Source organism: Hibiscus syriacus, unplaced genomic scaffold (genome assembly GCF_006381635.1).
Source record: "Hibiscus syriacus cultivar Baekdansim isolate YM2019G1 unplaced genomic scaffold, ASM638163v2 tig00005377_pilon, whole genome shotgun sequence".
In the NCBI taxonomy this organism is placed as follows: Eukaryota; Viridiplantae; Streptophyta; class Magnoliopsida; order Malvales; family Malvaceae; genus Hibiscus; species Hibiscus syriacus.
In genome coordinates, this window is record NW_024062054.1 from 2,601,158 (window position 1) to 2,673,246 (window position 72,089).

General features: G+C 33.1%; 1 protein-coding gene and 1 pseudogene across 1 annotated transcript; one reads left to right on the plus strand and one right to left on the minus strand.

Moving 5' to 3' along the window:
* Window positions 1-7,829: 7,829 nt before the first annotated feature.
* On the plus strand, window positions 7,830-8,374 carry LOC120199147 (annotated as a pseudogene).
* Window positions 8,375-34,353: 25,979 nt separating this feature from the next.
* LOC120199148 (autophagy-related protein 3-like) lies at window positions 34,354-36,108 on the minus strand. Its single transcript, XM_039200335.1, has 7 exons — window positions 35,946-36,108; window positions 35,476-35,561; window positions 35,325-35,376; window positions 35,152-35,217; window positions 34,876-35,003; window positions 34,496-34,598; window positions 34,354-34,367 (listed from the first exon to the last, which is right to left on the minus strand). Exons 1-6 carry the CDS (start codon window positions 36,099-36,101, stop codon window positions 34,502-34,504), a joined length of 585 nt encoding a protein of 194 aa, XP_039056266.1. The 5' UTR covers window positions 36,102-36,108; the 3' UTR covers window positions 34,354-34,367; window positions 34,496-34,501.
* Window positions 36,109-72,089: the final 35,981 nt, after the last annotated feature.

Sequence of the window (72,089 nt, forward strand, 5' to 3'; positions counted from 1 at the left end):
TTTTCTCGAGCCAAGATCCGTACTGGTTCTTCTTCGTAAGTCAAATCTGGTAGGATATTTATTTCCTTTGGTGTGATAATATATGATGTTTTTTATTGGTACTTCCTGAGCATTAAAATATGAAAAACATTATGGATTTTGTCCATATCGGGAGGCAAAGCTAACTGATAAGCTACTGTCCAACCCTTTTTAAAATCTCATAAGGTCCAATAAATATCAGACTCTGCTTCCTTTTGTACCCAAAGCGCAATACTTTCTTCCAAGGTGATACTTTCAAAAATACCTTATCTTTCACTTGATATTCAATCTCTTTTCTCTTCAGATCAACATAAGACTTTTGTCGATCAGAAGTTATCTTATGATTATCTTGGATAACTTTTACTTTATCTTCCAGTTCTTTAATTAAATAAGGGTCAACTAGATCTTGACCTTTTAGCTCAAACCAATTTAATGGTGTTGGGCACTTCCACCCACAAAGGCTTCATAGGGAGCCATCTTAATACTCGATTGGTAACTGTTATTATAGGCAAATTTTGCTAAAGGCAAATATATTGCCCATGATCCTTTGAATTCAATCACGCAAGCTCTTAGTATGTTCTCCAATATATGAATAATTCGCTCTAACTGACCATCTATCTGTAGATAAAAATTCATACTAAAATTTAATCGAATACCCAATGCCTCATTCAAAGAATTCTAGAATATAGAAGTAAACCTTATGTCTAGATCGGATACTATCGATACAGGTACTCCATGCGACCAAATTATATATTTTATATACAGCTCTACATATTTATCCATCGAGTAATCTACTCGAATTGGAATAAAGTGAGCTGTCTTGGTCAATCTGTCCATAATTACCCATATTAAGTCCTTTTTACTAGATGTCAAAGGTAGCCCTGAAACAAAATCCATAGTTACTTGTTCCCACTTCTACTCAGGAATGGATATCGGTTGTAGCAATCCAGAAGGCACTTGATGTTCAGCTTTCACTTGCTGGCATGTCAGGTATTTTACAACAAACTCTGATATAGCTCTTTTCATGCCAGACCACCAATAACGACTCTTTATATCCTAATAAATCTTATTTCCATCTAGAAGCATTGAAAGGACTATTATGTACCTCGGAGAGAATATCTTTTCTCACTTCTTCATTATTTGGAATGCCAAGTCTTACACGATAATATAAACATCCATCAGTCCTGATTTCGAAGTCTTTGCTCTTATCTTTTTCTATTTGTGCAATTCTTTCCAAACATTTTCCATCGTTTCCTTGCAATTCTTTTATCCAATCCAACAACATCGGCTTTAACTTAAGCTTAACAATCAAGGTGTCCTCTTCCTTGAATGATATACATGTATCCAAAGCTCGTAAGGCTACAAAAGTCTTTCGGCTAAGTGCATCAGCTACCACATTAGCTTTTCCTAGATGATAATCGATGATCATATCATAATCTTTTAAAAACTCGATCCATCTTCTATGTCTCAAGTTCAGTTCTTTTTGAGTTAACAAGTACTTTAAACTTTTGTGATCTGTATAAATATGGCATTGCACACCATACAGATAATGACGCCAAATCTTCAAAGAAAACACGACCGCTGCCAATTCTAAATCATGCGTCTGGTAATTTCACTTGTGAGTCTTTAGTTGTCTCGAGGCTTAAGCCACAACTTTCCCTTCTTGCATAAGCACACATCCTAATCCATTATGAGATGCATTACTAAAAAACTACATAGTCTTACCCGACTCAGGTTGTACAAGCATTGGTGCCTCTGTTACAATCCTCTTTAGCATTTCAAAACTTTCATGACATTTCTTCGTCCAAATAAAAGGCACATCTTTCCTTAACAATTTAGTTAGCGGTGAAGCTAACATCAAAAAGTTCTTCAAGAACTTTCGATAATAACTAGTAAGCCGCAAGAAACTCAAAACTTCATAAATATTCTTTGGGGGTTTCCAATCCAATATAGCTTGAATGTTTTTTGAGATATACTCTTATGCCTTCTGCGAAGACTATATGGCCAAGGAAAGCAACGTCTGCTAACCAGAATTCACATTTGGATAGTTTGGCATACAAATTCTTCTCTCAAAGAGTCTGAAGAACAACACGAAGATGAGCATCATGCTCATTTCTTGACTTTGAATACACCAAAATATCATCGATAAATACCACCACAAATTGATCCATATAAGGTTGGAGTACTCGGTTCATTAAATTTATAAATATTGCATGAGCATTTGTCAAACTGAATGGCATCACGACAAATTCATAATGTCCATACCGAGTCTGAAAACCCGTCTTTGAAATATCCTCCTCTTTAATCTTTAATTGGTGGTATCCTTACTGAAGGTCTCTCTTAGAGAACACTATTGCTCCTTTCAGTTGATCAAACAGGTCATCAATCCTCGAAAGAGGATACTTATTATTTATTGTTACCTTATTTAACTGTCGATAATCTATGCATAATCGCATAGATCCATCCTTTTTTTCACAAAAAGCACAAGTGCCCCAAGGAGAAACATTGGGTCTGATAAATCCCTTATCAAGCAGCTCCTGCAATTGGGCCTTAAATTCTCTGAACTCAGTTGGAGCCATTCGATACAGAGCCATAGAAATAGGTTCAGTACCCGAGTAAACTTTAATCTTGAATTCCACTTCACGGTATGGAGGTAATCCCAATAATTCTTTTGGAAAAACATCTGAAAACTCTTTAACTTTTGGAATATCATCTAATCTCACATTCGAAATTCTAGTGTCTATCACGTTAGCCAGAAAAGTTATACACTCTTTTGACATCATTTTCCTTGAAGTCATTGTTGATATCACATTGAATGGCACTGATTACTATGATTTCCAAGCCTTCTACATCCTTCAAAAATAATCGTTTCTTGCGACAATCAGCCCATCCATCATGTGCAGACATACAATCCATGCCCAAAATAATTTCAAAATCGTCGAAAAACAATTCCATCAAGTTTGCCAGGAACACAACCCTTTGAATCTTTATCAGGCATTTTCTTCATACTCGTGTTACCTTTGCAGTATGACCCATGTGGTTTACCGCTATCATCTCACTAAAGATTGGTTATAAAGGAATTCCTCTAGCTCTAATCAACTTTGTACTAATATAAGAGTGTGTAGAACCAGGGTCAACAAAAATAAATACAGGTTCATCAAAAAGATGGATTGTACATGTTAAAATCTTGGGTCATCTCGATCCTCATTAGTTTTAATATTATAAATTCGGACTACTTCCCTCGTATCTTATCGCTGACTTGACTCAGATTGTCTGCCATATCTACCTCTTCCTCTACCTCTGTTAGATGCTGCTACTGATCTCTCAGTTTGCACTTATTTATCTTCAAATCTCTTAGGACAATTTCGATCATAGTGACCAGTTTCACCACAATGGAAACAAGAGCCATTGAGCAATCTACATACTCCACGGTGAAATTTGCCACACGTCTGACATGGAGTAGTTCTTTCTCCATATGCTCTACCCGAGTTAGAAGAAAAAGATTGTGATTGCTTATTCTTCGACGAAGCTGGAGCAAAACCATCTCTTTTATTGTATTAATAACTCATACCCTTACCTCTCTTAGCATGATAGGAAGTTAAAGACGTTCCAACTTTTTTTTCCATCTGCTTGCTTTGCTCCGCTGCTAGAGTCTCCTTTTGAGCTATTTCAATGACCTTAGCTCGGTTTATGACTTCTTGCAGGCTAGGTAAGTTTAAAGCCAACATCATCTCTTTCAACTTATGCCTCAAACCCTCGATGAACCAATCACATCGAACATTATCATTGGTAACTACCTCATAAGTAAAATGACTCAGCTTGTTATACTCAGCCTCGAACTCATATATTGCTCGATCACCTTGTTTCAGGTTAAGAAACTTTAGTAGCATTGCCCAGATAAACTGCTCACCGATGTACTTGTCCTTAAATTTATCTTGAAAGAATTTCCAGGTCACTTGCTCAGGTAGTGCATACATCGTAGTATTTGTCCATCATACTCGAGCTGATCTTCGAAGTAAAGATACAGCTCTGCCCAACTTTTCAGATTCTGAGCATTGAAGACTTTCAAGCATCACCTTAACATCGTTTAACCATAAATCAACATCCATAGGACCTTCATCCTCTTCTCCTCGGAACTCAGGAGCTCCCAAACTTTTTAGCTCTTTTGGGATTAACATCTGTGGTGGAGGAGTAGGGGAGGATGAGGAGGTTGAAATCGAGTCAAGATTGTATATAGAACCTACATAAATGCTCCAAACTCTAGCACAGACCCTGATATACTGGTGCACTAGCATTTTCAGACGGAATTGATACTCACTATTAGCTTTATTGCTCTCGCTACTCGACCCTTCTCTAACTTCTCCGCAAATTCGTAGATTCTGACATCTAATAGGACATACATAATAATAACAACTCAAGTTAGTAAGGAGTGACATCAATCATATTCTAATAACACCATATCAATAACCTTGACATCTTAGTGGCATGTAAACCCTTTTTAAAGTAAAATACACCCAGTTTCAACTGATAATCGGCTAAACCTATAGTTCTGATACCAATAAATGTAACACCCATTTCCCGTATGCATTTTCGTACACAATTCACAGATGTCACGTGACTTTTAAAATATTTCCGCTTTTGAAAACCAGTAATTTTTTTTGTTTTTATATATAAAACATTTTAATGTAATAATAAAATGTTCATTAACTTATAATATGTAAAATAGTCTTAAAATTCTAACATATTAAATATTATATTTATCATAAGTCAAATACTTTCCAAAGCATTTATCATCAGTCCATTACATGTCATCTAATCATATCAAAAGTAGACATAGTTGTCATACAATTACTGATGAGGTAACTTTTGATTGACGATGTTAGCTGCACTTCTTACTCCGTTCGTACTAATACCTACACGTGAAACCAACACACGCTAAGTATTCACTTAGTGATGCATAACAATAATGAGGTGAAATCAAAACATAAGTATATCATAAAATTATCAACATACGAATTAAATTGTATAAATCATAATAATACATAAAGTTGACTTGGTAGACCAAGTTTCTATCACATAACATGAGAAACAATATAGAGTATGTCCAACATACTTTTCAATCAATATTTTTCTAAATAATTCTTTTATTTGCCCAATGTATGTTAATTGAGAATGCATGGTACATGAATTATATCTAAGTGTCGATATGGAAAGTCACAAACTCATTATGAATTCCATAGGTTGCACACATAGTGTTGATACGGTAATTCACAAACTCATTATGAATTTGTTGGTTGCACACATAGTGTCGATATGATAATTCAAAAACTTATTATGAATTATGTGGGTTACACACATAGTGTCGATACGGTAATTCACAAACACATTATGAATTCCGTGGGTTGCACACATATTGCTGATGGTAATTCACAAACTTATTATGAATTTCGTGGGTTGCACACCTAGTGCCGATAGTACACATAGTACTAATAAAAATGCAATATATGCATTGAAGAAAATGCACCCATGACTCTCAATGTACATACAATAGGCTTTTAAGATCAAATTTTTATATTAAACATCTATTCTAAAACATTGATAGTTGTTAAACAATATAAAAGTTCATCCATCTTTTTAGAGCAGGTCATACTCTAATATTTTTCATAAAATCATTTTCATAAACTTTATGAAAATATGTCAAAATATGATAAAACATGCTTTTATAAAAACATTCGAGGTTGACTCATCCGAAGTCATCCTCATAATATATAAGTACATAATAAATGCACTCACCTGGTTTGCCTCGCTATTATACCCTATTGTAGTCCAACTATTCTACGGCTTATCTTTGGCTTTCTGTTTGCTTGACTCATGAGTTTGATTACGATCTACACAAGCATACATAATCACACATATGATACAAATGTTAGTATACTTTCTAACATTTATCCAAAGTAATAATACTCAAAAGTACTATTATTTTCGAATTCTAATAAAATTCATCCTAACTTAACATTTCAGACTAAATAGTATTGGTACTAATCCTAGTATCAATACTTATCTTCTATGGTATCGATACCCACTTCGGTATCGATATCATTCTAGCATTTTGAAATTTCATTTTTGATTACGATATCGATACCTTCTTCTTGGTATCGATATCTACTCCTAATATCGATACTTCTTTAAATCGGTATCGATATTGTTCATCTGAATCCTCTTATTTAACCTTATAGTATCAGTATTATTCTTCCAGTACAAATACCCTTACCCAATGTTTACCTCTTTTACTTCAAATTTTACAAAAATTTCACCTAAATCCCTTACTCTTATCTCCAATAATACCATTAAACTCATTATCACTTATCTAAACTAACTTACATTCATAAATCTCCTTATAACATCCAAAATCTCTAAAGAACATTCAGAACTACGAATCACACCAAAATTTCAAACATGTTATTAAACACTTCTAAGGCTCCAAATCTCTTGTTTACTTCTTTGACAAGTCAAATATGCCTTTAAACTCCAATAACTGACGATATTTCATCAAATCACTTAAAAACTCATTTTATTAAATCACTAATCTATTAGTTTTAATCATCCTTGAACTTTCGTTAAGCCTCTATATCACTTAAGGCTTCAAAACCAACTTGAAGAAATCTTACCTTTGTTATGGAGGGCACGGGGACGAGAAGGAGAAGAAGAAAAAGAGAACCAAGTTTTCAGCTTATCCTAATTCCCCTTTTAAACCCTTAATAAATATCCCAAATAAAATGAATATTAAATTCATTTTCTTCTTAAAAAACATAATGCCCCTCCATTCTTCCATTCTTACTAATAAGTCTTAAACACAATTTCCAAAATAAATCCATGTACTTTTCAATTTATTCAAATTAACCACAAAATTTTAAATCCTTTCTCTATAGTCATTGACCTGATGTTTGGGGTATTACACTTTCAGTATCGATTCTGTTCATCCGATACAACCCCTTTCACTTATTTCACTTCAAATTTGACCCAAAATTCACCGAAATCTCATATTTCTAGCTCCATTCATGCCCTTAAACTCAATAACACATATCACAACCAACTTATATCAATTAAATTCTCTATAATATCCAAAATTTTCACTAGAACACTTAAAACTAAAAATCACACTCATTCTTCAAACATGTTTTCAAGCATTTATAATACTTCAAATTCCTTATTCAAACCTTTTACAAGTCAAATATACCTTTAAAATCCAAATACTAATAAAATTTCATCAATTCCCTTAAAACCCCATTTTACCATATCACCATTAACTCATCAATCACATAGCTTCTAATCATCTTTAAGCTTTCTCAAGCTTCTATACCACCCAAAGGCTCAAAACCAAATAAAAAAATGCAAGAAACAACCAACTTCAAAATTTACTCACCTTGGAAATGGGGTTCACGGTGGAAGAGAAGAAGAGAAGATGAAGAAAATCTTTAGACTTTTCTTTTCCTTTTTCCTCTATTTCCCCACATGTTATATTAACATTAAAATGAATTTTAAATTCATTTCATGCCAAAAAACCTCGTTGCCCTTTCATCCTTCAATCTTTAATAATATGACCTAAACAAAATTTTCCAAATCAATCCTTGAACATCTCAATTTATCAAAATCAAACCACTAAATTTTAAATTCTTACACTTTAGTCACTAACCCAATCTTTGAGATATTGTAGGAAGCCTCTCTAAGGGAAAAAAGAAATGAAAGGAAACCATATTAGTAACTCCTATAACCCATGAGAAGAAGTAAATCTCCATTATTTTCTCGCATGAGTATAAGAAGAAGCAATGCTCATCAATCATGGCCAAGCAGGCCGAGAAGGCTTTCTGAAGCAAACGGAAGTGTTTTTAAGATCGAAAAAATCTACGAAAGAGAAGAGAACCATTATTGGAAGACCATTGATTTGGGCTTCAAGACTCCCCGTGAAGTTGTTGAAGAAACCTACATCAACAAGAAATGCCCATTCACTAGCAATGTTTCCATCCATGGTCATATCTTAGTCGATACTTTCCATAGTGCCAAGATGGTACAAACTGTCATCGTTCGACGGAATTACCTTCATTTTATCAAGAAATACCAAAGGTATGAGAAGAGACATTCAAACATACTAGCACATATTTCCCCATGCTTTTGTGTAATGGAAGGGGACCACATCACTATCGAACAATGCATGTCATTGTCAAAGACTGTGAGGCTTAATGTTCTGAAAGTGAATCTTGTTGGATCTTCTGGTGGAGGAAAGAAAGCTTTCACTGGAATGTAAGGTGTAAGTGTTTTATGTGGTAGTCTCAAGTTGCAAGAACACATGGAGAAGACATTAAAAAATCCCAATCTTAACCTTCGATTGTTAGGTGTTTTAGTTTCAGTCAAAGGTAACGACTGGTCAAATATGCTAAGTCAATTGATTTAATGTGTCACATCATCGTTCTATTACTGTAGTAACTGATGTTAACGAGTAGCCGATTTTTTATAATTTGGTCACGGATTTTAAAAAAACATGGTTTTTAAAACCTTCGGTCGTTATCTCCCGTTAAACCATTAACAAAATTTTGAGTTGGAATACAAAAATAAAAGTTTTTCCATACTTCTTCTAAGATGGTAATTATGGTAGTTCTTCTTCTTTTTCTACATAAAGATAGTAGCAGCAAACGTGATTTTAAGCGTAGAAGTAATTTCTTCCATCATTGATTCTCTATGTATGAATTTTAATTTGATATTGTTTTTCTTCTACTTCAAATTACGTGCGTGGTCATGATAAATGTACCCAACCGATCACGGTAATAATCACAACAATGAGCTTTTTCCCTTAGTTGTAATTACCAGTATTTTCGGTTCCGGCTATGAAAAAGAAAGTACCCAACCGATCAAACGTAAAGATCAAATTTCCTTCCGTTAAGGACCGAATCAGGTTCTTGGTGTTGTAGGAGAAGTAATCTTCTTTTGTTACCAACAACACTGAGTTGATTCTTTCTAGTACTTAAAGACTACAACAAAAATAACAAGACAACCCAAAAAAGATGGCATGAAATCATCAATTCTAAGCAAATTCATAGGGAAAGTGAGAGATAAAAGGATATATGTCTACACTGAGTGTCATTGACTTGAAAACTCATCATCTTGTAACAATAATTGTAATTGTAATTCTCAGAATGGCTCATCTGTACCACCAACGTAGAACTTAACTCTAAGTTGAAGTGAGAAAACACAATATCATCCCAACCAAAAGATACCTTTTGAACTTCATGCCTATTGCAAGAAAAAAAAAACACCTTATGCTAGAGAGAATAAAATCTCTCATTTTCAAATCAATCTAATTACTTTCTATATTTTTTTCACAAATGCATTTCATACGAGAAATCATATAAACTTTTATTAAATAATAATAATAATAAATATTATAATTAATATATTTTCAGAAAATAAAGAAAATTAATTCCAACAATAGCTAACCTAAATATTTTTTAAAAAAATAAATATTTCTTTCTTAGCATAGTGGTTAGTCGTTACACTCTTCTCCTGAAGGTCTCAGGTTCGATCATCTTTAAAGTAATGTATTGTATTAATTTATCAAAAGAATAACATATGGAACCAACAACTAATTTGTTTAGTGGGATCCCTTACTCAAATTGGGTTAAGAGGATCGTCATCACTTATATAGTACTCGACCCAAATTAGTCGATTAATAAATCAAATATTGGTGGTTATACAAAAAAATAAATATGTGTAGACATCACATCATCTATAGTTAACAAATAACTAACTAATTATAATGATTCCAATGCAAGTTCCTAAATAAGGTTGATACGACTAAAAATGTAATACATACTTTTATTGATTTCATAATGAATTTTTTAATTAATCAATTAATTATGTAGTTATGATAAAATATTTGTCACTAATAAGAATAATATTAGTGTCTACATTTTTGTCATTGTTATTAATTTTTATGTATAAAAAACGTAGTCACAAAAAACATAAATAATTGTTACAAAATTTATTAAAGTCTTCACTAATACAATAGTGACGGAATTATTAGTGACGGCAAGTGACAAATTAAAAATTTTATTATAATGATATTATGTGACTAAATTTGGTACTTTAGTGACATTCTTAGTGTCACTAAAAATTAAAATTATTATAATACAGCTTTGATATCTTCAGTTAGCATCAGGACATTCATTTATTGTCGGCGTAAAGCGGCCTTGCAATAAACGGAACCCCGTTAACGACAGTTGCAAGCGTCGAATTTCATCCGCAGTGGGTCAAAAAACCACTGGTGGAGTCATGGCTCAGCACTTGAGCCTGGGGTGCCCATGATGGCACCACCAAACCACGACCGTTGATCCTCTTGACACTTTAATGATCATTTAATGACGAATATAATCCTTTAAAAAATGCAATGATCATTTAAGAATTTTACCCTATTTTATATTAATAGTTAGTGGCAGAACTAAGGGAGTTAAAAAATACCCGAACTGATTGACCCGGCCCATCGACCCGAACCTAAAAAAGAGGTAATTTTCTAAAAAAAATTACATGACCCGTTATTTTTCCCAGGTAGTTGGGTTTGGTCTAGGCTGAAATTGTTTTATAACGGGATACTCGACTCTACCCGACCCGGTATATATATATTATTTTAGGTTCCTTAATATTTTTATCTTAAATGAAATTTAAATCCATAAATTTTCCCTTAGATTTGGATTATGTACTTTTAAGTTTTAAATTTTACAAAAAAATTATTACTTTGTTAATATGAGATTAGAAAGAAATCACGATTGATATTAAAAAGTTTAATTTTTCTTTTAGAAATATATATATTCAAATATTTATTCTTAAAACTAACTTCAAATCACTAATTGTTGTATATGGATTGTGTGTAGTGAACTTTTAAATTTTTATGCATTTTCTATATGGTTTTTTTAAAATAAACTAGGAAATAAAAATAAAAAAGATGAATCAGTTACCCTAACCCAAAAATGCGGGTACCGAGATTTTACGGGTATCCGAACTTAACGGGTCGGGTCACGGATCGAAAAATATACTATCCGAAGAACTTGGTATCCGGTACTTCTGGTACCCGATTTTGAGCACCCCTAGCAGAGCATAAGCACGGCTAGTGGATGCCATAGCCCCCTAAAATTTAAAAAATATATATAACTTATAGATTTTCAACAAGTTTAATTTGGTCCCTCAAAATTTTTTAAAATTCAGATTAAACTTTAAAAAAAATTAATGTTCTTAATTAAATACCCTCCCATAGTTTTAAAAAAAATTATTAAGCCTCTCAAAATTTAAATTTTTGTAGTTAGATCCTAATATTTTTGGGAAAATATAAAGTAAACCCATTAAATTTTTTGAAAATTTTAATTTAAACTTTCAACTATTTTAAAGTTATAAGTTGACCCCCAAATAATATCACCAAGTTCTGCCACTATTACTAGTACATATCGATACATATCATTAGTGGTGAATATAGGTATATGGCATCCACTATATACTTATATTTTGCAACTATGGATACATAAAAAAAAACTTCATTTTAGTTGCTGTTATATATATATATATGCATTGTAATGCTGAACTTGTTTTATGTGTATATGATAAAAGCATATGGCGGAAACTAACATAATGATTGGTTTTCTTATGAAAAGTGATTAAATGTATATCATAATCACTCATTTTCTAGGGAAAATTGCGCTTTTGTTATGTATACTCATTGGCGGGTAATTGTTATAATGTTTACTCATTTTCTCAAAAATATACGAATAGCACACCATATATTTGAACATTTAGAGTAAAATCCTTACTATACGAGAAGAAACAACATTTTTTAACATTTTCGTGCCATACATATGCTCGGTATGTTGTTTTCCATGTTCAATAAGCTGGTATTAGCGATTGAGTTTAATATGAAGGATAGCATTTGGTGATTTACAAACTAGTTTTTTCTGACTTTGTTTTAGGTATCTGTAGACACCCATTTTCGTCCAGGTTTTTTTATATATATAATAATATAGTATAGTTTTTGAAAATATTTTCGAAAAACGTATAACATATAGTTTTAAGAAACCATTTTTTGAAAACATATATAATATATAGTTTTGAAAACATTCTTGAAAATATATATAATATATAGTTTTTAAAAACATTTTTGAAAATATATATAATATATAGTTTTGAAAACATTTTTGAAAATATATATAATATATAGTTTTTTAAAACCTTTTAGAAAATATATATTGTATATAATATATAGTTTTTGAAAACCTTTTTGAAAATACATATTATATAGTTTTGGAAACAATTTTTGAAAATATATATTATATAGTTTGAAAATAAATTTGAAAATATATATATAGTTTTGAAAAAAAAATATTTGAAAACATTTTGAAAATATATATAATATATAATTTAGAAAACATTTTCAAATATATATATATATATATATAATATGATTATGACAACATTTTTTAAAAAATATATGTAATTTTCATTTACATTTTATTTATTTATTTATTTATTTTTATTTATTCTTTTTTTTTCTTTTTTAGGGTCCAAACTGTCCAATGAAGCCCGTTTGGTGGAAAATGGGCCTGAACCAGCCCAGCAGATTAGCGTTTCTCGAACCCAAGCATTAACGTCGTATAGTGGTCAAACCCCGAAGGGTCACAAATGGCCTAAATCACGTCGGTCGAGATTCTCGTAATTTAATTAATTTATTTATTTCTTACCTTTTTATCTATTACCTTTTTATCTAACATGGTTTTTTGACCTTCTTAAGGCCACACCTTTAAAACTATCTAAGGTAAGTAATTGTGATCGTATTTTTACCTTTAATTTTAAATTACAATTTTCTTAATTTAAGACAACCGGTAAATTACGTAGTACGGAAAGGGCGGTTCAAGGGTGCTAATCCTTCCTTGACCGTAATCGACTCCCGAATCCGACATATCTTTGGTAACGCAGATCAGGTAAGATATAAGGTATCCGATTAACCTATTTATTTTTTAAATAAATAATCGGTGGTGACTCCAATCACATTTTTCAAGTCGAGCCCAATTCCGGGGCCCAACCGAAAGCGGTTACGACAGCTTGGCGACTCCGCTGGGAACTAGGTAAGCGAGTCAGGCTAAGGTACTTTCCAGTTGTCTTTTTAACGAAAAGGGTAAGTTTAAATTTTAAGGTAATATTTCGATCCTTATTGCTTACTTTTGATTATATTTTTCGAGTAAATAGTTGTACTAATCGTTTTCTCATGATTTCAGCTTTCCAAACATTTTCATCTAAGGCTCTAAACCCGAGCTCCGAACCCGTTTTAAGTGGGGGTGAAAGCGACGCCTTCGTGTGAATTTATTCACCGTATGGGCCTAGCAAGTAACCTTCGGGATTCATATACCTTATGCCTTCGTGTGAATTTATTCTCCGTATGGGCATAAGGGAATGTTTCCTCTCGAGTTAACTTAGTCCACACAGCCTGTGATGGGTTTAGGACTAAGGGTTGGCAAGCCAAGGGGGCACCAGCAAGGAGAACTCGGGTACCATTTTTTAGCACCTAAACGGAGACCATGGAGAATTAGAGCCCACACCCCAAAATCTCATTCCAAACCCTAGGCTGCTTTGTTTCCTGCTTTAGTTTCTGTTCAAAGCATGCGAACTAGACACATATGCGGTTAGGATTTGTTTGAAAGTAGCATGCGGGATAGAGATCATGTCCGGGTAGGAATAATAAGCATGTGGGGTAGATATCATGGGGGTAGGACTTTCATTTTTATGATCGTTTTTTATTTTTTTTTCACCTCACTAACTCTTTTCATCTTTTTTTATTTTATTTTCATCACTTGCATCATAAAGAGGTCATTGATCCACTAAATGTGTTTTTAAACTCGAATAATCTGAATCCATGGACAAAGGTGTTGTAATACAAGAGATTAAAAACCCGAGGTACGACTATGGTCCGAAGACTCAGAAGGAAAAGGGAGACAGTCTTCAAGGAAGCTATGTGTCAGTGCTGGTTAGCTACGCCTCTATCAGCCTAAAACAGAACAATGTACAAGAGCTTCGAGATATCTGGGATAGTTGGAAGAATGATCGGAGACAGAAGTTCAGCCACGGTACGTGACATTGCCTCTTGCTTCATGTTAAGACTGATGAGCCCTTAATCAGAGTTCTTGGTTCAATTTTTGAACCTGGGATACAGTTGCTTCACTTTAACCAGGAGGACATGGTACCTACCATCGAGGAGTATACTACACTATTGCACTGTGAAAGCATTAAACTGGAGCGAGCCTACATCAAACACATCAAGAGTCAGCCTTTCAAGAACAGACTGGCTAAGATTGCAGGAGTTGATGAAAATGGGTGACTGACCGACTCCGAAACAGAGGTAACGGCAAGGAATTGAGTGGATCCACATAAGGAACTAATGAAGGACCACCGTGATGAATGGAAGACTATAGACCTTTGCACTAGGTCTGGATAGCTTGATCATCTTTCCAAAGGTTTTGGGATGCATTGACGCAGCCGTGGTGGAACTGTTTGAGCAACTTCCGAAACGAGTCAACCCAGCACCGACCATCTCAGTCGAGACCTTTTGGTCTCTCAACCATTACCGAAGAGCTGGTGGAGGTAGATTCATTGGATGTGTTCACTTCCTTCAAGTCTGGATTCACATCCACTTCTGGATTCACATCCACTTCTGAAAGACTAATGGGGTTGCCTATTGTAGATTTATCACTACGTATTCACCTTTGAGAGAGTTCATCACCATGACATGACATGAAGGCGCTTCAAAAGAGAAATGGATGAAGTCTTCACTCATCTTCAGGACCGGGATATTACCTGGAGAGCCCCCTGGTGTTCCTCAGTGATGTTCTTTTCAAGTGTGGGAATTCTGACACTATGACCCTATTTGGACTTTGAGGTACAGTTGGGTATGCTCTGTTGTTGGCACTTAGACAGTATGGGGCACATCAGTTTGTCCCAACAACATATGGATTATCTATATCAGAGTTATGTATCACGGTGACAGTTATAAGAAGATGATCAAAGAAGCAGTCGAGTCATGGAAGAAAGTATCTCGGATGGATGTCTAGAATTTAGTCCGAACATACCTTTTATTGTTTTATATCTCTTACAAGATAAAACATTTTTGTCTGAATAAGGATTATTTATGATAATGGACACTTTTCTGGATCAATGCCTCGAACATTTCATGCATTCTTGCATTTTGCATTTTTGCCTTTTTGCATTTTCATCTACATTTTAAGCATTTTCACAAACATGAAATTAAGTCGTGAAGGGCTCGATGAAGCGAATTAACCACATGGAAGCAAGATTGTAACAGTAGGAGCCTGATCAGCTGATTGTAGGACAAAGCTTGCCAGGATGACCTAAGAAAAGAATCCCCATATCCTAAGGGCCACGATGTTGAAGCTGCTAGCTGTTACCACGTAAGAAGCCCCAAACATTCCTCTGAAACCTGTAAGGCGCTTGCAGAAGAAGGGGCATGGCATATACCATTTGCACTTAGAGGATTGTTTTGTTTGAACACGTCTTTGAATCGCTTAATCTGTTAAATGATTGAATTTATGCTACTTTCTAAGGTAGAGCAATTGAACAAATTTTAATCTTTAGTTCTTCGAATATTAAATGATTAAGGATTCTTTTAATTCTTCAAGAATTATAGATTTTTTGACATATGACAAGATTAGACATTTCTTATCCTCTCTCAAACCCCAGAATAAAATACCTTGATTCTTTGCCCAAAATAACTCATGGTCATTACCAAAACCAAATTTTGACATTACCTCCCTTTGAAATTCTTGAACATTGCCTTTATCTTTTGATACACTCATACCTTTCTTGAGTCAATAAGATCACACCACTGTCTTTTTAGACTCAAAATTGACATTTTAACCCAAGGCGTTGAGTTGTTCATCTGAACATGAGCTTTATTCTAAAGACACAACTTGGGGCATCTTGCGGGGAGCTTGAACATTGAGACATCTGGGAAAAGAAGAATTCATCCGAAATAATTCTATCACACGTTAATTACACTGTTTCATGTGAATAGAAATAATCCTGAAAATCTATCCCCCTGGGATACCTTTCCTGTGAGGACTTCCATGTATGAAATGATGAACGGCTTTCTTTCTTTATCCCTTCACACAAGAGAAAATATATATCCTTTGTCCCCTTTTGAGCCTATAGTATTTTTCTTCTGATTCAACCCTAACCAAGGATCACCCTCCACACTGGGGGTAATGTGGAAGAAATCTGCTCACATGAGTGAAGACATCAATCTAAAGGAGTTACCAAAAGGTGAACCAGATGCCAAGTGCAAAGATTCAATCAGAATAAAAAAGGCAAAAAAAAGAAGAAAAAAAAAAAGCAAAAAAGAACAAAAAGAAAAAAGAAAAAGGGACAAAAAGCACATGCAAAGATTCCCTAAAGACAAATGGCACATCAAGCTTCAAACTACGAGATTGATCAAGCACAATCATTCCCGAATCACTTCACTCGAAGATCATAGAGCATTAAGAGAAAGAGACATTTTGAGCAAGACAAGATTGAAGGCATCAAATGAATTGATCCTTGGTTCAACACCCTGAAACACTTGTTTGGGCCTATTTATCCTTTTCTTTCATAACCATGAACCCTGGCCTACATTACGTGCCTTAAAAGTCCTTTCTAATCATACATGGATTTCTAAACAGGAGAGGCTATCTTCAGATTTCATCCCACCCATCAGGATTAATCTTTGTTTGCAAAAAACAATGTAATTAATGTATGATAGAGAAAAATAACAAAGGGGGGTTCAAGACGTAAATCCTGAATAACATCTTGAAACCAAAGGAGTGTTCGAGTTGAAAACCTGAAAAGGCGGCTCGAATATAAAAATTGTGCAACTGAGGCGATCACACAAATTCATCGATAAGGCATCACACAATCCGAGTGTGACCATAAAAGCTGGGAGTCGGAGAACACTTCCAGTAGATGAGCATGTAAGCTACCCTATCAACCTTTGAGCATCAAATGTCAAACCATTTAGCATCAAATGAACAAAAATGCCAAACCTTGACAACACAATAACCTGAGACTTTTTATCTTTCTTTGCTTGACCATTTCCCAGAAATAGCTTTGATCTGGGCGCATGTCAATAGCTATAATTTATTGAAGGATTGACATTGTAATTAATTCTTTGATACTGATGAACTCTAGTTTTATGATTCATCTCAATTGTAAAACCATGAAAGTGACATATTTTCAAAACTTGGATTAAACATTTTTCAAAACTCTTTATTGATATTTTCAAAAACTTTGAAAATAAAAGAGAAAGAAAACATTTTTTTCAAACAAGACAGTCTCTCTAGAGTGGATCTTGGTAAATGACATGTGTCTCTTAGACACAAAACTCATGCTCAGAATCAATGCTGAAGCAAGAAATGAGGAACATTTGGGGCATCTTTGAAGATTCAACATCAAATTGGGGTATTTTTGGATATTGGGGCATCTTTGGGGATTCACATCCTAATGCAAATTATCAGACCTTTTTCAGGAGATAAACATAACCAATTCATGTTACATGCATCTTATGCATACATTTTATAACATCATATTTGTCATTTTTTCCCACATACACAATTTTTGCAGCTTTTAGAGTCAAGTTTCGACTTCAAGACGAAGGATACTCGATTCAAAAGCACCTTTACAATTGATATCGGTTGCTTAGCTCAGTAGCAAGAAGCTACACTTCAACCAACTCGACAGATAGAAAGATCGACATTCATTTTCAGATTCGACATTTCCAATATAAATTCTGTCTCGCTTGAGACAGTCTCATTTAATGCAGATGATTATCTCACTTGAGATTGCTTTTTTAAAACAGACTTTGTCTCACTTGGGACTGTTTTACTCGAAAGAAGATTTATTTCACTCATGATTGTTTTTCTTAAAACAAGATTTGTCTCGCTTGAGACCGTTTTCACTAGAAGAGTTTTGCCCCTCTTGAGACAGTTTCCCTTGAAACAAATTTTTTCTCCCTTGAGACAGTTTCTCTTGAAACATAAACATTGAAAACATTTCCCTTGAAATAAATTTTCGTCTCTCTTGAGATAATTTCCCTTGAAATAAATTTTCGTCTCTCTTGAGATAATTTCCCTTGAAACAAAATTTTGTCTCTCTTGAGACAGTTTCCCTTGAAATAAATTTTATCTCTCTTGAGACATTTTCCCTTGAAATAAATTTTGTCTCTCTTGAGACAGTTTCCCTTGAAACAAAATATTTAAATATGTTTTCTTTGAAACAAATTTCGTTCCCCTTGAGACAGTTTCTTTTGGAACTAAGTTTTTGTCTCTCGAGACAGTTTCTCTTGAAACAAATTTTGTCTCCCTTGAGACAGTTACTCTTGAAACACAAAATCTTCAAATTTATTTCCCTTAAGACATAATTTTGTTTCCCTTGAGACCGTTTTCATGAAACAACAGATATCTTTGAGATCGTTTCCCTTGAAACAAATTCTATCTCTTTCAAGAAACTTCTTTTGAAGCATCATCTGAACCGTTACACTCAGCTCAGCACATACTTGAGATGGTCGAGAAGCATTTCTCAAATCAAAAATAGAATGTGCACATCAGATTTGAACATTTGAAGAATTCAAGATCAGGGATCAAAATTTGAAGATTCAAGAATCAAGATTCCAGACAGGCAACTGGAGATCGAGATTTCTCTCCAGAGCCCCAAGATAACATATGTTGCATATACATTTTAGGCACACCTAAGAGCATTGCATACATAGCATCACATATATGCATAACTTTTTCAGGTTTTAGCTAGAGTCAATTCAACTTCGCGGCGAAGGATATTGAACTCAAAGCGACACAATTTGCTCGAGAGTGGATTTCAACTTCACGACGAAGGATATCTAGCTCGAAGCCAAACTTCATAATAAAGGGGTCTCCACGGTTTCAACTTCACGGCGAAGGGAATTGTGTCCACCCGCAACATAAAATACTTGGAGTTCAACTTCACGACGAAGGGTCCGCTGCTTGTCAACAACAACTTCTCAATTTCAGAGCCAATTTCAACTTCACAACGAAGGATATTGGACTCCAGACAACGCAAGTTCAACTTCACGACGAAGGGACCGCTGCTTGTCAACAACAACTTCTCAATTTCAGAGCCAATTTCAACTTCACAACGAAGGATATTGGACTTCAGACAACGCAAGTTCAACTTCACGACGAAGGGACCGCTGCTTGTCAACAAAAACTTCCCAATCTCAGAGCCAATTTCAACTTCACAACGAAGGATATTGGACTCCAGACAACGCAAGTTCAACTTCACGACGAAGGGACCGCTGCTTGTCAACAAAATTTCATTCAGATTCAATTTCAACTTCACAACGAAGGATATTGGACTCGAGACAACACAAGTTCAACTTCACAACGAATGGACGGCTGGTTGTCAACAACAATTTCCCGGTTCCAGAGCCAATTTCAACTTCACGACGGAGGATATTGGACTTGGAACAATGCTACTACTACTTGGATTTCAACTTCACGACGAAGGATATCCAACTCAAAGAAAGATTATCTGCCATCAAAATTGTCGAGTTCGACTCCATTCAGCTCGATGACACATCAATCGCACTACTTTCCGGTTGCAGTCGAGGTTTTCAAGTCGAGAAGAGGACCTGGGTTAGCCGTGCCTTAGTGACAAGCAACCATTTTCAAACAGCATAGCTTAAGTCAAAAAAAGCTATCTGTCAATGAAGATTCTGAGTTCGATTCCGATTCAAGGTCTTTAAACCGAGAAAGACCCGAAGGGTAACGTGAAGCCACGTGCATATTCAAATTCCGAACTACGGCTTTAATTTCATATCATTTCAAGATGAACTCGACTTCACGATGGAGGAGTCATCCGTAACTCAATTTGACAGGATTATTGAAACATCAGAGTTAATTTTCAACTCCACTGAACGAAAAGTGTGTCTTTTAATCTTTTCCCTATCCCCGTTACACGACTATGGGCAAAGAGGGGCAGCTGTCAACACACATTTTTCGTCCTACTAGGATTGAAACTCCTAAAAATATGATAGAATTTTAGGATTCAAACTCCTAAAATAGGATAATTTTGCTAGGATTCAAACTCCTAAAAATAATAGAGTTCTACTATTATTTAAATTCCTAAAGATAGGATCCACAAGCACTATAAATAGCCATTGTAACTCACCATTGTAGGACACGATTTACACAAAACATAGAGGAAAGCACGAGAAGATACAAAGGCAAAGCTATTGTAAACGATTCGAAAAATAAATAAAAGGTAGTATCTTTTTTACTTTTTTGGTCTCTTACATTTACGTTTTATTATTATTATTATTTATTTAACTTTATTTATAAGCACATTTCCCTTGTTACTCATTTATTTAATTGTTTTGTTATTTTTCTTTCTTCTTTTTTTCATGTAATATTTTTTACATTTTATGTATTTTCTTTTTTACTTTAGTATATATTTTATTTTTTTTAGATTATATAAATATATTATTTTTTATATCAGTTTTTAATTTATATATATATTATATATATATATTTACTTTTTATTTTTTTATTTATATATATATTATTTTTACTTTTTTATTTATTTGTTTTATTTCTATATTTTTCTTTTTCTTTTTTCTTATTTTTTATATTTATTTTACTTACTATTTATCTTTGTTTTCTTTATCTTATCTTTTATTTAATTTGTTTTCTCTTTATTTTAATTTAATTAATTTATTATTTCTTACCTTTTTATCTATTACCTTTTTATCTAACATGGTTTTTGACCTTCTTAAGGTCACACCTTTAAAACTATCTAAGGTAAGTAATTGTGATCATATTTTACCTTTTAATTTTAATTCAATTTTCTTAATTTAAGACAACGGCAAATTACGTAGTACCGAAAGGGCGGTTCAAGGGTGCTAATCCTTTCTTGACCGTAATCGACTCCCGAATCCGACATATCTTTGGTAAGACGCAGATCAGGTAAGATATAAGGTATCCGATTAACCTATTATTTTTAATAAATAATCGGTGGCGACTCCAATCACATTTTCAAGTCGAAGCCAATTCCGGGGCCCAACCGAAAGACGGTACGACACATGTCATAAGCTGGGATAGCGATGAGTTTAATAGAAGGATAGCATTTGGGATTTACAAACTAGTTTTTTCTGACTTGTTTTAGGTATCTGTAGACACCCATTTTCGTCCAGGTTGATTTATATATATAATAATATAGTATAGTTTTGAAAATATTTTCGAAAACGTATAACATATAGTTTAAGAACCATTTTTTGAAAACATATAAATATAGTTTTGAAAACATTCTTGAAAATATATATATATAGTTTTTAAAAACATTTTTGAAAATATATAATATATAGTTTTGAAAACATTTTGAAAATATATATAATATATAGTTTTTTAAAACATTTAGAAAATATATTGTATATAATATATAGTTTTTGAAACCTTTTTGAAAATACATATATAGTTTTGGAAACAATTTTTGAAAATATATTAGTTTTGAAAATAAATTTTGAAATATATTATATAGTTTTGAAAAAAAATATTTTTGAAAACATTTTGAAAAATATATATATATAATTTAGAAAACATTTTCAAATATATATATATATATATAATAGATTATGAAAACATTTTTTAAAAATATATGTAATATGTAATTTCATTTACATTTTATTTATTTATTTGTTTATTTTATTTATTCTTTTTTTCTTTTTTAGGGTCAAACTGTCCAATGAAGCCGTTTGGTGGAAAATGGGCCTGAACCAGCCCAGCAATTAGCGTTTCTCGAACCAAGCATTAGCGTCGTATAGTGGTCAAACCCCGAAGGGTCACAAATGGCCTAAATCACGCCGGTCGAGATTCTCGACGTTCGAATCAGGGCAACCCGAGACTGAACCATCCTAGAATTTTAGCCAACAACCTTCACACCCCGATTAAATCGGGAATGGGGAGTGACTCTCGTAGCCATCGGAAATAACCCCCCAACGGGGGCTATATAGTCCCACGCGACCACACGGGGACAATGACACAATCGAACCATAGAGATAAACGAACAAATAGAGGCCACCAAAGAACCAAAAAATATCCAAAATCAGAAACACTCATCACAATACCGAGAGAATCGAAGAACATACAACCAACACAACAAGCCAAGCCAAAAAAACAGTGTTCAAATGAGAGAAATGAAGGCTCGAAGTTATCTTGGAGTGCATCTCGGAAAAGGAGCCACGGAAGTCGAAAGGTTCGCCAGGAAATTTTACTGAGGATTTAAAACTAGATCTACGTCGATTTTTGGGGATTTTGGGATTTGGGTTTGTTTTAGTTTTCTACGGTTGAGGGCTTTCGAAAGGGGTAAGTCTTTGGTTTTGGCAATAGCAGCGCGACTAGAGTTCGGGAAGGTGACCGGCCTTCGGCCGATCGGTTTTGGGTCAGAGGTTTTTTTTGGAGAGTGTTAAAATGATTTTTTTTGATTATGGGTATTTATAGCCAAGGGGCCTTTGTGTAATTAGGGAATTGTTAAATATTTTCGCAGTCCCTCATATTTGATGTGTAATTCGTTTTGGTCACCTGTTATGAATTTACCCTTGAATTCGAATATATTCAATTTCATCCCTGTTTAAGTTTCTTATATTTTACGAATGACCCTTACATTTTGTTTTTCTTTGTAGTCCATTTTTAGCATCAATTTAATCTGCAAATTTTATTTGTTCCTATTGATCCTTTAATATTTTTATTTTTATTTTTGAATAAAAATATTATGTTTATTTCCTAAATTTTTTTTAGAAATTATCATTTTTATTTGAGAAAAAAGCGTCAGTGACCGAAAATGACTTATAATATACGATTTTAACCAACTTTTTTGTGATTTGCGAAAATGACCAACAAAATCACAACGCGATATCAAAATCGCAACGCGATTTAGAAAATCGCAACGTTGAAAAGAAATCGCAACGGTCAAAAGAAAATCGCAACGCGATATTCCAAGAATCGCAATGCGATTAAGAGAATCGCAACGCGATCTTCCAAGAATCGCAATGCGATTCAGAAAATCGCAACGCGATTCCAAGAATCGCAACGCGATTCCAAGAATCGCAACGCGATTAAGGAAATCGCAACGCGATTCCAAGAATCGCAACGCGATTAAGAAAATCGCAATGCGATTCAGAAAATGAGTAAATTCTTTCAAAAGTTGTTGCATTTGTTTCTTTCTTAAGAATTTTCTCTAAAAAGATAGTATCCGCGCGGACGTGTCAAAGACACGTATTACCACGACCACGACCACGACCACGACCACGACCACGACCCGACCCACCCGACCCGACCCGACCCGAGACGGCGGTGGCGGCGCGCGAGAGTCCCCCTTGTTCTCTTTCACTCAACAAGGAAATGGGAAATCCAAGCCTAAATACACTTCCCAATAGTGTTTCCAATACTATGTGGGATTGAGCATACTCAACACTTCAAAGAAAATATAGCAATTTTTGTAGTATTTCCCACTTAATCCATATCTAAAAATTAAAACATTTTATCAAGAGAATTAAAAGATTGTAGATATACATTTCAATTCAAACTTATACATATAGTTTTAATATGATAAAATTTTTAATATTTTTAAATGGATTAAGCGGGAAACATGCTACAAAAATTGCTATATTTTCTTTGAAGTTGAGTAATGCTCAATCCCACATAGTATTGGAAACTATTGGGAAGTGTATTTAAGGCTTGGATTTCCCATTTCCTTGTTGAGTGAAAGAGAACAAGGGGGACTCTCGCGCGCCGCCGCCGCCGCCGTCTCGTCTCGGGTCGGTCGTGGTCGTGGTCGTGGTCGTGGTCGTGGTCGTGGTCGTGGTCGTGGTAATACGTGTCTCGACCGTCCGCGGATACTATCTTTTTAGAAAATCTTAAGAAAGAAACAAATGCAACAGCTTTTGAAAGAATTTACTCATTTTCTGAATCGCATTGCGATTCTTGGAATCGCGTTGCGATTTTCTTAATCGCGTTGCGATTCTTGGAAGATCGCGTTGCGATTCTTGGATCGCGTTGCGATTTTCTGAATCGCGTTGCGATTCTTGGAAGATCGCGTTGCGATCTTCTTTTCAACGTTGCGCTTTCTAAAATTATTATTGTTTATTTCCTAAATGTTTTTTTAGAAATTATCATTTTTTATTTTAACATTTTTTCCTTTTATTTCTCTTGTAATATTAGTTCACTTTATTATTACCATTTTCATTTTTTATTTTATTTTTTATTTTTTTATTCTTATTTCTTAATTTAACCTTTTAAAATTCTTTCTTTTTGTTTAGCATTTATTTATTTTATTTTACAATCTAACATTTATTTTTCTGACCATGTTTTAGAGAAATTCCAACTAATCAAAAGTAATCAGTTTGAATCGAATGTTTTAAATTTCAATTTTAATTTTAATTTTCGCAACTAAGACAATCGACAAATTAAATGGTACCGAAAGGGCGGTTCAAGGGTGTTAATCCTTCCTCGACTGTAACCGACTCCTGAATCCGACATATTTATGGTAAAACGCAGATCATGTAAGATGGTGTCCGATCAACCAATTTTTTTAAAAAAAATAAATGATCGGTGGCGGCTCTAATCCATTTATTCAAGTCGAAGCCCAATTTCGGGCCCACCCAAAAGACGATTACGACAGGTTGGCGACTCTGCTGGGGACAAGTAAGTGAGTCAGGCCAAAATAAATTTTCGATTGCCTTTTTAAAAGAAAATGACGAGTTTAAATTTTAATTTATGTATTCAATTCTTATTGTTTATCTTTGATTACTTTTCAAATAAATAGTTGTACTAATGTTTTCTTTCGATGATTTCAGCTTATTAAACTTTTTTCCATCTAAGGCTCTATACCCGAGCTCTGAACCCTTTTAAGTGGGGGTGAAAGCGACGCCTTTGTGAGAATTTATTCTCCACATAGGCTTAGCAAGTAACTCTAGGGATTCATATACCTTATGTCTTTGTGTGAATTTATTCTTTGCGTAGACATAAGGGAATGTATCCTCTCGAATTTAACTTAGTCTACATAAGTTTGTAATGGGCTTAGGACTAAGAGTTTGGCAAGCCCAAGGAGGCATCGGCAAGGAGAACTCGAGTACCTTCTTTAAAACCGGGAGACTACAAGGAGTTAGAGCCCACCCCAAAATTTCATTTCAAAACCTAGGTTGTCTTGAGTTATTTCCTGCTTTACTTTCTTTTCAAAGCATGCGAACTAGAAAGATATGCGGTTAGGACTTGTTCAAAATCAACATGCGAGATAGCGATCATGTCCGGGTAGGAATAATAAGTATGTGGGGTAGATATCATGTGGGGTAGGACTTTTTATTTTCTTTATTGTTTGGATTATCATCCTTACATCACTAACTCTTTCCTTTCATTTTTGTTCTCTTTCATTTTATTTTTTTTATCATTAACATCATTCAAAAGAGGTGTTGATCCACAAAAATGTGTTCATTAAATGTAAATAGTTTGCATTAATGGACAAAGGGGTTGTAATACAAGAGATGAAAAACGCAGAGGTCTGGCTATGGTCAGAAAAGACTCAGAAAGAAAAAGAGGACAATCTGCATGGCAATATGTTCCCACAATCAAGTACATCAAAAGTCAACTTTTCAAAAATGGGTTGGCAAATGTTGCAGGGGAAATATGAAGGTTACTGATCTGGAGAGTCCCTTCAAAGACAACAAGAACAATATGGCAAAGCGATAGCTGAGATGGAGGCCATTGTTGACGAATTAAAGAAACAAGTAAATGAACTTCAGATAGCTCCTATCAATAGAGGGTTCCAATGGCGTTTCTATTAGGGAACAGGTTTGACAACGGATGAAAGCCAGAGATGTAGTGTTCGATACTTCTGGGAATAAGTACAAAAAGCAGCTCGTCACTTACACGGTTTAGCCAGAGAAGCCGGAGCGGTTCGACGGGGTATTCAACCAGTGACAGACGAAGGTAAAGACTGGTCAACCTATTAAAAGTTGTTTAGGGTCTAAAGACTTAGTTAGAATGTACCTTTAGAGGGTTTTTCTCTTAAGAAATAACACTTTTGTCCAAATAAGGATTTTATAAAAACAGACGTTTTTTGGATCAATGCCTCGAACATTTCATGCATAATGCATTTAAAACATATTTTGCATTTTGTTATTTCATTTCTTTACATTTGCATTAACTAACAAAAGAATGTCTCATCAAAAAAGGGAACAACTGGACATACCACCTCAAGCATTGGACACACCTCATCCATATAACACTCGTTCAAAAAAAAATATGTAAGCAAAAATTGCTCAACTCGAAGAGAACATGCTAAGGTTGCAGAGGGAGTTAGAAGAAAATAAGCCAGAAATCAAAGTACTCTGGATACGATCACTATGAACCAAGAGTCCCTGGTCGATCAGATTGTTGCCAAGTTAGTTGGCTTACATTAGACAAGTACTCCTGAGGCAGTTTCATCGGATGGGGTATATATGCCTCCTACCCCGCAGTTGGTTATCTCACCTGGAATCTTACCCTGAAAATAATCCTGATGATTACCATATACCGGATTTTGATGAAGAAGACAAGGTGAAAAAGATGGAAGAGAAAATCAAACAATTGGAAAACTAAATAAAGGTGGTTAAAGGAGACCATGACTACTACGGAGTTGATGTCGCGGAACTCAGCTTAGTCTCAGACTTGGTTCTTTCTCTGAAATTCAAATCCCTGAAATTTGAGAAGTTCTATGGAAACAGTTACCCATCTGCACACATCACCATGTTCTGTCGAAAGATGACATAATATGTAGAAAATGATCAACTCCTGATTCATTGCTTACAGGAGAGCCTGTTTGGTTCAGTCATCCGGTGGTACAATCAGCTAAGTCGATCAAATATCAAGCCTATGAAGGATTTAGCCAAGTCATTTTTGGAACAATACAAACACGTCAATGATATGAGGCCAGACTGAGTTATGCTACAAAGCATAGAGAAGAATCATAACGAACGTTTCAAATAATACGTACAGAAATGAAAGGATTTAGCTGTGCAAGTTCATCCATTTTGGATGAGAAGGAAACCAGGAAGCTCTTCATGCAAACACTGAAGGCTCCTTATTTTAGGCACCTGGAAATTTTTTTTGACTTAGTCATGGCCCGGGAGATGTAGAAATGGTCATAAAGCAGGCAAGATTAAGGAAGGGGAGGCCAGTAAAAAAACCTCCTATGAAGGAGGGGGTGGAGAGATTAACAACATCAACACTTACCATGCCAATAAAGGTGTTATAATCTCCAACCCAAAATCAATTGCAACTGTATTATCAAGTACTTCTAGACAAAATTCAAGGGAACCCAGGAAGGAAAGGGAAAGGGAACATTTCGACCCAATTCCCATGACCTACAAAGAACTTTATCAACAACATTTTCACACCCACGTAGTGTCACTACGGTGGAACCCATGAAGCCCCTATACCTCAGGTGGTATGATGAGAATGCTCATTGTGAATATCATGGTGGTGTCTCAGGGCACACTATTGAGAATTGTTTCGCATTCAATAGAATCATGCAGAAGATGCGTAACAAGAATTGGATTGACTTCAACAACTCGGGGACATCCAAATAAGGAAGAAGATCATTTTGTTTTATCCTAAGCTTTACTCCATTGCAGCATTTTGTTTGAATTTGTTTTTCATCTTTTCTCAGTTTTTTTGTAAGGATATTTTAAATGAATTTATGTTACCGTAAAGATGGCAAACAATGAATCAAATTTGCAGACTTGAAATTGTTTGAATATTAACTAAATTAAAAATTTTGTAAATGGTTGGAGTTATAGATCTTTGACAAAGTATCAAGATTAAAAACTGATAAAACAAAATCCATATCCTTACCCTAGAAGATACACTCGAACGCTATACCCTTCTCTTGCAACACTGATATAGCCTTCCTCTCATAAGGGAAAGAAAAAAAGGCTTGGTATTTTGGTAGGTATGGGAGCGGACAACATAGGGCATCTTTTGTGTATGAAATTACTATACTTTTGTCTAAGACGCTCAATGATGATGACGATCTTTATAGATGAAAGAGTTGAGTAGGTGAATCTAGTTTAGGTCAGCTGCTTGGAAATTGGACTCTAAAGATGAGATTTTTACTTTCAACAACACCTAGACTATAACAGGTTCTTGACAAATTTAAGAAATTAATATGTATACCCCGAATGTAATTATATGTATACAATAAAGTTGAGATATTCCACTAAGGCAATTGGTTAGAAGAAACTCAAAAGCCCTAACTTTATGAATAGATTGCATTCAAACCATGACATTGCTCGAATACTTGGCAATTCGATGTCTGCTCCATTGTAATTGTCAAGTTGAAGATTGTGTGATGAGATGAACCTTTCAGTTAGCCTGATAAAGGTGATTATAACATTGAACTGTCCCTCTAGAGCAATTGGTTAAACGCCCCGGCTTTATGGATAAGATTCAGCTAGCCAGACAATGGCAAATTAAATCAAATTTATCTAAATAAGGATTTTCGGTAAAGATAGACTAAGGGAGTTAAGGAACACCTGTTATAATCAATTTCATAAGAGCACTCAAGAATTTCATTTTTAGACTGATATTTCTGCACTGCCTTTGTTAGAGGAGTCTACGAAGCTTGAACAAATGGAAGATTTTAGAGAACCGAAATAAATAATTGATTATGATGGTTGCGACATTTTGTCCGCATCCGATTAAAATACCAAGCCAAGAAAAGGGGCATGTTGCGATGTTCAAAAGTACCGAGAAAGAAATGACATTTTGATGGACGAAACCTTAGAAAATAGGACGCCTAACTGAAGCCAACCCATCAATTTGGACATTTGTCAAAGAGCTATAACTCTGAAAGCATTAAAGAGCTATTAATTCTTTGATTTTCTGTGAACTCATGTTTACGATTTGATTCGATTGTAAGTCTAAATTAAGGGGCAATGTTTTACAAAATTCTTATATTCTCATATCCTTTTTCCCTCCTAAAATAAAAGAAAGGAGAAAAAATATTTTCAAACAGACAATCTCAACTTTGAAAAGTCCTTGAAGATGTTGAGGCTCATTCTGCCTCTTTTGAAGAAAGAATAAACAATGGCAGAATAATAGAGCATTTCACATTCTTGAAAGCAAATAGTCCGAGTGATCAGATGGAACTTGTGACATTGTCAACAACCCGAGAAGAAAATAGGGAATGGTCGATTCCAAGGACAAGACTAGAAGACAAAAATGAAGCTCCATCCAGGAGATAAAACAATAACTAATTCATGTTGCATACATTTTAGACATACTTAAGAGAATCACATTTATCATTTTTCGCATACATAATTTTTACAGCTTTAGAGTCAAGTTTCAACTTCAAGACGAAAGATACTCGATTCAAAGGCACTTTCAAAAGAGATTGATGGTCGTTGCTTAACTCAACAGCGATGAGCTACACCTCAACCAATTTGATCAATTGAAAGATCGACGGATTTTAAAATCAACTTCATATGGGTTCGAGAGTCAATTCAGAACGGATCCAGCTCAGCTTAACTCAACGACGAGTGGCTAGCTTTCAGTTAACGCCTTCAAGCTAGACTTCAACTCCACGACGGAAGATATCTGACTAACAGAATTTAACACTTGGCTTTCCCGTGAAGGGGAATCATCTAAAGAATTATGATCGGCTTAGACCAGTGAAGGGGTCAATCCTTCATTAGAGAAATTACAGCACAACTTAAGTCGAGAAAAGTTGTCTCTCAACACAACTTTCCAGTTCATAGTTTGATTTAGATTTCAACTTCACAGCGAAATATCAAACTCGAAACGACGCAACTTATACAAGATTTGATTTCAACTTCACAACGAATGATGTCCAACCCAAAGCCAATTTGGTGAAGCACTACAACTCAAAATTGGATTTCAACTTCTCAACGAATGACATTCAATTCAAAGCTCAACTTCACAGCAATGAGCCATCCACGATTTCAACTTCACGACGAATGATATCGTACCCAAAGATTGACCCAACTTCACGATGAAGGAGTCATCTGTGACACAACAATGAAAACACAATTTTATTCAGAGTCAATTTCAAATTCACAGCGAAAGATATTGAACTCGAAAGTAATACAATTTTGGATTTCAACTTCACAACGAATGACATCCAATTCAAAACTCATCTTCACAGCGAATGAGCCATCCACAATTTCAACTTCACGATGAAGGATATCGTGCCCAAGTGGATTGACTTAGTTTCACCGTAAATGAGTCATCTACAATAATAGAGGGTTATTTCCCAGCCTATTACAATATAGCTCAAGGCGAGAAGGGCTATCTGTTAACCAAAAGTGTCGAGTTCGATTCCATTCAGCTCGATAACATATCAACTGCTTGGTAGCAACAAGGAACTACTTTCCGATTGAAGTTTAAACTGAGGTCTTTTAAGTCAAGAGGAAGATCTGGGGTAATCTCTCAGCTTAGTACAACATAGCTCAAGGCGAGAAGAGTTATTTGTCAACAAAAAAACTGTCGAGTTCGATTCCATTTAGCTTGATGACATATCAACCGCATGGTAGCAGCAAGAAACTACTTTTCGGTTGAAGTTTAAACCGAGGTCTTTATGTCAAGACGAAGACATGGGTTAGCTGTGTTTAGTGACAAGAAATTATCTTCCAGCAGCATAGCTTAAGTCAAGAAAAGTTATCTGTCAATGAAAACTTTGAGTTCAATTCCATTCAGCTTGAGGGCCTATCAACTACATGGTGGTGTCGAGGAACTACTTTTCAGTCAAATTTTCAAACTGAGGTCTTTAAACCGATGAGAAGACCAAGGACTATTACGATTTGACAACAAGAAGTCACCTTCTGATTTAAATTTTGAACTACGGTTTCAATTTCATGAAGAAGTATATCATTTCAAGACAGACTTAACTCCGTGACGGAGGAGTCATCCGCAACTCAATTTAACAGGGAGTTATTCCTAATTGCAATATCAGAGTCAATTTTCAACTCCACAATGGAGGATATTAGACTCAAAAACCCCTTCATACCGATCGAAAATATGTCATTTTATTTTTGTCATATTTTTTGTTACACGAAAAAGGACAAATAGGGGCAGCTATAGACACACATTTTCGTCTGAGTTATATATATAATATAGTATATTTTGAAAATATTTTCGAAAAATGTATAACAAAATTTTTAGAAAACATTTTTTGAAAACATATATAATATATAGTTTTGAAAATATATATAATATATAGTTTTGAAAACATTTTTGAAAATATATATAATATACAGTTTTGAAAACATTTTTAAAAATATATATAATACATAGTTTTTGAAAACATTTTTGAAACTATATATAATATATAGTTTTGAAAACATTTTTGAAAATATATATAATATATAGTTTTTTAAAACATTTTTGAAAATATATATTATATAGTTTTGAAAATATTTTGAAATATATATATAATATATAGTTTTTAAAAACCTTTTTGAAAATACATATTATATAGTTTTGAAAATAACTTTTGAAAATATATATTATATAGTTTTGAAAATAATTTTTGAAAATATATATTATATAGTTTTGAAAAATTATTTTTGAAAACATTTTGAAAATGTTTTGAAATATATATATAATATATAATTTAGAAAACATTTCAAATATATATATATAATATATGATTTTAGAACCATTTTTTAAAAATATATGTAATATGTAATTTTCATTTACATTTTATTTATTTATTTATTTATTTTTATTTATTTTTTCTTTTTTTTCTTTTTCTAGGGTCTAAATAGTCCAATGAGGCTCGGTTTGGAGGAAAATGGGCATGAACTAGCCTAGCATATTAGGGTTTCTGGAACCCAAGCATTAGCGCCGCATAGTGGTTAAAGCCCGAAGGGTCACAAACAACCTGAATCGAGTCAGCCGAGATTCTCGGCGTTCGAATCGGGGCAGCCCGAGACTGAACCATCTCAGGATTTTAGCTAGCAACCTTCACACCCCGAGTAAATCGGGAACGGGGAGAGTGACTCCTGTAGCCATTGGAAACAACCCCCCAACGGGGGGCTATATAAGTCCCACGCCGGACACAACAAGGGGACAATGACATAATCGAACCGCAGAGAGAAACGAACAAATAGAGGCCACTAAGGAATCAAAAAAACATATCCAAAATGAGAAACAGCCATCACAATACCGAGAGAATCAAGAACATACAACCATAACACAAACAAGCCAAGCCAAAAACAATGTTCAAATGAGAGAAATAAAAAGGCTCTAAGTTATATCGGAGTGCATCTCGGAAAAAGAGCCACCAAAAGTCGAAAGGTTCACCGGGAAAGGTAAAAATTGATGATTTAAAACCTAGATCTACGCCAATTTGTGGGATTTGGGGATTTGGGTTTTGGTTTCGGTTTCAGTTTCCTGGGGTTGAGCGCTTTCGAAAGGGGTAAGCCTTTGGTTTTTCGGTCGTCAGAGGCGTCGGCGACGCGGTGGAGAGTGGACGGGGATAGTGACAGGCCTTCGACCGGTCGGTTTTAGGTGAGAGGTTTTCTGGAGAGTGTTTAGGAGAGTTTTTTGGTTTTTTTTCTAAGTTTGGTTAAAATGATTTTTTTTTCGGTTTATTGGTATTTATAACCAAGGGGCCTTTGTGTAATTAGGGGATTGTTAAATTATTTCTGCAGTCCCTCACATTTTGATGTGTAAATCGTTTTGATCACTTGTTATGAATTTACCCTTGAATTTCGAATTTATTCAATTTTTTCCCTGTTTAAAGTTCTTATATTTTGCGAATTGACCCCCTTACATTTTTGTTTTTCTTTTGCAGCTCGTTTTTAGCATCAATTTGGTATGTAAATTTTAATTCGTTCCTATTTGATCCTTTAATATTTTTTATTTTTATTTTATTTTTTATTTTTTTGGAATAAAAATTATTATTGTTTTTTTCCTAAATGTTTTTTTAGAAATTAACATTTTTTATTTTAACATTTTTTCTTTTTATTTCTCTTGTAATATTAGTTCACTTTATTATTACCTTTTTTAATTTTTTATTTTATTTTTTATTTTTTTTTTATTTTTATTTCTTAATTTAACCTTTTAAAATTCTTTCTTTTGTTTAGAATTTATTTATTTTATTTTACGATCTAACATTTTATTTGCTGACCCTTTTTTAGAGAAATTTCAATCAATCAAAGGTAATCAGTTCGAATCAAATGTTTTAAATTTCAATTTAATTTTAATTTTCGCAACTAAGATAAACGACAAATTAAATGGTACCGAAAGGACAGTTCAAAGGTGCTAATCCTTCCTTGACAGTAACCGACTCCCGAATCCGACATATTTTTAGTAAAACGCAGATCAAGTAAGATGGTGTTCGATCAACCAATTTTAAAAAAAAAATTATCAGTGACGGTTCTAACTCATTTATTCAAGTCGAAGCTCAATTCCAGGTCTACCCAAAAGACGGCTACAACAGTACCCTACTGCCTTAGAAGAGTTCCCCGTCCGCGTTAATGCTAACTTGTCTTTCTTTCGATAGTCTGGTACTGCACTCTTGTTATATTCACAAATGCATACACAAGGCACAAATGATTCAAATAGTGACCTTATGGAGAATAGGATTGTAAGTATGAGAGATGACACCGAATTTCATGTTAAGAGGTGAATCTCTAAAATTTTATGTAGAGATCAATTTATAAAATTTAGGGACGAAAATAAATTTTTAATAAAAATACATAGAAAATATACAAAATATATGATAATTTTAAATTTTTAAAGATGACTGTCCCATCTATCCTTCGTGTATAGTATGCAAGGAAAGAAATTTTATCTTTAAAAAATACATTTATTTTTTTATTAAACTGGAGTAATTACAATGTGTGTATAGTATCTATTCTAAAGATTCTAAACCATTTGACAATGAACGCTCAAACACCTTTGCAAACGCTGGTGCTCAAACCCGATACCTCTAAGAACAATAGTATCTCCCTAGGTAGCTTGATTCATGCGAAAAATACATTTTTTAAACTAACTCAGATTCCTCTCATTTTATCTCCTCTTTTCTTTTTAAATTGGAATGATCTATCTTTACGCATGAAAATAAAAATGAACACCCCTCATTTTTCCCCCTCTTTTTTCTTTCATACTAAACACACTCCAAATTAATTTTCTTTCCACTTTTCCACCAAACCAAGCAAAGCCTAAGAGTGGGTCATGAATAATAATTCCTTGCTTGAATAATACACAGAATGTTTCAGGTGGCACAAAAACAGAGAAATGAAAGAGGCTACAAATTTCAAGACCATTAAATTGGATCTAAAGACTAGAGCCACGAATGCCTTGCGTTATAGATGCTTTACCTCTAATTAAGCGCTGGTGCTGCCAATATCAAAGTCCATGGTGTAGTCATATTCGATTGTTGGAATTACAGAGGCTACAAATTTCAAGAACAAGAAAAGATACCTGCAATAATTCAGTTGAAACAGAAATTCATTAGGAAAAAAGTCAAACTACGTAAAAACTCAGAGAATTGCCAAAATATTAATAACTGAATTAGCTGCAGTAATCCAATCCAAAAGTACATGCATACTGCATTTTTAAAAGCGAAGGAGAAAATTATGATGACTTTATCTGTAAAGGAAAATTGTGCCAAATAGTTCACCCTGCATACATGTTCTCTTAAAGATGAAAGGGTAGATTCAAAGCAGTTTAGTCGTAAACGAGGAGCCAAAAGTCTTACTTATCAACTTCAGGTTCTACTCCACGTGACATAAGTACATCGATGATCTTTTTCATTACAGCCCCATGTGTGCATGGATGCACAGATGCATGCTTCCCAGGTAAGTGAGGATGGCCCCCAATAATAACCTGCATCCAGGTAAATCAGCAAAGATTAGACATTTTCAAAATTCATTTAGGAGCAAGCAGATAAAATAATGAGATGAGAAAACTGAAATCCAACCTCGTGCTGTTAAAAATGAATGGGAGATAATCTCAATTAGTGATTATGACATACCGTTTTGTGTGCGTGATCCTGACTAACATCCTCTAGCACAAGCTCAGGTTGTAAAAGCATCCTCGACTAGGATCAAATTCAGACGGGGAAAATGATTTGTAGCCATATTGATAAGTTTGATATTTGAACCAACAAATATAGATCAGTAAAAATAGGGATTATCCAACACCTGCCTCATCATATCCAGTAAGCCACACACTAGGAGTCTGATAGTATTTATCATACCTACAAATGATAATGTTTGGCAAGTTTGAGACTTCAAAAGAAAATGCATATTCTGTAAACAAATCCTAAGCAAGTTTGTAGGAACCCAAATTATCTTACGTGATGCTGACATCATAGGTTCGGGTCCATAAAATATTGTCATCATCAGGTTCTTGAGCAACAAGATATGTTGGTTGTAAAGTTGCCTGCATTGATCAGACATTCATCATATCAGAACACAAACATTTGAACCTCTAAGGGGGGATTGGGAAGAAGAAATTAGAATCCTATCCATAAGGAAAGGTTTGTTAGCATAAAACTATATTGTGCATCTTATTACAACATAATCATTCCTTTCCTTCCTTTCCTATCCTTTCCTTTCTGCCTCTCTTTTTCACCTACCCACCCTCACCCATATTAACAAAGATATGTAATATTAAGATAGTACAGGATGTCGGTTGATAAGCTTAAAACTCTGTTAAAAGGCTAATCTGCATCAATCGTTTACAAAATGGAAAGGGGAAAAATAAAAACCAGTTGCCCAACTAGTTTTTGAATCTCAGAAATCAAATGAATTTCCTAACACTTACCGCATCAGTCTCAACAAGATTGTCAGCTTCTTCAAAATCAGCCACGTCGGGTATATCTTCTTCATCCTCCCCACCCCCAAAATACGATGGTATTGATCTTACAGTTTGATTCTGCCTGATTTCTAGATTCTCCATTGAAGGAAGGTTTTCCTCCATATCACTTCTATTTGTCAGGAAGACAAGTTGTGTAAAGTCCGAATTTCAATCTTAGAATTCAAACTAGTACAATCTCAAGGAACAAGATTATACCTTCGGGTTTCCCATGTGTTGCCAACCAACCATCGTTGTCTTCATTATCCAGAAGGACCTCCCCTCCCGCAGCCTCATATTCTTCTTCTACCGACGCAGCTCTCCTTAGGTGTTCAAATAACCGAATTAATTCGGTTAATCGATAGAATCGAATTAGTTCAGTTAATTTGGTTCGATTATCGAATTAGTTCGATCGATTAACGGTTAAGAAAAGTTTTAGAATTCGGTTAACGGTTAATTCGATTCGAATTCGGTTAATTAACCGAATTAACCGAAATTAAATTTTAAATATTAAATATATTATATATAACATATGGGCTTAGCCCAAACCATTTAAAACACAATTAATAATTTAAGATCCAATATCTTTTAAATCTAAATCAATATTAATTAATTAAAAAAATTATATAAAATTTATTTTATAATTATATTATTTAAATTAATTGTAAACTATTTTTTTAATTAAAAAATATTAAATATATATATATAACATATGGGCTAAGTCCAAACCATTTAAAATCAATTAATAATTTAAGATCCAATAACTTTTAAATCTAAATCAATATTAATTAATTAAAAAATTTATCTGAAATTTTTATTTTATAATTATATATTATTTAAATTAATTATAAATTTTTTTGAATTAAAAAATAATAATTTTTATATACAAATTAGAAAATTTAAAAAAAAATTGGTTAATTCGAGAATTAACCGAAATTTATTCGGTTCGGTCAATATGTTCGGAAAAAAGTTCGTTTCGATTAATGGCTAAAGAAAAAAAAAAGTTCGATTAATTTAGTTATGGTTAATTCAATTCGGTTCGTTTTAACTGAATGAACAGTCCTAGCCCCTCCTTAGGCAAGGAACTAACAACGAAATGATCAAATAGTATTACTAGCACTAATCATGATATACAATTCAAAGGGAGAAAAATTGTTAATATTTTTATTAATAAATAGGTTGCGATCTATAATGTTAATATTTTTATTAATAAAATACGTTATACCCAACAATGTTATGGTTCACTAAGAAAGCATGTTGCAATCTGGAATCTTAATATTTTTAATAATAAAATTGTAATACCCCTAAACTTAAATCAGGAATTGGAAGCATTACCGAAACCGAAAACAATAGCAAGATCGTTGAACTTTGAATCAAACATACGCAGTAGATAATACAATTGAAGAGTTATTTTTTTTAATACAAGATTAACAAATCTTAATCAATTTACTATCAATTAATTCGATTAAGACATGAATCCCAATTTAGTTAAGGTAGTTTCATTAATTCCAATTTATAATTCATTATGTCGATTACTAATAGCAAGCCAATGCATATCCAGGAATTTATGAACTTGACATACTACATCATCATTTCATAACTATCTTATATATTTACATTACAAAAGAAACCCTTAATGGATTATACACAATGGCATACTAATAAGTTAGATACATTCAAAAAAAAACCATTATCGATGCATACCCTAGGGTCCATTAACTCCATAGACTATACTATTTCATTAGGTTCTTAGGTACATTGCATATACAACCCAATTACCCACCATATGCATGAAATTTGAATCATTATATTCAAAACTAAGCCACCAACTAGAAGTATAAGGATAACGAAACAAGCCATACTTGAATTTCTCCCTTGGAATGATTAGCTAAGGAGGTGGAGCTTTGAATACTCTAGAACATGTGGTTTGGGAAAAAAATGAACAAGAGTGATAAGTACTTATAGTATTTAGTGAGGCAACATTTAAGTTCATTGAATCTTTACCATATTATGTGTAACACCCCAACCCGTATCCGATCCGGATCCGAGTCCGATGTGTCACATTGACTTTTCAAACATTTTTCCTTTACAAAATGACTAAATTAAATTCACAATTTCAGAAAATGATTACTTTTTCCTTCATTTAAAATCAATTGGTTTTACAAACATATCAGAGCTTATACAATTTATATATTTAAACTACATGTCAACTACACTCTATATAACAAAATACATATACTTAATTAAAATTCTGATATGATCTGTGGAAAGGAGAATCTGACATGTCTTGCTACTCTTAGCTTCTCTTTTTGCATCCCATAACCTACGTGTGAAAGACTCACACGCTAAGTCGATGACTTAGTGAGGCATAAATAGATTAACTATAACATATCGTTACTCATTCCTACTATGCACACTTCATGCAATCATCATAAACTATGGAATGCATTATGCATCAAAACATAACTACATACATATACATATCGTTTCATTATCCTTATTATAATTCTTATCATTATCATTGATACCCTTTACTCACCATGCATACACCTCATATAACACATATATAACTACATCAATTAACAAACATATCATCATGAAATTTCTGTAACACACTTTATATTATCAAACATACATATCACATATAGGGTATTTGTTATTATCTCTTTATTAACCCATGTACATTATTGAGAACAGGAGGTACGTGAGTACATTGAGGTTGTGCACAAATGTTGTCACCACAGCTCAAATAAATTCCCACTAGGGGCACTGAAAATTTGTCCCAAATGACCACTATGTCCCGAAGAACCACTCCTTAAGAACCATATACATAATACAATGGACCAAAAAAGTGTACCGAAGTACGGCATATATGTTCCATAGAATTACATATATGTCCAGAAGGACCACGTAGAACCCTCGACTCTTGGCATGCCACTATACCTCTAGCTCTCATATTATATAACATGGGCATTATCATTTATATCATTTCACATATGCACATAAACACATAGTTCACTTTCACATATCACGTAGCTTCTTTTCACGTATTTCATGTCACTTTTTATATAATTCACATATACCACATAGCTTATATCTTTTAATCATTTCCTCACATCACTTCTTATCACATAACTCATTCAACTATATATATAAACACATCATTTATTATCTAATAGTTCATGTCACATTTTCATATAATCCCACATTTCATCACATATACACATGTACCCATTTCATTTATATTAACTTAATCTATTTACCTAGTTCAGTTCCACATAGCATCTAGAATCTTCTCATATAACTTATCTTACACATTCATATAATCATTTATGTTTATGCTTCCTAACTTATATATTGTTTTTATAGTATCCTATAGTCAATGTTATTTACCTTATTTCATTTCTTAGTTAATCATATAATTCTATTATAATAGTTCATATAAATTAACATACAATACAATCAGATATTTGCCTAGCTCATATTTATATTGTTTATATCACATTTTCATAGACTTACCTAGACCATAACATATATACCTTTACTTATAGACCTCATGTCATTTCTTATATATCACATATAAGGTTCAAATATAGTTTCATAACACATATCATATACATTCACACCATATAACATATAATGTCAACTAAGCATATTCACATAATACAAACATAAACATGTATCTTCTTATGCAATCATATATTAAAATATTGTAAACAGACTTGTCACCAGTCTAATTTCCATATGGTAGTATGCATATTCTAATACTATGCACTCACATGGCCTTACTAGTCAATATCGATCCCTTATCTCTTCTCGATGACTATTACTTGTAAACTTGTCCGGACGTTACTCTCGATCAATATCTACACAATCATGTATTGATACATATCAACATTCCAATTGAAATACTCTAATCTTCATTTCTTAAACTAAAAGAAAGATATATTTCCATTTTCCCTTTGAAGTGTATCGGTACACACTATAGGGTATCGGTACATCCCTTCACTAGTGTATCGGTACACTGCCTATGTATCGGTACACAAATTACAATAGAAATTTTTTATTTCAAGGGGGTATTGATACACTGCCTATATATCGATACCCTTTGAATATCTTCTTGAATTTTTACTCTTGAGGTATCGGTACCTGTTGAATGGGTACCGATACCCCTTTCCCAGAAAATCATTTTTAAGCCCAAAAATTCACCCAAACTTACCTAATTCTTCTTATATAACCTCCTTTTAACCCTATAAACTTAACTACACTTATTCTAGCCAACTTATATCACTATAACTTACCTTAATATCCAATACTCTATCTTAAATTTGAAAACCAATATTCTTACCAATTTATTAACATGTTATAAATTTATTTCTCACACTTTGAATTTCTTATTTTGACTGATGACAAGTCAAATTTAACTTTCAAATTCAATTACTAACTCTTTTCCAAGATTTCACTTTGAAACCTCTTATTTTCAATCTCTCATAACTTGTTAATCTTTGAGTTTTAAACCATTTAAAATTTCCCTTAAGCTTTCTTATCACTCTAAGGATCAAAACCAACTTAAAAATAAAAGGAAATCTTAACTTGAGACTAACTCACCTTATTCATGGTGCCACGGGAAGAAGAAGAAAGCTTCACCCATCTCTAGACTTTTCTTTTCCTTTTTCCCTCTTAATCCCCATGTTTTATATAGCCTACAAATAAAAGATAAAAATCTTTCTGTCAAATGACCATTTTACCCTTCTAACTTTCAATCTTTACTAATCAATCATCCCCACATAAATTTTCAATTAAGTCCTTGAACTTTTAATCTTTTCTGAAATTGAGCACAAGTTTCCAAAATTTACATTTTAGTCATTAGCCCTATATTTGGGATGTTACATTATGCTTTCCACAATCAACTAATATATTAATTTCATGCAATTACTATATACTCTAATAGTATAGCATTCGATTTGAATAGTCTACTTGGTTTAGCTACGATTTCGAACATGGAGAGAGTACACAATCATACACATTTAATTTAACGATCAATTAAATCAACCAATTAAATATTTCAATATTTCATCAATTCGATCAATGCATAATCCACCATATAAACAACACACCATCTATATGACATCTCGAATTAAGCAATTCAATCTATATAGCAATTCTATTCGAACAATTCATGTAAAAGAGCACTCTTATGCTTCAATCTTATTAATTAAGTATAACCTTGGTTTCTAGTTCAGTCTAGATAAGCTCTTCTCCAACCAACTGTCACCATACATTTTAATTGCACCATAGTACTGGTCAACCCTCCTACTGTCGCCAAAGACCACATAATGTATCATCCATCTATCACCAATAAGCATTGTAGTGCTTGACCGTAATCCCCCATATACAATTGAGCTCTGGACTCTAAGACATGCCCTTATATCTTGGACTAACTATTAACCAAGGACAATGAATCTTATTTATCAGAAATCATTATTTACTTTTACATAACATAGCATCATGGATTATTCCATATCAAGATTATTCTTTAAATTCCAAATTGATCATGGCAACAAGTAATAATTTGTTCATTCAAGATTTCAATTCAACTGAATTCAACATTGGAATCATATATTAATTCACAATCCAATTCAATTCAATCATGCCAATATACAATAGTTCACCATTCGATCCAATTCAACCATGACAGTATGCAATACCATTCGATCCAATTCAACCATGATAATATGCAATAGTTCACTATTTGATCCAATTCAACCATGACAATATGCAATATTTCACCATTTGATCCAATTCAACCATGACAATATGCAATAATTCAATATTCGATCCAATTCAACCATGACAATATGCAATAGTTCACCATTTAACTTGATTTGATCATGATATCATAGAATAATTCATCACTCAACTTGATTTGATCATGGCAGCATGCATTAAATTTCAATCAATTCAATTAGATTATGTGAACATGTGTTAATTCACAACTAATTCAAATTAAATCAAGACAACAAGCAATAACCAATTTACCAATTATCTTTCATATAGCACTCAATAACTTATAACATTTAATTAATCTTTCTTACCCTTATAACTTAAATTTATCATTAGCATACTGATTTCATAAGCAATTGAATCTAGAAATAAATGTAGAGGGTGGTTGGGACCTAATTGCCAACCATAGTATGGTTACACTCACTATACTCCAAGTTAGCCTTGAATTACTATCCCTTTTTGCTTATCTTTGGTGAATCATCCCTTAGTTCCTCTAGCCACTTCCTCAATTCCTTTATCTAGCAATTGATACACATCATAGAGAAGTTATTAGAATCAATATAATAGAAATTCAAGCTAAATTAATCTATTTAACACTAAACAGATTTTGTCTTGGTAGATTGGACACCTTATAGTAATCTGATCATAACTTTTTAATTTACGCATTGGATTTTCGATTTCTTTATACCCTTAGAATGATAAATCAATTTTATTTCCAAAAATGTATACCTCGTATTTTAATTCATTATATACAATTATAGTTTTGCATTTAAAGTCAAGTATCATTTCCAATGACCATTCTGCCACCTTTGCAATTTGATGCACTTTGGTGACTAATTCACCTAGGACCCTCACTGATTTGTTTTAGCTTTTTCTACCATTGTTTATTTTGTCTTTTCTGAGTATTTTCATATCAATTTTATCCCTTAATAATCTAATTAAGTACTCCAATTCAACAGATTTTTCCAAAATAGTCATTAATTGATCTATAGCAACAATTGTGACTAGTTTCACTCTAAGGCCAATTTATTAAATTTTTTACAACATTTGCTCTTGTTTAAAGCTTAAATATTCAATAAATTTAAATTTCCAAAAAAATTATCCTACATATATTTTCCCAATTTAGTACAAAACCTTTCGAATTTTATTAATTTGGTCACATGCATGCACAATTAATTCGGTCATCACCCTCTTGGTGATAACCCATTGTTTACCCAACTTAACAAGGTTTTTGATCACTTAATTTTAACTCAACATAACAACTAAAATCTCTAGTATTCTACAAGCCCACACTTTAAATTTATTCACTAATCAAGCTTATCAATTTCTCAAGAATTAACTCAATTAAATCTTTAACATTTCAAATGGACTGAATAGGAAAACTTACTTGTTAGGCTATGTAATTTCCCTAGTAAATTCAAGCTTGAACTAAGCTTGCATGGCCAATCTTTCTCTTGGTATGTTCTCCATCTTCTTCTTTTTTCTTATTTCTCTCTAGATTTTCTTTCTTGGGCCAGTCACCAAATGAGATAGGAAGATGATATTTTTCATCCTTAATGGAGATGGAAATGCCCAATTTAGCATCTCTTAATAGTTAAGAAATAAACTATCCAAGGGTAAATATAGGAATTTGAAGTAGTAGCATGCAATAATAATATTTGCATTTTAATTCAACTTGATCACTATAATTTTGTTACTACTATTATTTTTTGTAATTCGGTCCTTGTTTAATTCAATTAATCCAAGTTTTAGTTCAACTCAATAATTATCCTAACAATTCAATTAGGACCTCTTTCAATGTAATTAATTATATTTTCAATTCAACTTAATTCTTTTACTTAAGTAATTTAATTTATCCTATGCAAGTCACTTAATTTAAAACTCAATTCAATTAAATTCATCTTCATTTTAGGCAAAAAATAGTTTAATTCTCTTAGACTAGGATTTCAGAGTGTTAAAAAATGTGTTGCGCCTAAAATATTATCAGAGTTTAAGCTGATAGATCTTTGGATTTTCCAACGATAAAAAAAATAAGTTAAAAACTGAAAATGTTGTGAATACATAAGAAATACGGTTGCGCCTAAAAATGTCATGGTTCACAAAAAAATAGATTGTAATCTGGAATGTTAATATTTTTATTAATAAAATAGGTTGCGCCTAAGAACATCATGGTTCACTAAGAATTAGGTAGCGATCTGTAATGTAATGTAAATATTTTTTTAGTAAAATAAGTTGGGCCTAAGAATATCTTAGTTCATTAAGAAATATATTGCGATCTGAAATGTTAATATTTTTATTAAGAAAATGGGTTGTGCCCAAGAATGTCATGATTCACTAAGAAATAGGTTACGATCTAGAATGTTAATATTTTTTTTAATAAAATGAGTTGCGCACAAGAATGTTAACCTTAACATTCCAAATCAACTATTATAATTTGTTAACCTTAACATTATATGAGGTCAACTATTATAATTTGTTAACCTTAACATTAAACTCATCTCTAAACCCTGAAACAATTTGAGCAAGTAACCATAAAACGATTTCAATCCGAAAGTTAAACACGAATAACAAAACTCAAAGTGATTTGAAATTATTTATTTATTCGAATACACATCGATTCCAACTTTATATGATTTGATATTAAAATTGTTTAAATTCAAATTATCTAAATTCAAAATAATTCACTTAAAATGACAAAAATAAAATAAAATCAAGATCGACTTAACCTAAATAAATAAATATAAACCTGAAAATGATCTAAACTAAAAAATGATCTAAAAGTAACTTGAAACAATCCAAATATGAAGTAGTTTAAAATTATAATAAATCAAGCAAATAACTTAAAACTTTTAAAATTCGAATCAATATGACCTAACTAGACCCAACTTATCTCATTTAATAAGTCTAATTACAAGAAATGTTGGTGATTGAAACACTAGAATATCACATAACAATGTATATGATTAGTATATGCTCTTTGTTTTACATAAAAGAAATGTTGACAGAGTTGCTTTGAGTATTAATAATACTCATGATTAGAATATCGATACTTAAAAAGAAATATCAATATTTATTCTCACCAATCAATACTTTTTAATGATTTAAATATTAATATTTGAAATAATAAATTGATATTAAAATATAAAAAGTGTTGGAATAATATTTTAGGAGAGTGAAGCAAGCCTTGTATGCACTCACGTAAAGCTTTAAAAAAACTATACATACTTTCGAATTTAAAAAATGAAAAATGATATTTTAACTTTCTCATATAAAAGTATCGATACTTTTGAATTTAAAAAATAAAAAAATGATATTTTAACTTTCGAATTTAAAAATATTGATACTTTTAAAAAAGTATCGATACTTTGCAATCTTCTCATTTGTCATTTTTTTAAATTCGAAAAAAGTATCTATACTTTTGCATTTAAAGAAAAAAATAGAAAATAATATTTTAACTTTTAAATTTAAAAGTATCGATAATTTTATAAAAGCATCGATACTTTTGAAAAAGTATCAATATTGTAACATTTACCGTAACTTGCAAAATAAAATTTGGTATGACTTACTGGGCCAAATAATTTTGACGCTTGGAGTATTGGCCCAAAAAACAGCCTCTAATCCAAACCACCCAAATTGATTTTTGCGTGTATAATATTCATTAACAAACTAGTTAAGTAAAATCAAGTTAATTAGCTTTATCAATAATTTTTAAAATAAATAGTTAAGAGCTTTCAGTTGTTGTCTTCTCTTTTCTTTAAATTATAAATTTAATATCAATTAAGAGAAATTCTCCGTCATCCTGTATCTAAGTAAAAAATGGTTAAAAAAGTTAATTGATTTTGCATGGTAATTTATGGATATTTCAACAAATGATCTAAAGATCCTCTTAATTCTTGGTTATGATCGAGTTACTGCTATCATGGGTGGATTCACATGTACATAATGACCTTCCAATTAGTTCTTCGTCTTCCGAATTGATAATAAATATTTGGGTAAATTATTTATTTGGTTACCCACCTATTAATAGTTTCTGTTTTGGTCACCCAACTATTATTTTTAAAATCATACCTTAAGTTATATTTTGATTTTATTTGTCACCTGTCGTTAAACAATTAACGGTGATAATGATATGATATTTTTTATTTTTTAATGTAGATGTGTCATTACTTATAGTTACACGTTAGACTCAGAATTACTATTATTTTTAACGATGGACGACAAAAAAAAAAACTACAACGTAACATTAAGTACTTATAGACTGAATTTAGTAGCAGAAAACAAATAAGGTTGGATTTAAGCGACATTCATAAATTGTATTAGGAACTGCTATAACAATGTCATAACAATCGGAATTAAAAGTTGAAACAATGCAAATCACACCTAAAATCATGTATCATAACTTAGTATATTTTTGCTTTTCCTCTTTTTGGAATATGATGTTTTCCAAGATAGTTGATGATTCGTCTTCAACTCTCGACTCGTCAAAATCTTTTTTTTCAGAGAAAATATGAAACCTTTTGATTCAATAGATTCTAAGGGAACTCATCTTTCACAATATTTTTATTTCATCTACAACTTTTTTATCATCTTTAATTTTATCCAGATTTTCTGGTAACAATATTTGTTATCAATACTTAGATATGAATATTGATACTTGTGCTAATGTTTCGATACCTATAAAGCATATTGATACTTATATTTAATTATGATTTTATGAAATTTCAAAATTCAAAATTCAAATCAATATTGATGCATTAGATTAGTGTCCATGTCAAATCTCGGATATAGATACTCTTCAGATGGTATCAATACGTAAGTGTTAAAATATCCAAAAATGTTGGTTATTCCCTTCATGTTTTAGTAATTGCATATGCACCCCTAAAAAAATTTAAATTGCTTGCAGTTGGGCCAAAACGCTATGATTGTGAATTGTATTCATTTGGCGCGATCTATGACCAGTAATTGTTTGTTTGAATTTGATTATTTGTTGTTATTTCAATATATTAACAATACAATACAGTTTTTCGGATGTTATTGACAAGGTAAATCTGACTTCGTTCGGAAATGTTTCTCCAAACGAGCTTTTCAAACACAAAAGCACCGTTTTTTAACTTTTTGGTTTGAGTCAATAATCATTTTTCAAACTTGAATTTTCGGTTGAAAATAAGGTGTTTGGGATTGCGTTAGCGTTTCAAATAAATTTTTAGACCAAAAACACTTCCATAGACATTCTCAAACGGCCCATAAACTAATCAAATATCAATTTCATTTTAGTGTATCGATACCCCATCCTTTGGTATCGATACCCAAGGAACAATAACGATACTCTATGAATAGAGTATCGATACTACCTAACCAAAAACCCCTTGTTTTGGTTGTTTGGAGAACAATATCGATATTTTTCATCCATAATCGATACTCAAATATAGAAATGCTCTAGTTTACACGAAAATGCGAAATTCGACTCATACCTTAAGTCCTTCTAAGACCCTTAAATGTTATTTAAAGCTTATGTAAGTTAAAATGGATCATAATAGGTCATTTCTCAAGTTTCATAACATCAAAAACATCATAAGTTATGTTTCACCATAAATGTACTTACATGCATCATGAAATCCTACAAGCCAACCTAACACAAATAATGACTTACAAGTAGTATAGATAAGTTAGAAGTGTGTTACCTTAGTCATATATTGTTGGAAACCACCCAAGGTTTAACCAAGTACTCTCTTTTTCTTGACTTTGCTCTTGGAGCTTTCTCTCACTTCTTTCATTAGATAAGAATCAAGAAAATAAGTTACTAACTTATTGAAGGCTTGAAAGGAAGCTAGGGAGGCTTCACACAACTAAAAATTACCAAAATTGAGTTAGATTACTTAAGGATTCTAAAACCCTCATGAACCCCCACTTAGGGTCACCATGGATAATTAAGAGAAAAATAAGCTTGAATAGGAGCTCTAGAGATGTTGATTAAGGCAAGACTAGTTGTAAGGGGTTCACTCAAAAATTTGGAGTTGATTTTTTTATACCCATTCACCTGTGACTAAGATTTTTACTATTTGTGTGTTATTTTCCTTAGCTTCCATTCATAACCTGTTAGTGCATAAGATGGATGTTAAGACAACTTTTTTGAATTGTGATCTAGATAAAGAGATCTATATAGAGCAACCTCAAGGATATACGGTTCCTTTAAGATTAGTAGACTCATAAAGTCCTTGTATGGTCTTAAACAAGCTCTGAAACAGTGGTACGAAAAAATTCATAAAATCATTTTTAGTTATGATTTTATAGTCAATGGTGTTTATGCATGTGTGTACACTATGTTTGATTTATACTGTGTTATTATTAGTCTATATATTGATGACTTATTGATTTTTAGTGAACACATCGAAGCCATTAAGAAAACCAAGAAATTTTAGTTTACCCAAATTTTTATCTACCAGATTTGAAATGACCAATTTAGGAGAGGTAGATGTAATATTAGGGGTAAAAACTAAATCTGACAAGGGTTTTTCTTTAAATCAATCTCACTATATAGAAAAAGTATTAAAGAAATTTGATAGCTTTGATGTAAACCCCGTGAGAACCCCTTATGATTCTAACATATTTTTAAAAAAGAAGAAAGGGAATTGTGTATCTCAAACTGAGTATGCCAAGATTATTAGAAGTCTTATTTTCATAATGAACTACACTCAGACAGATATTGCTTATGTTGTCGGTAGACTAAATAGATATACTCATAACCCAAGTAACGAACATTGGAATGCTTTTAAGCACTTATTGAAGTATCTTAAAGGTACCATGACTTGAGTCTGCATTTTTTGGGTTATCTGATAGTCTTTGAGGGATAGTGTGATGCCAATTGGGTAACTGTTAATGATGATGTCAGTTCTACTAGTGGCTATGTCTTCACTTTGGGAGGAGCATCAATTTTGTGGAAGTCTGCTAAATATAAGTCTATTGCTCGCTCCACCATGGAATCAAAGTTTATAGCACTTGATTTAGCCAGACAAGAAGCTGGATGGCTTAGGAAACTACTCGTAGAGATTCCTTTGTAGGGGAGGAGTACGCCTCCCATTTCCTTACTATGTGACTCATAAGGAGCAATATGTCTTGCTCAAAATCAAGATTATAATGGTAAGAAAAGGCATATTCGGATAAGACATTAATGTGTGAGACATTTAATACTTAATGGTGTACTCTCTACGAAGTATGTGAAATCGAAAAGGAACCTAGTTGATCCACTAACCAAAGGGTTATGTAGAAAAATGGTTCTTGACACGTAGAGGGGGGATGGGTCTTAAGCCCATTGACTTAATATAGTACACTTTTTCCTATCCCTATGGCGTATTATGTATAATTGAGGCTGAGTCTTCGAACTCTTAATGGATTTATAGCCTATGTTTTTTGGGTGGTAATAGTGAGAAGAACTTGATGAATCCACCAACATGAAAGGATGAGCTTGTGCTCTTAATGAGTTCATAGCCCATGACTTGGGTGGTCCTTGTGAGACAGACTTGATGAATTCATCGAATATTAATTATGAGGTTGAGCTTACTAAATGCTCTTAATGATTTCATATCCCTGATTTGGGTGGTCTATATTGAGTTAGACTTGATGAAATCACATTCCTAAATGTGAATGATTAGCCACCTTCTATGGAAAATGTTAGGGCCTTTTTTCTAGAGCACTTACCAGCATCTCGAGGAATATTGGCTATAATGTTGATCTATCGCGGAACTCAGTTGAAGAAGAAATTAATTGTGCTATGAATTTTTACTCTTACCTTAACAAGTTCAAGATTCGTTCACTTGTAAAACAGAAGAATTGTTCGTTTAACTATGTATTAGTTCCAGATAAGTCACTAATACTTAAGCGAATAATTTCGCATTGCTCTTTTCTTAATTTCAATCCTTTTTCGGACAAACAATACTTATTTGTATTTGTGGGATTGTAAATAATGCAAATAAATTAAAATAAGATTTTGCTTTTCAAAGTTGATGCACTCTGTTGAGAAACAAGCGTTATATTGCCGAGATTTTGGTGAGAAGTTTTCATCCCAATTTTCCATATTTACCCCAATATGAAGCCTATATAAAGAAGGCTTGTTTCCCATTCCAGCTTACTCAATCAAAAAACCATATTTCTTCTCTTGTCTTTTGTTTTGAAGCTTTTAAGCTTTCAATTTTCTTTTACTATTTCTTTTAAGTTTTGGTAGTTTGATTGAAATCGCCTATCTTTCAAAACCTTTATTCTTTGTTTACTATTCGACCTTCAAGAAAAAAAGTAATCAATTGAGCTCCAACTTCCTATTTCGAGTGTACGAAAGTATTGTGTTAACCTTGGGTGTAACACACCAATTTGTGGGGTTAAATTTTTTAATTGAATGTGGGGTTTAATGTATTAATCAAATTTGTATTTATCTTCAACCACCCTATCCCAGTATGCACCTCAACCTCCACCCACTATATTTTGTAGTATTTATTTCAATAATTGTAGGAAAATAAAGAATCACAAGTGGCTAAGAGTTGTCTCGAACCGTGCTTTCCTTCTTAACATGGGCCACCAAAACTCACCTGCCTCCACCCCTCTTATAATTCTGCACTCTGATGGTGCGCATGAAGATAATCTATGTATCACCCAGTTCCCGCGACTTGCTTCGTTCCTCCACCACCGCTTCCGGATCCACCATGTTGGTTCACCCCGGTAAATCATCCCTCTCTTGCATCCTGACACGACGTCGTGCAGTGGCCCATATGGCTTCGACAATTCTTATTTGTCTTAGTTTTGGTCGAACTCCTTGTTTTCTGAAGTCCGGGGGAAGATCAAACGGATGACGCTTATTGTTTAGATCGAGATGTTCCTTCCTTGTTGCCGTTGGATTCGGATGTACAGATGGTAGGAGTATTTTCCGGTTGATCTCATGGATGGTACCACGTATCATGCTTGTTCTTCGGGCAATATCAAAGTCGGTAGAACATCCGTCCGAGCTTCCCAAGTGGAACTACGATGGATGAAATACCATGGAAATCAGAGCTGCAACTGCAAATAAAAGCATCATCCTCTTCTTCATTAGCGGCTGCTCCTAATGTTCGCCTCAACTCTCTTGAATCTGCCATTTCCAAGCAATATAGTGATGCGTGAAAAGAGAAAGAAATAGTTGACAGTTGCGTGAGAAATAAAACTTGAAATTTAGTTGAATTTGTAATAAATCACGTGGGTGGTAGATAATGAAAAGGAAGATGGGCAAACCACAATTTTAGTCATCCATTTTTGGTAAGTTCTGAACTTGTCCTCTAGTTATGATGAAGTTTTGATCATGCTATGAAAATTTAAGTTAATTCAATTTAGTCCCTAATTTTAGTAATTAGATATTATATTGGCTCCACAAGTTTTTAGATTTACTAATTGGGTCCTAAAATTATTATTATTTAGATTCTAATAAATTATTTTTATGGCGAGGAAATTATTTGGAATCGAGTTCGTATATTTGATGGTCCGGGTACGTGAAAGAAAAATTGAATGCTCGAAATCAATTATAATGAGTTCAAATTTGAGGGGAAAAAATGAGGCTCTGGCAGCGTATTTGAATATAAAAAAATCATATTTTGGATTCTCTTCAACGTCCTGGGTTCGAATCCGAAGTTCGTTTTTTCAAATTCGTACCCGGTAAGTCGTTTTTCCATATTTTACCTTCGGATTCAAGTTAGCTTCTCAATTAAGTTCAGCTTTTGACGTACATTTGGTTTCTTTGTATCCGAAGGATTATTGGAAGTTGATTTCAAGATCGAGGGCATTCGAATATATTTTAAATGATCGATCAGTATGGCATAGAAATCGAGGTAATACTTTACTACCTCTTTATGCTTTATGGAACATGTGAATATTGATAAATGCATGAATAAGATAATTTTGGTCTCATTTGTGTAGTTAATTAATTTCTACACTCGATCCGAATACAATAGAGATTTGGTAATTGATTATGGTTCAGATGACTTTTATAAGAAATTGAGAAATTACTAGAATTAAATTTCAAGTTATGTGTTTGGTAATAAAGAAATCAATCTGGATTTGTAACTTATATTTTATATCATCAAAGGTTACATGTTAAAGGTACTTGGATGAGAAATTATGAGAATATTTTGATTAGGTAAAATTAAGAAATTACCCTTATATTGGAAAATGACAAGAATTGTCCCTGGAAGTGGATTAATAAATCTGAAAAGACATATTGATCTGATAAATATATTGATGTGCATAAGAAATGTTAGTTTTACTTGAAAATTATAGATAATCGGTTTTTAACCCCAAGAGGGTTTATGCAAGATACTAAAAGTCTGTTAAGGGATCATTTCAAGATCATAGATTGTTTGAGGAAACAACTAACCATAGGATCTCTAAATTATAAGTATGCTTGTTAAGAGTTAATACCGAAATCATCGGGTTAAGAAATTACGAAAATTCCCTTGAATGGTAAAAATAGCTCGAGTTAACTCTGAATGAAAAAATACTTTGAGGATTTGTACTTAACTCAATGAATTAAGGATTTAATTGTTAAGATCCTGTCTTTGTACAGAAAATTTCTAATAACCTGTTGGTAACTTCTGCGAAGACAATTGACCAGAAAATCTCCGAGTTAAGAATAAATTATCGAGGGTGCTCTTTTTTCAGAATTATTTGAAAGGTCTGGAATAAATAATAAGTTGGAATTAAATAATAAGACAGAATGGAATGAAAGGATTGAAATACACCGAATCTTTAAAATAACCAGAATACCCCTGTAATGAAAAAGACTCAAGAATATTATCAAGCTCAGGAATGATTGGATATCCTCGAGCTCTGAAAAGAATGAAATGAAACTGAGCACCAGAATGACCAAAATACCTTTATTACCTAAAATTAGTAGAAGTGTTGGATTAATTAAGGAATCCAAATAAACATGGATGTAGTACTACTCTAAAATGTTATGGATCACATATTAAGCCGAGCAATCAATGCTAGAGTATATGTCAGTACTTAAAATGTATAGATGTTACTTGAATGCGTGTTCGTCTTCTCAAGTGTGGTTCGATGATAATTTTGAAAGTACTCAGTTCAACTCTAGGTCGCATTCGATAATAAGAAATGGATATTTGTTAGACAAATCAACCACGAAGACCAAATTAAATTAAACGGAAGTACAATATGTATCTGAAATTCAGAAATGTTTGGATTATCGGGAAAGCTCTGAAGTAACCGGGATAGACTTGACTGAGAAACGAAATGAGTAACCTCAATGACTGAGGATTAAATAGGTGATTGGATGAGTTTGGGAACACTGTTGAACTTACATGATGAATTATCCTTTTGGGTCATAAAACATGAATCAAGTACGTATGTATTTCCTGATATCGTTGAAATATGGAAATGAAATAAAGACTATTGGAAGATCTATTCAGCGATGATTACGATGATTTATGGACAAGAATTATTGGTATTAAAGAGTAAATACTCTGAAAAAGGCAATAAATTGACGGGTCGACATGCATTAGTTCTTAGTGATTGTTCAATAAACTGATCGATTAACATGGATTGTAAATGTCTTAAACTTTGTTTCTCCTTTATTAGCTCAAATCACTATGGGCATTCTGGAACACTTTCCTGATGCACCTGAAAATATGGTGGGATTCGAAAGTATCAACCTTAAATGTCTGGCTAGATCGGTTAGCAATTGATTCTCCTCAATAGAACCTTGTTCCTGAAATTCGATCAAATTGCTCGAGTTTCATGTTGTCCTTATTGATAACGATAAATGCCTCTGAAAAATATACGTGGATACTCTAGTGTGTTCCAAATGAATTACATTACGGTTTTATATGTTTTGAAATGAGTTTAGTACAAGTATTGATTTACTGGTTTATGAACCATGGCAACATGGTAAGTGATTTGTGATTATGGTTTTATCGAAAATATAAATTGTTTCTGATTTATGGAATCACGGAAACTATTGGTTTATGAATTATGGTTTTATGTTTCACTGGTTATACTCGAACTGTTTTACTGGGATATTATATGGGTAGACTGGAGGTACAGCTCTGATCAAGCTGGAAACTTCTTATGGACCTAAAGGATCTTTGGGTAGGCTTTCATTCCCAAGATACTCCCTTGGGTTAATCATTTGACTACTTAAGGTGTACAGGTGGAAATTTGGTATACGATTTATTTCATGATAACGGATATGACATATTACTGGATCACGATCCAGGTATTACGATTTACAGATAAAACTGATTTCTACTGGATTTTTATATGGATAGGAATCTGGAGTATGGAGGCACAGTCCTGATCCGGATTGTTTGGGACCACTGGTGCTTGCTGGTGTGGAGACATGACCATCCCTGTAGCTGCTGACATGGAGGGAGGGGACCACTGATCATGGCTTGTGCATGTATGGAAACTGCTCACGAGAAACTGTTGGGTAGACTAGAAAGGTCGGCGGCAGCAAAGATGGTTTGGGTTTCATTTGGTTAATGATGTCGGGTTAATTGGTATAGGCTCGGTTGATTTTTAGCATTGATCTTGGGCTTAATTTGGTAAAAACGAACTAAGTTAAATGGATTTGAAATGTAAATAATGGAGTTTGGACAATTGGATGTTTTATATTGGATTTGATTTAATTTTATATTCTGGTATTTGGGTGTTAACAAAAAGGTTAAAAATATTTGAGCTTATTCTTACATCAATGATCACCCAACCTTAATAACCCAATTAAGCAAAGGCAAGCCACCAATACTATCGATGCCACCTGAATCGATGCACGAACACCTTAAAATTGATCTTCAGTCATCTTTGACTCGATTTGAGTTGTATGTGTAAAATTAGGGTATTACAATTTTACATTTTGAGGTAATTAACATGCAAATATCCAACATCTATATTTTTTTGTAATTTGGTACTTCAACTTTCTTTCATTTTAGTCATTTCTTTGAAGCTTCTATAATTTCAATTTTGCTCATTTCAATCTTTTCAATTAAACCATTGAATATTATAAAATTTACCTTTCTAAAACAAATCTCAATTTATTATTTAAGCAAGTGAAACTCATATTTGAATACATTTAACTCATTTTTGGACTTCAAATTATCGGATTGAGATAAATTTTGGGTATCTGAATTTGAGATGTTACATATGGTTTTTGTTATGTATTGGGTGTCACAAATAGAATGTGTAAATATGAATGCCTACAATTATAATTATCCCAATAAAAATGTGTCATGTCATCATTGTTGTTGATTTAATGTTGGGTGATTTGATTGTTAAACTTATATAACGTTAATGCCTTAATTGTCTAGATTTTCATTTAGTGACCAAAATAGAAACATGTCATAATTTAGCAATTAAATCAATAATTTATCCCAAAAAAAAACCCAAAGTTTCACTCTATCAAGTAAAACTTTTGGCCTTGAAAACTTATTGCACGGGATAGTAGAAGGCTAACATTTTTATTTACTTGTTTGTGGAAATGCTTGCATACATAGAAAAATCGATTGTCCCTTGTTAGAAAGAGTTGATTGAAGCTGAATCTGAAGCTTAAGCTTAAGCATGCGCGGTTGTAAGTCGTTAGTAACATCTGAAAATGAATGATTAGTTGAAATCGGAGGGATCCTCTTGTAGATGAGAATCAAGGCTTGCATGGGATTCAGAAAGGAGCCAACATTCCATGTGGTGCCATACATATTTCAGATTTTACGAGATTTGGTAGGAGGATCGACTTTGGGTATAACATCACATTAAATGCATTTGGATGCTAACTTCCAAACCATGTACTAATACACACTCAAAAGCAATCTACAACTTAATTGATTTTATATGGGATGGATTGAGAGGGTTGATGGAGATGATTGTCTCTCGAAAATTTTAAATTCTCGTACAGGGTATCTGTTTCACATAAAACATTTTTAGAAAATATTTTTCTCATTTTTCAGTTATTCGTTAGCAGAAAACAAGTACGTCAATATAATTAATTTCGGTGGTCAATGAAATTTATTTTGTATTTTCTGGAAAATGAATTACAATATGATTTTCCGTAAGTCATTTTTTTAACTTTTAACCACAAGCATAAATACTCAAAATAATATTATTTTACTTATTTAATATTAATGTAATAATTTTATTTTAATAGTATAATAATAATATTCTTAATTTAATAAGTAATTAATAATATTTTTCAATAATATAATATAATATAATTATTTTGATAAATAATTAATTTACCCAATTTATTTCAATAGAATATACTAGTTTTAATACTTTATTTATAAAAGTATAGAAATAATATTTTAATAATACTATTGACATAAATAATATTAAATAAATTATTATAGTATTTTAAGAAATATATTATTATTTTAATATATATTTTATAATAAATCATATTATTTTGTATTCAGTATTTATAATAAATAATTTCTAAAAATCTTCGTAATTACGGAAAAATAGTTTACACAATATCATCCTAACATCGTAAAATGATTTTCAGAAATTATTTTCTAAAAAATATAATTCATTTTAATGAAAATATTTTTCCAAAATTATTTTTTAGTGAAACAAACAAACCCATAATTTAGATTTTTTTTTATATTTTCTATTGATAACATGTTTTCATCCCTTAAAATGTTATTAATTTATCTCTCTAAAGATTCATAAATTCACCCTTAACATAAAATTTTCCGTTCATACCTAATTTTACCTTATGTGTATATATGTCTAAAGGCCAAGTTCCCAACTAGAGATGAAAAATTATAAATTTTCTATTTTCTATTTTCTATTGATAACTTGTTTTCATCCTCAAAAATTTTATAAATTTATCTCTCTAAAAATTTATAAATTCACCCTTAACATAAAATTTCCATTCGTCCATAATTTTACCCAATGTGTATATACATCTAAGGGCCAAGTTCCCATCTAGAGAACGAAAAGGCAAACAATAAGTGACCTGATCTATTTTCATCCACCTCGTTAGTTATATAAGCGGCGATATAGGGAGAGCAGTTTTAATATTCAACCCTCGACAGTTCATAATTGCTAACCAGTCAATGGATGCAAAATTTAGAAACATGTTATGGAAACCATATCAAAATTAGGGTAAAATATATACATGCTATCATGGATCAATCGAAGAGGGTTGATAGAAAGGTGGTCTAATGAAAAATCTAAATTTTATATAATTTAGATATATTTTTTGTATTATATATTGATAATCTATTTTTACTCTTAAATTTTTTTAAGTTCATCCCCTAAAATTTTATGAGATCACTCTTAATATAAAGTCTTGCGTTCGTCTCTAGAGAAAAATCTAATTAATACAACCCCTTCCAAAAAAATTTAGTATAACAATATTTTAAGTCATTTTTAATTTAATTATTAGTCAAATAAGGTGTTTGTAATTTTTAATTTTTAGATGTAAATATTTAATAGATTTGTATTTATCTGATATAAAATAATTTTATCTCTATCTATGTTTAATCATTTTATTAAAAAAAAATTGTTTAATCATAACTTGGGGTGTTCAAATCCATGTATTCTGATTTTCGGGTAGTTGATTGGCCGGTCTGTGTCCCAACCCGGATGTTGTGGATACCCAATAATCGGGTATCCGGATTTTGCGAGTACCCGTAATTTAGATAATCGTACTTGATCTTTTATCATTTTCAAATTATTAATTTAAAAAAAACATACAACTTAAATTATTAAACAAAATATTATATTAATTATTAAACATACAGCTGCAGTGGGTGGGTGGGTTTTTTTTTAAAATTTTATTAATTTAATTTAATATATAAAATTATTAATAATTAAATATGTAATATTATTATATATAAAATAAATAAATGTAACCGAGTACTCAGGTAACCGGATATCCGGAAAAATGTAATTTTGTGACCCGGACCCAACCCAGAAAATGTCGGGTCGATACTCGGCCCGGTCGACTAATTTTTTTAAATAATTACTCAGTTTTTTTAATTCGGATCATCAGGTCAACAGATAGAATCAATCGGGTTTAATTTTTTTAAACACCCCTAATCATAACTTCGTCTCTGTTTGTACCTACATGAAATGGTTGTTTTGCTAAATTATTTCCTAATTTGATGCTCATTTCATTTGGCTAATTAAAATATGAAAATAAAGTTTTCAATTCATAACGAATGTATGGCCAATTTATGTAGGTTAACCACCATATATACTTACAATTTAGATACTTTTTATAGTAATATAATTATAACTATAATTAACATAACCATAATCAATTATTATAATACGCAATCAAATTAATAATTAAAATTCTCTTTTAACTTAAATCACTGATTTAGATTTAACGAGAGAACCTTTTCAATATTTCGGCAGCAATAATAATAATAATAACAATAATAATAATAATAATAATAATAATGCAACGACAGAACATTTTAACTTAATTATGTAATTTTCATTAAATTAGGCATTCGTTAAAAATGTTAAATTCAATCTATTATATATATAGAGGTTCGTAACAACATAATAATGGATAAATTACACGTTTAATTTTTCAATTATCACTTTTGTTTTGTTTAAGTTACAAATTGTTATTTTTAAAATCATACATAATGTTTAGTTTTGGGTTCATTTTAGTCATCCATAGTTAAAAAATAACAATAATGCTAATATATTACCATAAGGTAATACCACATCATCGTTAAAAAATAAAAATATCACGTTAGTAGTTCTATTGATTTTTGATGGTGAATGACCAAAATAAAATCAAAATGTAATGTTATGTATAATTTTTAAAAAAAAAATAATAATTGAATGACCAATATAAAATAAAAGTGATAGTTTGAGATATTAATTGTGCAGCTTGCCTAAGATAATATTGCATATATATATATATAAATACCATCCCCTCTCTCTCTCTCTATATATATATACGTGTGTGTGATATTTCATTTAAATTGTTGACTACTTCACAAAGGCGTTTGAAAAATCAATAATGATTCCAAAGTTGGACTAAAAAGGTAAAAGGGTACAGAAGACTTCAATGAGCTATACTATTTTAGGCCATACAATTGTGTTCGCAATAAATACTCAGTAGTAAATTGGGAGTTTGCAGATATTACACAAAGCAATTTGGGGACAGCCTGCTATGCTGCCTTTGAAATTAGTAAACAATTCAGACGTTAATAATAATAATGATAATCAAATAAAGACTACTTAACTTTATATTAATGAAAGATTAATTATCTCTAATTAACATGACTTGAACGTTTAAGTTATTAGTTTTGGACTCGTAACTCATTTAAAACTATAAGAAGAAGTTAAAATGGACTATTTAATTTTATTAATTAAGGCATTAATAATTTAAAAAATTATCTGATACACGTGTAAATTAACGTTTGACACGAACTTATTTATTTTAATAACACATGTCCTATTTGGAATTTACGAGTTTAAGCTTTAAAATTTAAAATTTTAGATTCTAAATTTTAAGATTCAAGTAAATTAGATTATACAAACTTTAATTTACACAATTTTCACATCAAAAATTTAATATCAATAATTTGAGTTTTTCTCTCTCTCTCTCACACACACACACACATATATATATATATATTAATTTGACGTAAGCACAAAAAATAATTTTCAATTTTTAATGTATTATAATTATTATATGTTTAAAAATAGTTGTCAATCATTTGACGTTAAATGTTCATATCTTTGACATTCATTATACTCGAACATAAGATCTCAAGAAATAACAACAATTATTATTATAATTTATGATACGATATTATGGAATAAAAAAATTAATACAACACACACGTATGCATGCACGCGCGCGCCTACATATATATATATATATATATATATATATATATATATATATATATATATATATATATATATATATATATATATATATATTATATTATATTAAGTTATTTTCATATATTAACTTTAATAGTATGAAATAATTATGGGGATAATATATATATATATATTTATAATCTTTCATGTTAACTACATATTTAAATCCTATAAACACAAATATTTGAATTTAGATTTCTTAATAAGAATAACATTCGTATTACCATTGAAAGCTTTTAATGATTTCAATTCTTATATATTATTTTAAAATTATAATTATAAAACATTAAAAATTATTAAAATTATTAATGTAATTTCAGAAATTTTAATTAATTCATTAATCAGCATGCAGTTTCCACAAATTCCTAAATGCTTCCCAACCGTGTGTAACCTATCCTTGAAAACCAACCAAATTCCCTTTTGTTTATAATCCGATTTAAGTGTCAAATTATCCCCACGCGCCTTCACTCGCCTTTAGACAACCTGTACACCCGAGCATTCATTTGCCTCGTGATTTGTTGTTGAGATGTCGGCCAAAAGCCACGCATGAGTCCCAAGTTTGTCCGGCTCCTTGGCCCCACATGGAGGGTAAGATATTGCATTTGTCACTGGTTATGAACTTGGCTTTGTGACATTTATGCAAGTTTTCGATAATGATGTTCAAGATAAAATATCGGACTTGTCAAGATATTGATGTAAGTATCCGACAGGAAGGTTTAAGATAGAGTATCGAGCTTGTTAAGGCCACCAGACTTGGCCCATCACTTGGAGAATGTTGTGAAATCCGTTCACATTAACCTTGCAGAAAATGAAAGTGGTATCATATCCGAATATGATCACAGAAGCTCGGTAAATATAACAAGAGACAACAAAATCAATAAGATATTGTGGGAGAATCTTACCATATCTGCTGTGAACACATATCAAAGAAAATAATCCTACTAATGGATGTAATTAGGTAGGATTGAGTTGTAATTCCTTGATTTAGGGGATTTCTTATTAATTGGGTAGATCTTAATTGTTGATGTAAAACGATCTTGGCCATTGATTGAGAGAGAGCTCAACTATAAATAGAGAGTCTCTCATTCTCATTTGTATCATCCATTTCATTCATTCTCTTTGAAGATCAATAAAGCTCTGAGGTATTTACTCTACTTTTAGTGTTCTTTGTTCTTTATTCTCTTAGTGTTGCTGCCTATCTTAGTAGTCAGGAGTAGCAAAATTTGTGTTTGCACTTCCACACGATAGTCCAACCTTGGTGGCTTGGAGTAGCCACGTTGGTGTTAAAGCTTCCACAATCCTAGAAGCCTTGAGGGTTTGATTTCAACCTTTGTGAGTTTGCATGCTCACTTAGATTGGGTAAGGCTTACTTAGTCATATAAAAGACCAAGAAGTGTCAAGAAGCGTCTAAGGCCGCACGGCTCGTCAGACTTTAACTATGATATTTCGATGGTTTGGGCTTGAAGGTTCTAAGGGTGTGACAAGTGGTATCAGAGCGAGTTGTTGTGGGCAGATAATAATCGTTTTGTTCGTGTTTGGTGGAAGGTGTGAAATCAGGTAAGTTTGATTCACTTACTGTTCAGTCAATTTACATTGATAATTGAGTTGGTAAAGATTTACGCTCGAGCTAGTCAAGGGTAAATTAAGCTAGTTCATGGAAAAGTTAATTGAGATGGGGCACAAGAGAAAAGGAGTTTTCACATGCAAATGTGGGAAACGGGAAGAGAGTCTGGTGGGCTCGAGAGTATCGTCGGTGTCCAAGCATTGGGACGCCATGATGAGTTTGAAAGAAATCCTTGAGGCAGCAAAAACACACCAAGATAAGCTGGATCTCGGGGTAGAGAGGCTCAATGGTGGAGCTCAAGGCATGTTCGAGAGAGACAATACATTCACTCATGAAGACGATGAAAGTCTTGATGAGGAACAAGAAGAGGAATTGACAATCTATGAGAAATGGGTTTATTTGATGGAAGGTTTGGCTTTCCACGCAGAGAGACTCATCAAGTTGGAATAGATCTCAATTTCTTGGGAAAAGAGGGTCGAGAAACTTACAAAAGTCGAGGAAGAGGTCAATGAGACCCAGGGTGTGATGGTGTCATGCCTTGATAAATTAGAGTCCATGGAGGACATGTTCAAGGATGAGACGCAATGAGTTCTTAACGAGTTAGAAATGGTTCAAGGGAGTAATACCCATGAAGCTGAGGTGATGGCTTTGAGAAACGAGGTGGATGAGCTCAAGAAAGAGTTGCTCGTATGAAAAGGAGCAATGAGTGAATTGGGTGCGCTCAATACCTTCTTGGGAGGACTTAGACTAGGAGTGATGCTCGGGGGAGAGCAAGGTGATGTCCAGAGACTTTCGGAAGCCATAGTTGTAGCCAGAAAGCTGACCGAGCTTGCGGGAGACAAGGCAACTAGCATTGTGTAATCCAGACCCATGCCTAGGTGTTGAATTATGTTTCGATATAACAAATTTATGGAAAATGTTTTTAGACTTGAATTGAATTTATTCAAAGTTTATAAAAATAATTCAAAGTACATTTAATTTGGAATTAAGCACAAAAATGTTTTTATGAATAGTAATGCACCGTATAAATAGTACTGATACTGTGTGAACAGTAATGAATAATACTAATGCTAAAAAACATCGAATGTAAAATGTGTATCGATACTGTTACAGTGTACCACTACACTGCTACAGTAATTTCAGCCCAACGGTCATAAAATTCAAATTTTATGAAGGTGTACCGATACCCATTGAAGGGATACCGATACTACTTGTTCTGGGCAGTTTTATTTTGCAGAAAATGAATCTCCAATGGCTCCAAAACATCCTCAATGGCTATATACGACTTCAAACTCATTCCAACTTATAAATACATGTTCAAGACATTTGAAGAACATAGAGAACAACTATCCAAGCAATCAAACACAAGAGAAGAGTTTTTCATTCTTATTTTCATATCTCTTGTAAATATTTGTTCCTGTGAGCTTAAATTTTGTAAACACCCTACCTTTGAGAGGTTTTCTTGCTTACATTTCCTTTCATTGTAAAGGGGTTTTGGTTCTAGCTAAGCATTGAAAAGCTAGGGATAAGGTTCTAGTTTAGCCCGTGAAAAAAATAGGGAGTTGTAAATGTTATCTCATTGTCCTTAAAAAAGAAATAACAAATTAGTGAATTTGTTGGAAAATCCTTAGTGAGGAGTTAAGGTAGTAGATGTAGACTTGGTTGAGAATTTGAAGCACTATAAATCACAGTGCAAATTTTCTATCTTTCAAACTCCTTAGTCCCTAAACACAATAATCATCCCGACCCCTCTTGGTGAACATTTTCGGTTGTCGATTCGAGCTTTCGCAAAATCTCAACACTAGGGATAGTGGAAATAGTAGGGGAGACCGGGAAAAGGTACAATTGGGAGATGGTAGAGAAAGCTCTTCAAATGGCCAAGGTGAACCATCGACTGTTCGTAGCTAAGGAAAGCCATCGGAAAAGAATGAAAAGACTAATTCTGGTGTGAAGAAGAAGACGAACAAGGAAAAGATGAAGTTCTTCTTCTGTGATGGTCCTCATTTGATCAGAGGATATCCTGATAAGCATCGTCTTGTAACCATCATGAAGAGGATGAGAGAAGGAGAAGTAGCGGGAATTGGTACGGTTGTAAGTGTTAAAGCTGCCAAGCCATGGGAAAGACTTGGTCTGATTGAGGGTAAAATATTGTATTTGTCACGGGTTATAAACTTGGGTCCGAGACATTGATGCAAGTTTTCGACAGGGAGGTTCAAGATAGAGTTTTGGGCTTGTCAAGACATTGGTGCAAGTGTCCGACAAGAAGGGTCAAGATAGAGTGTCATGCTTGCCAAGGCCACCAGACTTGTCCCATCACTTGGAGAATATTGTGGAGCTCATTCACATTGACCTTACAGAAAAGGAAAATGGAATCATATCCGAAGATGAACACAGAAGCTCAGTAAATATGGCAAGAGATAATAAAACAGGAAGATATTGTGGGAGAATCTTACCATATCCGGTGTGAACACATATCCAAGGAAAGAATCCTACTAATGGATGTAATTAGGTAGGATTGGGTTGTAATTCCTTGATTTAGGGGATTTGTTATTAATTGGGCAGATATTAGCCATTGATGTAAAACGATCCGGGCCATTGATTGAGAGGGAGCTCAACTATAAATAAAGAGCCTCTTCTCCTCATTTGTATCATCCATTTAATTCTTTCTCTTTGGAGAGTAATAAAGCTCTGAGGCATTTACTCTACTTTCAGTGTTCTTTGTTCTTTATTCTCTTAGTGTTGTTGTCGATCTTGGTGGCCAGAAGTAGCCACACTTGTGTTTGCACTTCCACACGATAGTCCAACCTAGATGGCTTGGAGTAGCCACATTAGTGTTAAAGCTTCCGCAATCCTAGAAGCCTTGAGGGCTTGGTTCTAACCTTTGTGAGTCTGCATGCTCACTTAGCTTGGGTAAGAGTTACTTAGTCTTAGAGAAGACCAAGAAGTGTTAAGAAGCGTCTAAGATTGCACAACCCGTCAGACCTTAATTATGATATTCTGATGATTTGGCTTGAAGGTTCTGAGGGCGTGACATATTGCACATGATTACCACAATGATCTGGGTTATTTATTTAGCACGCGTGGTTCTAGCGTGGGGAGAGTTTGTAGCAGTTTTAGCTTACCCATTAGGCAACGGTCAACGAGCGAAAAAAGCCGCTTTTAAAGCCAAGTCTTAATAGTAATAATTAACAGAGAAGAAAAAACCCATGGACAAGTCTTAACCTTGGTTAAAAGGACTTAACATTAATAAATAAAAAATCTCATTTACAAGTTACTTTTGGGTTAATTACGTAGTCAGACATCTAATTATTATTTTAGTTCAGTTTTAATCATCTAATTATTATTTTTGCAAAATCATGTCTAAAGTTATATTTTTATCATTATGTTTTAAAAATGAAAAAAAACTATTGATATGACAATTATTTTTAAATAATAATACGTCAACATCATCGTTAATTTTATAATAACAAATGAATAAAATGTAACTTGAAATATGATTTTGAAAAATATAATAGTTGAATAACTCAATCTAAACTAAAATGATTTAAATACTTAGTTTACCCTTAATTTTTAGTTTATAAAACAAATATTAAAATGGAGATTAACCCACGGTTGGGTTAAGTCATACAAATTGCAAAGGCGTTTCTACCGATAAATCACATTTAGACCTAATAATTATCTTCAAGCACCCTCTCCCCTAATATTATTGATCTAGCACCCTTTATGATATGATTACAATAAAGTATGGATCGTCAGCCATGCCTTCGCAGGGTTCAGTCCGAGCTGGCGCCACGTCGCGCTTTCGCTGAATGTCTGACACGTAAGGAAGGCGTGAATCATTATTCGCGCCTTTCCTTTGATTCAATCGAACCGTTCGTATCCCACATTAATTACCACCCGTCCCCACTCTCTTCTCGCTATAAAGATCACACTCAACACAACCCTCAAACCACACACAAACCTCAAATTCTCTCATTCTTTCTATAATCAATATTTCTATTAAGAAGGTAAAATATTTTTATTATATTATAATTATTGAATAATTTATTATTTTATTAAATTTTATTGTACTAGTTTTTTTATTACTTTTTGCAGTTATAAAATGGAAGGCGGATTGCTACGTTTAGATGAGAATCATATCTCGAGGCATTTTGTCGATACGGTGATAATTTCAAATTGTGTTGTCATTTTTAATTATTGTGAATGTTTTTTTATTTGATTTTTAGTGTTAGTTTATATTTTAATTTGTATACTATTTATTAAATTAAGAGAGATGACGTATATTAGATCCATTTATTCTTAACGTTAAGTTAGAGATACCTAGTCGTGCCTAGCCGTATTTAGCCGAGGCTGGATATGGTTACGCAGCGAAATATGAAGGGCAATATAACCTTGAACCCAACCTTATTTCTACACTGGTTGAGAAGTGGAGACCAGAGACATACACATTCCATATTACGTGTGGAGAGTGCACTATTACGTTGGAGGATGTTTTTATACATTTGGGGCTTTCAATAGATGGGGATGTGATTTTTAGGGTGGCGGATGGTGACTGGTATTCCTTGTGCGAGGAGTATCTTAGACGTGTCTCACCTAATTTCAACGGTGGTCAAATACTGTTAAATTGGTTGGACATAACTTTTCAACATTTGAGTTGCGACACCTCCAAGGAACATGTTGAAATGTATACATGGTCTTGCATATTATAACTCATATGAGGGATCTCGATGACTGAAAAATTGCGCAACCAAGTTCATTGTATATCATAGCGTCACCTTATAGATTTTCAAGTTACCGGCGCACTCAGTTGGGGCTCCGCTGTTTTGGCATTTTTGTATAGGGAAATATGTTGAGCAATGATTATTAGAAAAATGCTATCGACGGATGTCTTCTTATTCTCCAGTCTTGGGCGTGTTATCACATGTCCTTTTCATGTTCGGTCGTGAAAAACTCGTTGGTCTTCCTACTATTGTTGAGGTGATTTAAATACTGAATTCGTATATAAATAATTTTGTTGAGTATATAATGAAATTTTTTTCATTAAATAGATGGTCAAGTGCAAGAAAATATCATAGGGATTGACTGGATGAATTGAAAGAAATTCCACTTCTTATTAATCACAAGACTGGTACAGAGGTATGCATTTAAATTTTATTATTTACTTTTAATTATCGTTATATAATTAGAATATTATTTGATAAGAATTATATATTTGTTTTAGTTTCAATGGGCTCCTTATTCTACTAAAGAAATGGGGATTTGCATCCCACATCACTTTATAGGCCCATTAGATGTCTGGATGACGTTGTTCTCTCTGATATGTTATGCTATTGTCGAGCGGTATCCTACTGATCACGTACTCCACCAATTTGGTTTAGTACAATCTATTCCGTAAGCACTAAGAATCTCGACGATATGCATATCATTGATAGATGGAGCAAAAAAGAAGTCGACTGGCTGCGGAAGCACATCGAGTGGGTAATGACATGAGAGGATCGACGTGGACGCATTTCCCGTGTGAAACCCATTTATTTGGTTCATTATTCTGTTGTGGATGATTATAATGAGTGGTTCAACACGAATGGGAAATCGTTCCTACTTTACGAGGAAGCACGAGGTGGGAGCATTCATCGGCGCCGACAAAGACATCCACCGTCATAGTATTATCATCCCCTGACTCATGGACATAGAATAGACACTTCTGGCTCATCCTCAGCTACAACACCAGAACCATCACAACAACCACCATCTACACTTGTGTACATTCTGTAGTCATTTTAGATGGCACCACAGTCATAGCAGATGACACCGTAGCCATTTCAGATAGCACCGTATTTGGGTCAGACGCCATCGCTTCTATATTAGATGCCACCGCAGCCAGGTCAAATGTCACCGTAGCTGGTTTAGATATCATCATCGTAGGGTTTTATGATTGGGCTTCCTTAATAAGGATGAATCTGGTACAATCGAAAGCCAATTCTGAAACTCATCATGGGTTTTCTCATTACCTATAGGGAGAACTCAAATTTATATACCCTAAATACTTTTGAAAATTAGTATACGGGACCCATAAAACAGTTATAGTCTTGAATGGTATGAGAACAAACTGTTATGACATGGGAGCATGTATACTTCAGAGCTTGAAAAAAATCCATAGTCATACCACCTGCCTCGTGGATTAACTTTGAACGAGTTAACTTGAATCCCTTGAAGAGGTCGCGACATCTCTGTGACACAAATTACTTGATGGTTTCTAGAGAAGATTGTTACATATATTCCATTTGATGCAACAATTCTTTTTTCTATATCTGCAACTAATCTTGGGTGATAGACATGACCATTTTGTATCCAAGTTTGAACTTGTCCCCTGAGCTTGGTAAAAAGAGCTCCCAAATGAAAATACGTCGTTTTAACCAAATCTGATACTAGTAAATGATATGCCCTTTTAAGGTTGAATTAATAGACTCAACCAAGTTAGTCTTCATGTGTCCATATCGATATCCACCATCATATGCATTTGTCTACATTTCTTTGTTGATGAGGCTGATGTAATTGTATCATTGCTCATTCTTTCTTCGTAAATCTTGAAGCATGAACTCAAATATTTCAGGTAATAGTTCGTAACCTGAGCGACAAATATAGAACTTACTATTAAGTTTCCATAAAAAATGAAAATGATCGAGAAATAAAATTATGCATTTTAGCATACCCATGCGTACAAGTAATTGACGCTCATCATTCTTCTTGAACTTTTCATGATAGTTAGCAACAATGTGTCGGATACAATACCGATGTAGGACATATGGTGGTTTCTATATTGGGCCCAAAGAATCCATTGCTGCTTTGATCACAGCTCTGCGATCTGAAATGATACAAATTTTCCCTTGTGATAATATATAAACGTAAGTTTATGAGGAAAAAAGCCCAAGAATCTATATCTTCTCTTTCAAAAAGGGAAAAAGCAACTGAAAGAATGTTACGATTACCATCTTGGACAATTGCTAATAGTAAAACTTGCTTGTATTTTCCATACAAGAATGTCCCATCAATTTGGACCGTGAGCTTGTAGTACTTCAGAGCATTAATGAATGTGGGTAAGTCCAAAAAAGCCGATAGAATTAGTATCGATCGCGAAGCACTCGATAATTGTGGTATGCATGGCAAGTTTCAAAGTCAACAATTGTCTGACAACTATCATTTTGGATGTCAATAAATTCCTTATTCTCAATCAATAAATAAAGGAAATACGTAGTAAAGAGAAGTAAGGGTCGATTCCACAGGGACTTCGAAAATTATAAATTTCTGTATGATTTATTTATGCCAGGCGTGAAACAGTGAAATTGGGGGAATTTTGGTAAGAAAATATTAAAATAATAAAATCGATTAAATAAGTAAAACAATTAAAGTAAAAATAAGAAGATGAAGATTGTGAATAAATATTGTAAAAATAGCCTCAAGCTTTGCTTTGACTCAATTACCTTATGATCATCGAATAAGGTTTTCTCTTCGAGATTCACGTCGGTTACTTTGTCTACAAGGGCTATCCCCATGACACTATCTTGTATACCAAATACCCAAGGTAATCTTTGATTCCGGCTTCGGTAATTGATTCTAACAACATAAATTATTATAGATCAATTACCGTTTAAGTTCATGGCGTTCGACTCGGATTGTTGCTTCGATAATCGTCAATTCCGATCTCAATTCCCTATTGGCGAAGCTATCTCGCCAAGTATGTTACCAGGAAGTTGAATTGCTTTCTATAAGCCGAATCTTCCTCCCCACACATTTAATCGAAACAACCTCTTGACCAAAGTCAATCTTTGATTTTGAAAACTGTTTTGATTTTGAAAAATAAGCGCAGAGATTGAGAGAGATATTCCGAATATATTAAAGGTTTGTTTCAATTCTCCCGATGGAATTGAGTCATCGCGACAGCTCTCGGCTTATGAAAAGTTTAGCTAAGCATGACAAAAGTCATACTTAACATTTTGAAAACAAAGCTTGAAAAATAAAAAAAAATGAAAAGAACTTGAAAAGTAAAAAAAGAAAACTTTTATAAAAACTAAAGTGAAAAGAAGAATGTAATCTGAATGATGAGTTTAGGCTTACCCCAAGTGGATATTTATAGCCTCTCAAAGCCTAAAGGATAAATAAAGAAAACAAATAAAATAATCCTAAAGATAATTGTTTTTTAACTTAAATTCAAACTTAAACTAGTCTCCTAATGCAACTCTGCTCGTCAATCTTCTAGAAGGCGTGCGGAGGAAGTCTTCTAGAAACCGTCACTGACTGGACCTTCTAGAAACTGCCACATCAGGCCGCGTCATGCCCAGATTCGTGCCCATGTCTTCAGCCGTGACCATATAATAAAAAAATGCAGAATGCGCCCATTTTGTCACTAATTCTGGAAAGTAAGGACCTGCACGAAAACAAACATAACACGACCAATTTAGCAGTGATAATTCCTCAAAACCGAAGAAATAACGAGCAAAGATTAACGATTATGAACACTCATCAAATTCCGCCTCACTTATCTCATGCTTGTCCTCAAGTATGATTAATCAAACTAGTCAAAAATTTCATTTATTTTTCTTTGTTAAGTTTCACATTCAAGGAAAACAAGGTAGAGACCACAAGAAATATTCAAGTCAAGACATCAATCAATTGAATATCACTAATTGGAACAAGTCAAGTGCAATTGCACTATCCATTCATTCATCAATCTTAATGCTTATAACTCAATGCCTTACAGGGTGTTTTATTCAAGGCGTATTCAACATTTTTTTTTTCAATGGAGCATACAATGGTAAAATTATTCACTAATTGAATACACTATCTTGTATACCGAATACCCAAGGCGCATTCAATTTTTTTTTCAATGGAGCATACAATGGTAAAATTATTCACTTGTCCTAAAAAAGTTAGAAAAAAAAAGATAAACATAAAGGCTCGGGTTTATAAATGTGATGAAAACAAAGAAGCGGAAATAGGCTCAAAAGTGTTTAACTAAGGGGAAAAATGCATAGGTAGTCTATTTATTGGGCAAATGGGATGGTTAATCTTAAGGTGCCCAAATCATTTTTAAGCATCATGTTCATGTGTAATCTTGACATTATTCAACATGCATGTTCTAGAATATCAATGCCAAATTCAACATACTCAATCAAACAAAATGCGAGCGAAAATAATATACTCGTAAAGGTTCAAATCTCACCAGATTGTTTCATGCATTGAGCTGATCACATTTCAACCAAAAAAGGCATGGAATATCACAAAAGCGCCAACTTATCACAATTCATGTTATTCGCAATCAAGAACATCCTAACCTAAACAATTATGTGTTCCCAAACAAGCATAACATTCCAAAAATTTTCAACAAGACAAAGACAATTAATGAAAATTTTGACAAATCCAATAAACACATACTAGCATCGAAACATAAAGATAAGCAAGGTGAAATTCAATCCTATACTCTACTCACCCTCACTTAAAGCGTTTTGCCTCAAAACGAAAAATTAAAGTGCAAGAGAAGAAATAAAATACTCCCCGAATTTAATATCGACCGCAACCACGGCCTCGGCAACAGTGGGATGCTCTCAGACGTAGAAGTGGGCTACCCGAATTGATGTCGTGAACTGGAAATATTATCAGGTGGTGTTGTCGGTGGAAAACCAGCATCTAAATCCCTTGTAAAATGAGATAATACATTAGTAATAGTTGAACGAAAATAGGATCTGAGTTTACCTTAGGAGTATTATCCGTTGTCGCCGAATGATTGGAATAAAATGGAAATCCAGTAGGCGTGGTCGAGAGGAAGAGGTTGCCATAGTTGGCATGGACTAGAATGACGGAGACGACGAGAGAAGCGAAGAGGAAAGACGAACAGTGCTTGGTCCGGGGTGGAGAAACGTTGGCGTTGTCGGGTTGGTTTCATGTGCGTACCATCGTGGAGTAGAGAGGAGCGGATTGCATGGGAACTTGTTAGCGAAGCCGTAGGGTTTGGTGATTTTGTCGGAGGTGAGGAGAAGAAGGGGCGACGATTTTGTGTTTGTTTGGGGATGTCTATCGAGTTGGAGAAGATGAAAGGGGGTGGGTTTAAGTTTGGTTACTACTGTGGGGTGTTTGAATTGAAAGTAAATGGGGTTTTTGTTTTTGTGTGTGGATAAATGTGAGTTTAAAATTGAAAAGTGGATTGACAGAGATTGGGGTTTGATGATAATAGGTGTTGAAATTGAAAAAGTGTAGTGATAATAGGGGTGGGGTTCACGATAAAGAAACAAAAGATGGGAAAAATTAGTTTTGGGTTCTGCTAACGTGCTCCACCTTACTCCAAGGGGTTTTGCGAAAGTGCGCCGTTTATGAAACGGTGCGTACAGCTGGGCTTTTTCCTTTTTTTCTGCTTTGTTCGATTATGTACTATACTGTAGGTTCTGAAATTGGCACTGTTCGTATGATGATTCTGTAATTTCTCGTCGTTTAAGTTCGAATAAAAATATTTGGTTCCTGTAAAATAAAATTAAAAATTAAATTAAACATGCTTGATCAAATAAAAATAAAAATAAAAATAAAAATTTAACGGAAAAACAATGGGTTGCCTTCCATGAAGCGCTTTTGTTTAACGTCGTTAGCTCGACGACCTGATTCAAACTATAGGTTCCGTGACAGACACTTCCACTTCATTCGCTTTTTCCAACTAAGAAATTTCTTATGAGAAATTCTAAAATTCCCATTAAGATTTCTTCGGATATTTCCCAAATTAAGAATCTTGTCGAAAAGAATGGCCGTTAAAACATCTTTTTTACCAAAAATTGATTTCTTCAAATGATTCCTCGATGGTTTCGACTTAATTTTTGGTGCCTGAAAAAGGGAAGGTAAATCTTTAG

Bases quoted from the DNA above. Each gene is read 5' to 3' on its own strand.
- LOC120199148 (XM_039200335.1), bottom strand. From the start codon at position 36,101: ATGGAGGAAAACCTTCCTTCAATGGAGAATCTAGAAATCAGGCAGAAT. The intron at 35,218-35,324 runs GCAGGTGTTGGA...ATTTGATCCTAG, and splicing joins GGCTTACTGGATATGATGAG to TCGAGGATGCTTTTACAACC. The intron at 34,599-34,875 runs GTAAGACTTTTG...GAATTATTGCAG, and splicing joins GTAGAACCTGAAGTTGATAA to GTATCTTTTCTTGTTCTTGA.